General features: G+C 38.7%; 2 protein-coding genes and 1 long non-coding RNA gene across 3 annotated transcripts; 1 reads left to right on the forward strand and 2 right to left on the reverse strand.

The window, feature by feature from the left end:
- Positions 1 to 23,760: 23,760 nt before the first annotated feature.
- LOC121808948 (disease resistance RPP8-like protein 3) lies at positions 23,761 to 24,762 on the reverse strand. Its single transcript, XM_042209504.1, has one exon. The coding sequence runs from the start codon at positions 24,760 to 24,762 to the stop codon at positions 23,761 to 23,763; it is 1,002 nt and encodes a 333-aa protein (XP_042065438.1).
- A 9,090-nt stretch (positions 24,763 to 33,852) lies between these two features.
- Positions 33,853 to 34,504, forward strand: LOC121808949 (CCHC-type zinc finger protein CG3800-like). The gene is made up of 2 exons (XM_042209505.1): positions 33,853 to 34,234; positions 34,350 to 34,504. The coding sequence occupies exons 1-2, from the start codon at positions 33,853 to 33,855 to the stop codon at positions 34,502 to 34,504; spliced, it is 537 nt and encodes a 178-aa protein (XP_042065439.1).
- Positions 34,505 to 61,915: 27,411 nt separating this feature from the next.
- LOC121807030 lies at positions 61,916 to 62,916 on the reverse strand. Its single transcript, XR_006051736.1, has 2 exons — positions 62,501 to 62,916; positions 61,916 to 62,200 (listed from the first exon to the last, which is right to left on the reverse strand). It is a non-coding gene; the product is annotated as an uncharacterized LOC121807030 (long non-coding RNA).
- Between the last annotated feature and the right edge of the window lie 9,173 nt (positions 62,917 to 72,089).

A 72,089-nucleotide genomic window follows, 5' to 3' on the forward strand; every position in this document is an offset into this window, starting at 1 on the left:
TGGGAAACCCATGATGACACACCACTATGTTAATAAATAGATGCGACATTCGCAGCGCATCAAAACGTGTGGGTAATGGTGCAAAGTGTGCATACTTGGAAAGGCGGTCTACCACCACCATAATAGTCGTATAACCTCTAGAAGGAGGCAGACCAGTGATGTAATCCATTGAGACGTCCTCCCATACTTGCGACGGAATCTGCAGTGGCTGCAGTAAGCCTGCAGGTTTTTGCGTGGAGTATTTAGTTGACTGACACACGGCGCAAGACTCAACAAATTTCCTCACATCGTTGCGCATATTAAGCCAATAGAAGCCTACAGAAAGAAGTTTGAAGGTACGTTCAAAACCCGGATGGCCCGCCATGGGCGTGCAATGGTGTTCCGTCAGCAGCTGACTTTTAAACCTCGAATTCGGACTGAGAATGTCCCGACGCTGTACCAGTTCTGAACTGCTCCACCAACGCACGCAGATCCAACAACGAAGCCGTTTCAGCCTACAATAATTCACGTAGCTTTGGAATGGGCTGGGCTACAGCGGCCAGGAGAGCCCCGTCGTCATCCGCGATCTCCACTGGCTGGTCGTTCTCCTCCCGTCAAGATAACGCGTCTGCCGCCTTGTTGGTGCACCCCTTCGTGTATTCGATTGTGAACTTGAAACCAATTAACTTTTGAACATAAAAGTGTTGATCTGGCGTCTGCACGACCTGCTGGAGAAGGTCTTTCAAACTTCTCTGGTCACAACGAATAATAAACACCCTGCCCAACAGATATTGACGCCATTTTTGAACGGCCTCCACAATTGCATAATGCTCCTTGTGATATGACGACGCCACCCGCCTGCGAGGGCCATATTTTTGACTAAAATACGCAATTGTGTGCTTGTCTTGGGTCAACACTGCCCCAATGCCTACATCTAACGAGTCGGTCTGGATACAAAATTGATTCTCAAAATCCGGAATGCTTAAAATCGGTGCTGATGTCATTGCCACTTTGAGGGCAGCAAATGACGTCTCTGTTGCCGGAGACCACGCGAACGCGTCCTTTTTGAGTTGGTCGGTGAGAGGGGCAACAATTATTGCATAATTGGCCATGAATCGACGGTAGTAACCTGTTAATCCGAGAAAACCCCTCAACTGCTCCACTGTTTTCGGTTGAGGCCACGTTGTCAAAGCGTCGATCTTCCTAGGGTCCGCCTTAAGGATGCCATCAGAAACTAAATGACCCAGGTACTCTACAGTGCTACTGAAGGACGGCACACTGAAAGCCGGGCGAAACTGTTGGGGTTTGGTGCCCCATGCACAGCGGAAGACATGCATTCACAAATAAATCATACATATGGATCTATTTGACCGATTATGGGATTAATTGATTCACATGTTAATCATTGAATTGCATACAAGAACGCACAAAAATCATGCTTAAGGAATTAAAATCGAAATTCATGATATTCGACGGTTTAGGATTACCGATCTGATTCTCCAAAGAATCGACGATTGCTTGCGCCTTCTCCACGTGATGTTCTTCGTACTCGACCACGAATCTTCTAATCTGTATCCCGAACTCAGAATCTGACCTTTGGGTGGGCAAAACTTGTCAGAATCGAAAAAGGCATGACTAGAAAGAAGACAGAATATCAGTTTTCTCAAAAAACCGATTTTTCGTCAACTCCCACTTGGGAGCACGAAAATTAAGAGTAAAATCAACCTTAATCTTCTTTCTAATCTCCTTTTATATAGAGTTATTATGGGCCAGATTAGGGATCCATGGAGGTTGGACTTGGGCCAAACTTGTTGGACTTTTACTAATTAAATTGAGCCCCAATTTAATACAATTCCAATAGAATATTATTATCATCCACTATAGTATAATAATATTGACTGCCCGTCCAATCCCAAATTACGAGTAATCCGGGCATTACCTCTTTAATTAATTATTTCCTGTGTTTAAGATATAAATATTTATTAATTAGTTTAAGTCTGCTATTTGACTTTAATTAATTAATATCTTTTTTCCAAGAGTTGTCTAGTTCAAAATCTTTATTTATTATTCTGGAATAAATTCCAACCGGTCGGGTTTCTGAATAAAAAAATCTTTTTCGAACACCTCTTGAGGATATTATCAAACTGGACTCACCCAGCACACGATTCATTGCAATAACAATACTAGCACCTATAGACATAGATCACCACAACCAAGATATCAGGATTCTTGGATTGCGAAAAATCCGCACCATTTGATAAATCAAAGTAGTGCATAATCAATATCGTATGCTCAATGTTATGTCAACAATGATTAAGAAATAACAATCACCGAGACCTCGTCTTTCAGTAAATAGCAAGAAAGACTTATCTCAACTGTTAGATCCTTCAGTGCTATTCCACACCAGTGTCGTTTATTTCCTAAGGTAAGAAAACATGCGGACTGACACTGCAACCTTTCATGATAGGTAGCCAAAGCCCATCTAGGTTGTGAAATTCTATTTCTCTTCTACAAAGGACCGACTGTGTCACCTTCTGTGAACGTCGTTCACGACCAGTATACTATGCAGAAGAATTAGTCTTATTTGCTTCTTATACATTTAAATGTTTGAGAAACTTCTTATAAATGCATAAGCAAACACCAATGCGATAAAATTACTTCTTCTCGCTTTAGGTTAAAAGTGGATTGTAGAGTTTATTTGTATACAAGCAATTCTATTCGTGCAACATGCTCGAAACATGCTTTTGAGTATACCAATCCTAACAATCTCCCACTTATACTCAAAATTATGCTTTTGAGTATACTCACTGCCAAAACTCTCCCACTTATACTCTAAGCAGGTCTCGGACCATGATACATCGAACTACCATATTTTCACCTCATGTGTAAAACATGTTGCCATATAGGCATTTTGTGAACAGTTCTGCCAGGTTGATCTCTGATGATATCTTGGAAACCATAACGTGTTGCTGCGCACTTAATCCTTAATTAATTTCATACTTCATCTCTATGTGATTGCTTAGCTTTATCAGATCGTGTTTCCCTCGAGTTAGACATATGACTAGAGTAGTTATAACAAAATATAATACTCATACACATACTCGGAATCACGGTCAAAGCTATTAGGAAGTTACTGAGATTAACAACTACCTTAGTAGTTTCTGATGAAACCACACTTGTAATTTTCATGATAGAGTCTATGATATAATCACACTCCTTCATGACTCAGTTTTCAACTCCTAACGTTAACACATAGTCAAAGGATAACTCGATCATCAATCAATTATAAAATCGAGTCGATGTAACCTAAAGGACATAACATGGATGTCTGGTAAACTAGAGCATACCGTTTAGTCTTCTTCAAGTATTATAGTATATTCTTTACCCAATCCAATGTCATTGGCCATGGTTAAAAATGATATCATGCTTCTATGCCAACGGCGAAGCTAATATCTAACTTAATACACATCATAGCATATATGAGACTTCCAATTATGGAACTTGTCTCATTCTTCTTGATCTCATTCAATGTCGAAAAACACTTGACTAGAGACAAAATAATTCCGTCTAGAAAAAGAAAAACCTTTTCTTGGAATTTTTCAATGCTAAAGTGTCTAAGTATTGTGTAGATGTAGGATTCTTTATGAAAAAATACATTCTTTTTCTAGCAATCTAATGACACAGATGCTTAGAATGTAACTAGATTATCTTAAATCCATCATCCTTAAGCTGGGTAGACGACCAGTTTCCTACGCTAGATAACCCTCTTAGTTGTTTATCAACTTTTATAGATGTCATCATCGTAGAGTACCAAGAATACCAAATATAGTGCACTTTCAACTTTCTTGCCCTGTATGACATAACCATTAAGATGTTCCATGTAGATGATCTCCTCAAGACTTCTACTTAAAGAAAACTGTCTTGACAATCATAGTACATACATCCTAATTTATGTAGGCTACAATAGACAATATACAGATCGACTTAGGAAAAAATGGCAGGCGAGAATATAATTCTCTCTAGGTATAACCCTTTGCCATTATTCTAGCCTTTTGAGATCCATGCTTACACTTGCAGGTCCACTAGCTCCCACTGTCTGAAATAGTCTATGGGTAGTATCGCAAGTCTTGCAAACATTCTTGTCTATTTAAGATTGTTATTCATAATCTATCATCTTATCAAGAATGATTATCTGAATAAGTCATTGCGTCCTTGTAGTTACAGGGATTATGTTCAGGTTGATCTAAGACTGAGTCTTTAGACTCTTTTAGACCCATGAACTTGTTATGTTCGCAAAGAACGCTCCTACTACGACACGACTCTTACAATCTTAGGTACAAACGTTGATTTTCTTAGTGCATAAGTTTCTAATGGTATGACTTCTTGGTTAAGATGGAAAATATATATTCTCATTATCTTGAGAATTATCATGTTTGTTAGGCTTGTAGTTCTTCTCATAATCTTCATCAAAGAATCTAGTATTCATGTAAACAAACACATATCTTGCCGTGAAGATTATAGAACCTGTACCTTTTCTATCATTTGGGACAACCTTAATACATACCTCAGTACACAACTCCAATTACTTGGATACCTTTTCCAAAACATGTCTTGGAATAACTCCACACCTTGAGATGTGCTGGACTAAACTTACCTCTAGTCCACGACTCGTGTGTTGTAGAAGGTACTGTTAGATCCTTCAGTGCTATACCACACCAATGTCGTTTATTTCCTAAGGTAAGGAAACATGCGGACTGACACTGCAACCTTTCACGATAGGTAGCCAAAGCCTATCTAGGTTGTGAAATTCTATTTCTCTTCTACAAAGGACCGACTGAGTCACCTTCTGTGAACGTCGTTCACGACCAGTCTACTATGTAGAAAAATTAGACTTATTTGCTTCTTATACATTTAAATGTTTGAGTAAAATCTTATAAATACACAAGCAAACATCAATGCGATAAAATTAATTCTTCTCGTCTTGGGTTAAAAGTGGATTGTAGAATTTATTGTATACAAGCAATTCTATCCGTGCAACATGCTCGAAATATGCTTTTCAGTATACCAATCCTAACAATCTCCCACTTATACTCAAAATCATGCTTTCGAGTATACCCACTGCCAAAATTCTCCCACTTATACTCTAAGCAGGTCTCGGGCCATGATACATCGAACTACCGTACTTTTCACCTCATGTGTAAAACATGTTGCCATATAGGCATTTTGTGAAAAGTTCTGCTAAGTTGTTCTCTGATGATATCTTGGAAACCATAACGTCTTGCTGCGCACTTAATCCTTAATTAATTTCATACTTCATCTCTATTTGATTGCTTAGCTTTATCGGATCGTGTTTTCCTCGAGGTAGACATATGACTAGAGTAATTATAACAAAATATAATACTCATACACATACTCAGAATCACGGTCAAAGCTATTAGGAAAATACTGAGATTAACAACTACCTTAGTAGCTTCTGATGAAATCACACTTGTAATTTTCATGATAGAGTCTGTGATGTTATCACACTCCTTCATGACTCAGTTTTCAACTCCTAACGTTAACACATAGTCAAAGGATAACTCGATCATCAATCAATTATAAAATCGAGTCAATGTAACCTAAAGGACATAACATGGATGTCTGGTAAACTAGAGCATACCGTTTAGTATTCTTCAAGTACTATAGTATATTCTTTACCCAATCCAATGTCCTTGGCTATGGTTAAAATGATATCATGCTTCTATGCCAACGGCAAAGCTAATATCTAACTTAATACACATCATAGCATATATGAGACTTCCAATTATGGAACTTGTCTCATTCTTCTTGATCTCATTCAATGTCGAAAAACACTTGACTAGAGACAAAATAATTCCATCTAGAAAAAGAAAAACCTTTTCTTGGAATTTTCAATGCTAAAGTGTCTAAGTATTGTGTAGATGTAGGATTCTTTAAGAAAACATAACATTCTTTTTCTAGTAATCTAATGACACAGATGCTTAGAATGTAACTAGATTATCTTAAATCCATCATCCTTAAACTGGGTAGACGATCAGTGTCCTACGCTAGATAACCCTCTTAGTTGTTTATCAACTTTTATAGATGTCATCATCGTAGAGTACCAAGAATACCAAATATAGTGCACTTTCAACTTTCTTGCCCTGTATTACATAACCATTAAGATGTTCCATGCAGATGATCTCCTCAAGACTTCTACTTAAAGAAAACTGTCTTGACAATCATAGTACATACATCATAATTTATGTAGGCTACAATAGACAATATACAGATCGACTTAGGCAAAAATGGCAGGTGAGAATATAATTCTCTCTGGGTATAACCCTTTGCCATTATTCTAGCCTTTTGAGATCCATGCTTACACTTGCAGGTCCATTAGCTCCCACTAACGGAAATAGTCTATGGGTAGTATCGCAAGTCTTGCAAACATTCTTGTCTATTTAAGATTGTTATTCAGAATCTATCATCTTATCAAGAATGATTATCTGAATAAGTCATTGCGTCCTTGTAGTTACAGGGATTATGTTCAATTTGATCTAAGACTGAGTCTTAAGACTCTTTTAGACCCATGAACTTATTATGTTCGCAAAGAACGCTCCCACTACGACACGACTCTTACAATCTTAGGTACAAACGTTGATTTTCTTAGTGCATAAGTTTCTAATGGTATGACTTCTTGGTTAAGATGGAAAATAGATATTCTCATTATCTTAAGAATTATCATGTTTGTTAGGCTTGTAGTTCTCCTCATAATCTTCATCAAGGAATCTAGTATTCGTGTAAACAAACACATATCTTGCCGTGAAGATTATAGAACCTGTACCTTTTCTATCATTTGGGACAACCTTAAAGCATACCTCAGTACACAACTCCAATTACTTGGATACCTTTTCCAAAACATGTGTTGGAATAACGCCACACATTGAGATGTGCTGGACTAAACTTGCCTCTAGTCCACAACTCGTGTGTTGTAGAAGGTACTGGTGTTATGATAGTTTCTTTAAGGTATAACTTGTTGTTTCCAACGTATATCCCATCAATGATAAGGTGTTATTGAGTAAAACTGTTCACTTATCGAACTTGTCTTCGATAGACTTCGATATCTTCTTATATGACTATCTCATTCTTTAGAAGAATGCTTGGAGTAGTCAACTAGGATCTGACTCCCACTACTGATCTTAACTCATTTGCTCGTCTCCTATGGTGTAAACCATTGAGACTTACTAGTCTTTCTATGTTGCATAGTATTCTGAATCCTTTGAACCACCAAAGGATTCTAACTTTATAGTGCATCAACCAGACTTGACCATCAAGCTATTTAACAAATAAGTTGTTAAAATCTCGATAGTCAGTTGAGTTAGACAAAATCCGTTTGAACAATTACTAAGTACTTTCTTGGTCTTATGATTAAGTACCATAAATACTTTATCATTCATTGTTTAAGAAGTTGAACTGTGGTGTTAAACTCAATCTTTTTGCAATTATATTGTTTAGATACTATCATGTATAATTTATTTTTCTATGGTACTATGATAGATATTCGATCCACATTTCTCAATAATGCAAGCATTATCAAATGACATCGAACATCATTTAATCATTAACAAGTTTTGAAACTGAAACTGAATTCTTTCCAAACTAAACTGTACCAATAAAACAAAGTCTTATACATCAAAACAAAATAATAAAGTGAGCATAAAAAATAGCTCCCACTGCAACAACTTCCCAACTGGATCTAGATCTCTCTTTTAGAAATTGCATTGTTATCTAAGTCATTGTCCTTCTGTAGAAGAGGTCAATCCGACTCACAATGCATCTTCTCTTTTGCCTTTTCACCTAATTTTTCGTGCCTTTATAGCTTCCATTGATGACTTTTCAGCTCTTCCCTCTTTCCATTGCTAGTCTTCTGTAAGATTGAACTAAGACATAGGAAAGATGCAGCCTTGATGAATTCGTCAGCTATCATGTTATCTTTCTTCCAAAAAGTAATAAAGTGAATACAATGTTGAAGGTTTCCAACTTTTCAGTAACAACCTTCTTGTACTCACTTCCTATTACATTTGGCGATGAACTGAGTGTAGAAACCATTTGAGTAACTGAATCAGAAGATTCATCAAAACTTTCTATCTCTTTTAGATGTTCCAATAGAATCTGGACAACGTCCTCATTGGATATTCCTTTATCATCGGTATAAACCAAGACCTGTCTCACTACTTAAAAGAAAGTAGTTTGACCTTCTTCCTCAAAGAACTTATCGAGTACATGCATAAAATGCATTCTCAAACTTTCTTTGTAGAATTTTGTCGAGGAAATGGATGACATGAATTAGTGAGTACAAACGTTAAGTTTTCAGCAATGAGAATCTTATCCATTTAATATTTCCAGTCTACATAATTTTGGCCCTCGAGTTTGATTTCTTTAAGGTTCACAGACATTATTAAGAATTTGGCTGAGAAGAAATAAAACTATTTATCACATACTATGCTTAATACATAATCGCAACCGTGAAAACCAAATAAGTACGCCTCTAGGGAGGTCATACAAATTTGGATTCCAACAATTTCCTGGTCACAATACCGACGGATAGTCCAGAGACCACTAAGGTGGCATGGCCGCCAAATATTGCCTAAGCATTTACCATAAATATTTGCATCTAGGAATTTCATTTCTGTTTTGATACTCCTTCTAGGGAAGGTCGTACGCCACTAACAAAATTCCATAGCTATCTTATAAATATACTTAAACATACGAATTTGCAATTTCGTAGGATTATGGCTCCCACTAGGATGGGTCGTGATAATATTAGAAACATGCTTCCAATTTAAACAATTTACCATTAAGAAGTCTAATATTATGAACTTGCTATTTCGTAGGATTATTGCTCCCACTAAGGTGGGTCGCGATAATATTAGAAACTGCGTCATATATAGACCAATTTATGGAGACCATATACAACACACTGTTGTAATTATCGCTTAGTCATTTTAAACATGGTTTTTGCATAATTATCACATAAGTAGATGAGGCAGACAATCCACTTAAAACAGATAATCACCAAATAAACAGATAAATCCATTTAATAATATGATAATTAATCTTACTGGATAATTATTGAAATTATTTAATAAATCTAGGGAGATTTAATTAAATAATTAATTCCTTATCTTATCCAAAACATGAATTTCGGATTTGATAAATTTATCTTGGATAATAACTATCCAAATTAATTTAGGATTTATCTAGATAGAATGGAATCTATCTAAATCCTCTTAAGATTATTCTAGATTTTACAGGGATAAAATCAAATCCTAAAATTCAAGATAAAACTGACCTTGGATTATCATTATCTAAATCTTACCAGGATATTTCACGATAAAAACAAATTTCTCCAAATCCATAAGACGAAGATAAAATCCAATCATTCTAAGATTTAAACAATCTTAGATTATTTAGAATACGAAACTAGAATATATCATATCTATTAGGATTTATTCTAGATAAAATTAACTTTATCAAAATCCAATTAGATTAGGATTATCTTGTATTATCTCTATCCAAATTTATCTAGGATATTTTCTAAATAGAAATAAATCTATTTATATCCATAAAATTAGGATAAACTAGAATTAATATTAATTAATTCAACTAGTATTTAACTAGATAGAACTAAATCTATCTTAAATCCAAAAGATAATTACAATAATGGATTAACAATTATCTAAATCTTCTAAGATATATTCTAGATAGATATAAATCTATCAATATCTATAAGATAGAGATACATTTAATTATCTAAATATACTAGGATATTTTCTAAATAAAATTAATTCTATAAATATCCACAAGATAAAGATAAACATGGATTTTAATTATCCAAATCTACTAAGATATATTCTAAATAGATATAGATCTATCAATATCTACAAGATATGGATAAACATAATTAAAATTTATCTTAATCTATCTAGGATTTATCCACATAGAATTAAATCTATATAAATCCATAAGACAATAAAATTAATTATTACCAAATTTATCTAGGATTTATCTAGATATAATTAAATATATCTAAATCCATATAATAAGGATAAAATCCAAACATAATTAACTATTTATCTAGTCTATCCAGGATTTATTCACATAGAATTAAATCTATATAAATCCATAAAAAAATAAAATAAATTATTATTATCCTAATTTATCTAGGATTTATGTAGATAGAATTTAATCTATCCAAATCCATAAAATAAGGATAGAAAATTCAATTAATCCATAATTTAATTTAAAAAAATTAAATTTTAGATAATCCAATTAAATTGGTATATTCAAAACTTATTCCAAATTATATCTTGAATTATTTCCAAATTTAGTTACAAAGATTTAGGAAAACCTAACAAAATTAGGAAATTTCTCCAAAATTAGTTCCAGGGTTGAGGAAACCCTAACTAATTTGGAAATCTGAAGTCACGGGACGAAGACCCGCGTGAGTGTCACTGCTGTTACAACAGCCTGCTCTCGCCTCCGTCGTTGACCGTCTTTCGAGTCCGGGAACTGCCCCACGAAGGGCTCCCACTCGCACAGCTGCTGTCAGCCTCAGCATCGTCTCCGGCGCTGCTGCTGCGTTGTCGTTGCTGTTGCGATGTCGTCGTCTCTGCAGCTGTCGGCGCTGATATCTTGCGGTTATCCCCGCAATTCCCGAACAGACCGCCATGATTTTCGAATCGAATTGGTTGGGTATATCCCGCAATTCATGTAACAGCAAGGAAGAGGAAAACTCCAATTTCCAATTTACGTACAATTAATGTACCGATTTGATTAACATAGTTAATTGAAAACAAACATATTCACGTAATCACAATTAAAAAAAAATAATAATTACAATATGTAAATCACGTCACAAAAAAATGAACAATTCAATTAACACTATGTAATCATTAAAGATTGGGATTGGATTCCATCGACCAAATTGATATAAATTTGTTCGGCAGCCCCTCGTCGCTTCTGTTGTTCGTTGTTCTTTGTATTTGAACATATATATAACCAATAAAACACGAACCGAACAAAGAAACTCATATGTTCACGCAATACACATAACATGAAATTAATCCACATAACCAGAGCCACAAATTGGCTCTGATACCAATTGCTGGGGTTTGGAGCCCCTTGCACAACGGAAGTTATGCATTCACAAATAAATCATAATTACAGATCTATTTGACCGATTATGAGATCAATTAACTACATGTTAAACACAGAATTGTATCCAAGAACGCACATAATTCATGTAAAAGGAATTAAAACCTAAAACTTGAATTCCTACGGTTTAGAATTACCGATTTGATTCTCCAAAGAATCGTCGATTGATTGCGCCTTCTCCACGTGATGTTCTTCGTACTCAACCACGAACCTTCTAATCTGTATCCCGAACTCAAATAATGACCTTTGGGTGGCCAAAGCTTGTCAGAATCGAAAAGGGCTTGATTAGAAAGAAGACAGAACTTCAGTTCTTCGCAGAACTGAGAAAAATCGTTCACTGCCAATGAGGAGCACGAAATTTTAATGTTAATTCATCTTAAATCTCCTTTATAATCTCCTTTTATATAGAGTTGTGATGGGCCAGATTAGGGATCCATGGAGGTTGGACTTGGGCCAAACCTGTTGGACTTTTACTAATTAAATTGAGCCCCAATTTAATACAAGTCCAATAGAATATTATTATCATCCACTATAGTATAATAATATTGACTGCCCGTCCAATCCCAAATTACGAGTAATCCGGGCTTTACCTCTTTAATTTATTACCCGTGTTTAAGATATAAATATTCATTAATTAATTTAAGTTTGCTATTCGACTTTAATTAATTAATATCTTTTTCCAAGAGTTGTCTAGTTCAATATCTTTATTTATTATTCTGGAATAAATTCCAACCGGCCGGGTTTCTGAATAATAAAACATTTTTCGAACACCTCTTGAGGATATTATCAAACTCGACTCACCCAGCACACGATTCATTGCAATAACAATACTAGCACCTCTAGACATTGATCACCACTACCCAAGATACTAGGATTCTTGGATTGCGAAAAATCCGCACCATTTGATAAATCAAAGTAGTGCATAATCAATATCGTATGCTCAATGTTATGTCAACAATGATTAAGAAATAACAATCACCGAGACCTCGTCTTTCAGTAAATAACAAGAAAGACTTATCTCAACTGTTAGATCCTTCAATGCTATACCACACCAGTGTCGTTTATTTCCTAAGGTAAGGAAACATGCGGACTGACACTGCAACCTTTCACGATAGGTAGCCAAAGCCTATCTAGGTTGTGAAATTCTATTTCTCTTCTACAAAGGACCGACTGAGTCACCTTCTGTGAACGTCGTTCACGATCAGTCTACTATGTAGAAGAATTAGACTTATTTGCTTCTTATACGTTTAAAGGGTTTAGGACAATCTGGCTTCCAATGCCCATTCTCTCCGCACTTGAAACACTTCCCCGTGGGCTTCTTGTTTTCCCTCCTCTTCTTCTTCTTCTTCTTCTTCTTCTTCTTCTTCTTCTTCTTCTTCTTCTTCTTCTTCTTTCCCTTAGCTATCTTGGTCAGTCCTGAGTTCGGTGCCTGCCTTTTTCCTGTGCTAGGCTTGGAGCCAGAGGAACGAGGCGCCGAAGTCATCATGGACGCCTTAGCCTGGATCATAAGATCCTCCGCCAACTGAAGTTCAGTCAACAGTTCCGCCAAGGTGTAGTTCCTTTTGTTCATCTCGAAGTTGAGCTTGAACTGCTGGAAGCTAGGGAGAAGACTTTGAAGGAAATGGTCACTTGGGACTCGGGATCGATCGTCCCTCCCAAGACCTCAATCTAGTTGAGGTGACTCATCATCTCGAGGACATGGTCCCTCATAGACGAGCCCTCTTTCATAGTCTTCGACATGATACTCTGAAAGGCTTGAGACTTAGCCGTTCGATTCTGAGTACCAAAAAGATTCTTGAGATTCTGCATAATCTCGGCGGCAGTATCCATGTCAGAATGCTGATGCTTGAGTACTGATGACATAGATGCCAACATGTAGCACTTAGCCATCTCATTAGCCTTATGCCACCGTCTGTGTGCATCTCTGACTCCTGCCGCATCGTTAGCTGGTGGCACTGGAGGTCGCGGGGTTGTGAGTACAAAGCTGTACTCTTCAGCTGTAAGAACGATGTCCAAATTTTGTTTCCATTCTATGTAATTTTGGCCCTCGAGTTTAATTTCTTAATTGCAGATAGAGGATTGAATGACATCTTGACGATTTGATTTGCACTGCAAAACAGAGTATTTGCTATTTGTCATAATCTTATGTAAGATGTTTGATTAGATTAACCATAAAACTTTTCAAAATCTTACAATTGTAAAATAAAAATTTTGTACCCTCCAGGGGACGTTAATACGCATTAAAATCTTACATTTTTACTGGTCACAACACCGACGAATAGTCCAGAGACCACAGAGTGGCATGGCCACCTAATGTTGCCTAAGCAAGACCACCTCTTTAGCATTACAGAGTCTCATTTCTACAACACATTCCCCTAACAATGCTTATGTGCTGTTAACAAGATCAAGCTATCATCTAGGAATCAAAATAATATTATTTATTTCTATAGATATAGAAATTAATAAAAATATTCCTAAAATCTAGATTAATATTAGGAAATTATTAAATTATTCTCATCAATATCATCTAGGAATAAAATAATATTATTTATTTCCATAGATATAGATAATAATAAAATATTCCTAAAATCTAGGTAAATCTTCCCAAAAGATTTTATTTCAATTAAATAATAATATTTTAATGATATCTTTTAATAAAATAATTAAATAATCATTAAAATAATCCTTCATCGTTATTTCATCGCACGAGGTTCGCACGAACGATGAACGACGAAAATCCGACGAATTCGTCGTCGGATCACGACGCATGAAGCGTCTCGGCCGTGGCACGCAGGTGGCGCGCCATTGTCTCGGCCGCCTGGCTCGTCGGGTTTCGCATCCTCTCGGCCAGGAGCGCGCACGTCGGTGCCGCTCCTCTCGGCCAGGTGCGCCCCGCCCATCTCGGCGCGTTGATCTGTCGGGTGTCGACGCTTCTCGGCCAGGCGCGCACGCGGCGACGCGCGCCTCTCGGCCAGTGTCTCGACTCCCGTTTCGGCCATCCGAGCCGTCGGGGTGGCGCGAGCTCTTGGCCAGCGGCGCGCACGGTGGCACGCCCGCTCTCGGCCAGTTCCGACCACCCTTCCTTCCGCCTAGCGTTCCATCTTTCGGCGCCTGGTGTCTTGGTGGTTCTCGGATGAACCACCACTCCGTGCTAGCCTTCACGTCGGCCTTGGTGCGGGGGCCGCCTCAGGGTTGCGGTCTCGGTCGGCGTCGCGCTCGAGCCACGCTTGACTGCGCGTCGCCCCGTGATCGTGATCCCTCGACTCCCACTCAATCGACAACCCTATTTCACGATCGCGCATGGTGCAATCCGTCTCGGCGTGAGCGCCGACGGATCGCACGTCTCGTACGGTCGAGTAATTCAAGTTTTTTGATTCGATAGTTCTTGAGTTCATCATGCATAATAAATTAAACAAAACACCAAGAACATGCTTCGCAATCAAAAAATACATGCATACATGAATTTCGCGAAATTTAAATCCAAATAATCAGAGCCAAAAACCTGGCTCTGATACCAATTGAAGGGGTTCGCTGCGGAAGCGTGAGTAAAAACCGATCATATACTTTGATCTATTTAGCAGATTATTTAGAAAAATTCTATTCGCGTAATTATCACATGTATCATGCTCATAACTTGAATTAAAACATGCTTTAGCATATAAAATCCCTAAAACATGCTTACTACGGAATTAGCCAATTTACCTCGTTGATTCAATCAAGAATCGATGATGGCTTGCTCCGTCTCCACGTGAAGATCTTCAATACTCGACCTCTGATCTTCTGACTGGTGTCCCGGACTGTATACTGATATTTGTGTGGGCAAATCTCACCAGAATACTAGGACTCGAATAATGATGACAGAACTCGGCTCACGGAGGAGGCAAAATTTTAAACTCTCTCTTTCTCTGAGGGGGATGAAAATTCTAGCAATAATAATTATTGTTATTGTCGTTGTTGTATAGTTCTGTCTCCTTTATTCTCCTATTTATATTAAGTCATATATTGGGCTTAGTCAGGGATCTAAGGAAGAATTTGGATCAGGCCTCACCCAATTAGCTTTTTACTTATTAAATTGAACCCACAATTTAATATAAGCTTATATTGGAATATTACAAGCAGTCACTACAGAAGTAATATTGCACTGCCTCTCCAAATTCGAAATTACGAGTATTTCGAGTTTCCTTTTTAAGTAAGTAATTTATTTCCCGTGCTTAAGATGGAAACATCCATTAATTAATTAATGTCTGCTATGGACTTAATTAATTAACATACTTTAATCTCCAAGAGTGGACTCAACAAGAAACTCTTATTTATTATTCATAGAGTAATTAAACTCCAACTAGCTAGGTTCCGAATAATAAACCTTGTTTCGAGCTCCTCTCGTGGATGTTATGAAACGAGACTCTCCTCGCGCACGATTCAACGTAATAGCAATCCTAGCATCGCTAGATAACGATCACCACTACCCAATATACCTGGATCGTTGGGTGACGAAAAACCCGCACCTTTGGTAAGTCAAAGTAGTAGATACTCAATATCGTATGCTCAATGCTAACGTACATTGATTAAGAAATTAATTATCAAGACCTCGTCTTTCAATAGATAGCATAAAGACATGTCTTGCTGTTAGATCCATTAAATGCTATACCACACCAATGCCATCTTATTTCAATAAGGCTTAGAAATAATCGGACTGACATTGCAACCTTTCACGATAGGTAGTCTAGGCCTATCTGGGTTGTGAAATTCTGTTTTTTCTTTGTTCAGAACTGACCTTTATGGTCTTAGGCATGCATCTAAATCAGAGTATGTGTTTTAGCGAGATTGTCAAATGTTTGGAATTTGACATGTGCCCTTAAGCGTGTTGTAAGCACAAGGAAGTTGAAAGTGCATTGAATATGGTATTATTGGTACTCTACGATGATGAAATCTATAAAAGTTGCAAACAACTAAGATTGGCATCTAGCGTAGGAAACTGGTTATCTACCCAGTTTATGATAAAGGATTTAAGAGAAACTAATTACATTCTAAGCATCTAATTCTTTAAGATTGCTAGAAAGAATGTTGAGATTCTCTTTGGTATCCTATATCTATACATAGCTTGGAACATTTTAGCATTGGAAATTCCATAAAAAGGTTGTTACCATTCAAGATGGAATTGTCTTGTCTCTAGTCAAGTGTCGTTTGACACTTAGTGAGAACAAGAATTATGAGACTAGTTCTGCAGATAGATGTCTCGTGTATGCTATGATGTGTACTAAGTTTGATATTACTTGTGCTTTTGCATAGCAAGTATATATCATTTTAACCATGGCAAAGGACTTTGATTGAGGTAATGGATATACCATAGTACTTGAGAAAGACTAATCGTTATATTCTAGTTTACCAGTCATTCATGTAATGTCCTTGGGGTTACACTGACTAAGTCTCATGACTAATCAGTGATCGAGTAAGTCATCCTCATTATATGTGTTTACATTAGGAGTATACTCCTAGTAGCTTTGATCGTAAGTTTGAGTATGCCTATGAGTAATTTTACTCTAGTAAAGGCTAACTCAAGGGACAAACAAGATCATAAGCTAAGAATTCACATAGAGAGATGAAATTAATTAAAGATCTAGTACGCAGCAAAGACATAGTAGTGGAAAAGATATCATCAGAGAACAACCAAGCAGATTTTTCACAGAAAATGCCTTTGTGGCAACAAGTTTCAAACATGATGTGAAATGAATGGTAGTTCGATATATCAACCTCCAAGATCTACTTTGTGTATAAGTGGGAGAGTTTTTGGGCAGCGGGTATACTCGAAAGCATGTTTTGAGTATAAGTGGGAGATTGTTAGGTTTAGTATACTGCAAAGCATGTTTCGAGCGAGTTCGCACGAATAGAATCGAGTTCGCACGAATAGAATCTTCCTTGTGTACGGAAAAACTCTACAATCCACTTTTGACCCGATTCAGTATCATTCGAGCAGTTTGCACGAATAGAATCAATATATTATTACATTATGTTTGCTTGTGCGTTTATAAGATGTTTTATAAACATTTAAATGCATAAGAAGTAAACAAAGCCTAAGTCTTTGAAGTGAATCTCCAAAATTAGCCCAAGACTTGTTCTTGTAAAAAAACAACACAATTGAAATTACAACAAACTAAAAACACTACAACAAAAACATAAAAACGCATTACATTGAAACTAAATAAAATTTTACACTAAAAAGATAGGTGTTCCATCCCACAAAATGTTAGAACAAAAATAGAATGGAAGAGGGGGATCAAAATGGAAGAAGTTGAGGAGTGAACAAATGATCTATTGAAGACCGAAGGACCTCCACCAAAAAGATGATGGCAACCCTTGGCAACTTTCATCCAAGTAACCATTTATATCGACTCACTCGCTAGCTATAAGTGGGAGAGTTTTTGGGCAGCGGGTATACTCGAAAGCATGTTTTGAGTATAAGTGGGAGATTGTTAGGTTTAGTATACTGCAAAGCATGTTTCGAGCGAGTTCGCACGAATAGAATCGAGTTCGCACGAATAGAATCTTCCTTGTGTACGGAAAAACTCTACAATCCACTTTTGACCCGATTCAGTATCATTCGAGTAGTTTGCACGAATAGAATCAATATATTATTACATTATGTTTGCTTGTGCGTTTATAAGATGTTTTATAAACATTTAAATGCATAAGAAGTAAACAAAGCCTAAGTCTTTGAAGTGAATCTCCAAAATTAGCCCAAGACTTGTTCTTGTAAAAAAACAACACAATTGAAATTACAACAAACTAAAAACACTACAACAAAAACATAAAAACGCATTACATTGAAACTAAATAAAATTTTACACTAAAAAGATAGGTGTTCCATCCCACAAAAAGTTAGAACAAAAATAGAATAGACGAGGGGGATCAAAATGGAAGAAGTTGAGGAGTGAACAAATGATCTCTTGAAGACCGAAGGACCTCCACCAAAAAGATGATGGCAACCCTTGGCAACTTTCATCCAAGTAACCATTTATATCGACTCACTCGCTAGCTATACGGCACTAGGGTATACTTTCGTTCAAGCTCCGCCACTAGAGGTATACTCTTTCGAGCTCCGCCCCTAAGGTATACTCTCACTCAAGCTCCGCCACTAGCTACATGGTGCTAGTTGTGAAAATTTACCAAGTGGCTAACCCCGGGCTAACCACAAAGTGACCATAGCCCGGCCATGGATTTTTCCAAACATTCATCTCACCCAACATGGGGAGGGACTCTCACAAAGGAGACACTCTTTTTCTAAACTCAATCTATTCTTAATCTATTACAAATGATACAAAAGACCCTATTTATAGATGTGGGAGGTTAGGAGATGAAAGGTCACTCAAATTAGGGTTAGAATATGAAAAGGCACTTAAAATAATTCAAAATCCCGCCTTTTGAATTCTTCCCGGACGCACATCGCCCGGTCGGGTGTTTTCATACATGAAAACACCCACCCGGGTGAACTCTCTGGAGCCTCCTTTGCTTGACTGCGTGACTTTTGTAAAATGACCATAACGTTCTCATCCGAGCTCCGATTGAGTCGTGCAAGATACTCACGCGAAGCTCTTTCGATGATGAAGACAATGGCAGTCTTTAAAAAGAATTTGGACATCATATAGATAGGCAAATCGTCGCTCGAATCTGACCCCAATTGCGGATTGGCTCATTGTCCCCTCTTTCACATCACTTTCCATGGTTTAGCACTACCCGGTTTCGCACTACCCGGTTTCGCATCAGTCTTTTGCTTAGTAGAGTGGTCGTGGGCTGCGCTCACTTTAAGGTACTACAGTCGGTTCTAAGCAATGCTTTGCAAAAGAAAAGAAGAATTTCACAACCTAGATAGGCTTTGACTACCTATCGTGAAAGGTTGCAATGTAAGTCCGATTATTTCTAAGCCTTATTGAAATAAGATGACTTTGGTGTGGTATAGCACTGAATGGATCTAACAACAAGACGAGTGCTTATGCTATCTACTGAAAGACGAGGTCTTGATAATTAATTTATTAATCTACATACGTTAGCATTGAGCATGCGACATTGAGTATCTACTACTTTGACTTACCAAAGGTGCGGGTTTTTCGTCACCCAACGATCCAGGTATATCGGGTAGTGGTGATCATTATCTAGCGGTGCTAGGATTGCTATTATGTTGAATCGTGCGCGAGGTGAGTCTCGTTTGATAATATCCTCAAGAGGAGCTTGAACAAGGTTTTATTATTCGGAAACTGGCCAGTTGGAGTTTTATTACTCTATGAATAATAAATAAGTGTTTCTTGCTAAATCTACTCTTGGAATTAATAAGATGTTAATTAATTAAGTCCATAGCAGACTTTAATTAATTAATGGACATTTATATCTTAAGCGTGAGAAATAAATAATAAACAAAATGGAAACACAGAATACTTATAATTTCGGATTTGGATGGGGAGTTCAATATTACTTCTGTAGTGCCGCTCGTAATATTCCAATATAAGCTTGTATTAAATTGTGAGTTCAATTTAATTAGTAAAAAGCTAATTGGGGGAGCCTATATCCAAAACCTTCCATAGATCCCTGACTGGACTCAATATGAACTATTATAAATAGGAGAATAAAAGAGACAGAAAACACAATTTTTTATGAGGAAAATTTCGTCCCTCTCTATAGTGTAGGGGACGAAAATTTCTCTCAGCTCCTCCTCCGTGAGAAAGTTCTGTCTTCTTTATTCGAGTCCTAGTGTTTCGATATGATCAGCCCACCCTGATGTCGGAATACAGTTCGGGACACCAGTCAGAAGATCTGTTGTCTAGTATTGAAGATCATCGTGGAGAAGGCGCGAGCAATCGACGATTCTTTGGAGAATCAAATCGGTAACTCTAAATCGTAGAATTCATGATTTAGAATTTATATTCTTTAAGCATGAATTATTTGCGTTCTAGCATGCAATTTTGTGTTAACATGTGAATTGATTAATCTCATAATCTGTCAAATAGATCCTACGTCTGATTTATTTATTTTGTACAAGTCTTCCGCTGTGCAAGGGGCACCAAAACCCTAACAATGGGTGCTGAGGAGTGCACATTGATATCTATAATGTAATTTGTTTGAATCGTTTTTTTTAATTGTACTATGTTAATTTTTTTTATTTAATGAAATTATTATTGCACTTTCTCCGTCTGTATTCGTGTCGAATTTTTAATTCCGTATTTGTGAATTTGTGAATTTGTTTTATTGGTTAGGGCGTCGGCTAGTCCTAGTGCTACGCTATTATTGTGTTTTGGTTAGTCCTAGTGATGTGGCAGTGCTATGGTTAGTCTTAGTGACGTGCATGAGATGTTTTTGGTTAGTGCTAGTACTAGGCTATTGGTTAGTCCATGCTATTGTGGATGGTCTAAGATGATCAATTGCTTTTGTGTACAATGTTTCCGCGTATACATTTAGATAGGATTTTGGCATGATATATTACAGTATTACTTGTGAGCGTTTGGTATGATATGTTGGCATTTTGTTTACTATCTCTTGTTGGGTTCTTTTTCTAGCAAAAGGAGAGTTGTTTGAGTTTGATATATGCATATATTTTATGAGAAAGATTTACCAAAAGAGTACAATATTGAAAATTATAATTTAAATTATACTTCCTCCGCTCTATGTAGCTGAGTCGTCAAAGGCGAACCTGCATGTAACGAGTGAGGGGCTTTATCCCCTAATGAATCCAATTTTTAAATTTTTTTTATTATAAAATTATAAAATTTATTCATATTTTGAACATATTAGTATATAAAAGCCCCTAATAATAATTTAAATTACATAAATTTTTATTTTAAATAAAATTTAGAAAATTTAGCCCCTACTAATTTTCATTTCTGCGTCCGCCCATGTGAGTCGTATTCCTTTTTGGGTTATCTAACTGTTATTGAGTCATTTCCTCTTTTGGCAAAAAGTATTTTTCTCTCTCTTACTTTATTCTCTATTCATATCACTATCTTTTTTACTTTCTGTTTTATTCTCCTTTTACTTAACTAATATAAAACAATTTTTCTTAAATCTTGTGCGGAAAAGAAATGTCTCTACTATAGAGGGACGAAGAAAGTAACTTTTAATTGACTCCCAAACGGTTTTATGACCTTTTAAATGTAAAAATTTATCATGATCTTTGTATTTTTCGCAATTGTCTTATACGATTAAAATTCCTATGAAATCTAGTACTCTCTTTCCACTCAAGATATCTACTTTCTTAAGTGACACGGAGATGTTAGGAGTAGTTGTTATGTGAAATAAATAGAGAGAAAAAAGTAATTTAATATTTTTCCAAATATAAAAAAGCAAAAATCTTGAGTAAGACAAACTAAAAAGGAGATCGAAATCTTAAATGAGACGGATGGAGTATTATTTAAATTATAAATTTTGGCTGACTTACAAAATAAATTAGTACTCCATCCATCTCACTCAAGATGTGTATCTTTCATTTTAGTTTGTCTCACTCCAAATATCCACATTCTATATCTGGAAATAAATTCATCTCTAATTTCTTCTCATTAATATAGTATTCAACCACCTTTTTCTTTTTATTTAATCCACCTAAAAACTCCTCCTAAAATCTCGTGGCACTCAAGAATGTGGACATCTTGAGTAGATGGAGGGAGGATAAATTATGAGAGTTATTTCTAGATGATTATTTTGTATGTAGTGATAATGACAAAGAGTACAAAAGTTACAAATTTCTTTTGATTTTAATCATATTAGAAATTGCTAAATGTACGAGATTTTAATTTTAATTCAATATATATTTAAATCAATATATTTCTTAAAAATATTTTTAAATAACAATTTTTATTGATCTTAAAAATATGGGCAAGCCAAACTCAAATTTGGATTTTATTTCTTACTTGGGCCAAATGAGACGATTACTCTCTCAGGCTGGCCGGGACACATTAGCTAATCTTGACCGCTATTTAATCATAAAACAGTTGCCCGACCTGATCGAAAATTATAACAGTTGATCACAAACTTAAGCATTTTCATGATATTGCATTTAGACTAGGTCACTGGCGGTCAGCGGAGGTCCTTCACTAGGGCTCCCGTCATGCACATTAGTTTTATAGTCCCTTGCTTGATCATTTGGTTTCTTTGGATGGAGAGGAACGGGCGTAAGCATCGTGATCGCCCTTTTCATCACTCTCATGTTATTTGGCAGGTTACTCATCATCACACCTTTGTGCTGGCTGGGAGGCTCACCCCGATTCACTGGAGGGGATGCTCACCGTCGGTTGATTTCATGCCTTCGTCTCCCAGACAGCGTGTTCTGCATTCACTTATGGTACTTTGACATCCCCTGATGCCCTTTGGGTGAAGCTGAACACTGATGGAGCCTTCTCTACATCGACACTGGAGGCGGGAGGTGGAGGTTTGGTTCGTGGCTCTGATGGAGGACTACTGAGGGCCTTCTGTTCTCTGGTTGCTGCATCTTCAAGTTTTAAGGCGGAGCTTATGGCTCTTATTCGAGGCTTAGAGAAGGCAATGGAGTTCTCTACACACATCTGGATAGAGCTGGACTGGACTCAGCGGCTCTGGTTATTCTACTGTCATCTAGACGGCTTGGTTCTGCGGATCTTACTTCGATTCGGAGTATGACTTCTTAGCGGCAGGTTCGATTCTGACACATCTACAGAGAGGGAAACCGTGTTGCCGACTTCCTTGGAGGGAGGGGCCCAGACCCCTGCCCTGTCCTTCTACGACTCAGCCTATGCGCCTCACTACTTGAAGGTGCTTGTTAGGATGGACCATCTGGGATATCCTAACTTCCGCTTCTGACGCAGAAATGTGGATTGATTTTATGTTTATGTTAGTTTTTGGTATTTTGTATTTCTACCTTCCATTTGTCTATTTTGGTTTAGTTTAACTTTGATAGTATGGAGGTACCCGATTTGTGGGTCCTTTAGTTTGCTTTTTCATGTTCTTTTCTTGGATCCTAGTTACTTTTGAGCTTGGATCATGTTCTGGAACATTACATTTAGATTTTATTCACAGATTGCAGGTTTGCCTAAACCCTCGCCCGCACTGGGTGTTTTTGATTAAAAAAAAATTACATAACAGAGCATCACATTCATGATTCGTCAATACTGATAAATAGCTTACACCAAAAGTTTAATTTATTGGTACTAGAGGAAGCTCACAACATAACTCACATTAAGTTTCGAACTAGAGTTCCTGATCACACAAATATCAAAAGTATAGAATATTGTTCTTTATCCTCCAAGTATATGATGTATACGATTTGGTTTTGCTCTATTTCATTTATTTGTTCATTAAAAAAAGTGGAGAATACAACAAACATTTTCAAAAACAAACTTAACCTCAAATCATGTCAAATTGCATCAATGAACAAGCACGGTCTGCAACCGCCGAAAGAAATTGAGTCTCTCCGTTGAACTTTAATCTGCATAGATTAAACACTCATCATCAGTAAAACTCAATGTATATACAATACATATACTAACAAGCTCATAAACATCCTGCGACAAACAATCACACATACCAAGTAAAGAAGGATGGTAGTTCTCTTCATCAGTTAGGTCCCCTCCCACATCCAGGGCCGATTTGGAGCTTGAACTGAACCCGCTCTTTGGGTCTCCGCTCCTCCTCCTCCTCCCTTTTTACCACCTCGATCCTCTTGGCTGATTCAACTGCTGATCTGTGGATGCGCTCAATCTCCATAAACTTCAACTTCTGGCCTAACTCAACTGGAATGTGTTCCAGTTTGTCACAGTTCTTAAGCACAACGCAGCCAAGACAAGGAAAACTGTTAGTTGAAACCACCCACAAAACTATATCTGCATCTATGATGACCAAGACTTGCAGATTTTTGAAAATGCTAGCAGCGGCATTCCAGGAGGTTCCAATGAATGCATTTTCTTTCAGCTTCAAAACCTCCAAGCTTTGGATCTCAGACAATGCGGACATATGCTTCCAATCAAGGAATGTTTTGAAGAATGTGGGGACATCGGAATGGAAACAAAGACGGTGGAACTTTTGGACCTCAGAAACTGGAGGTTCAAATACTCCCTTATTTTTCCTTATCTCTTGGAATAACTTCTGCTCCACAGCTCTGTCTTTGCAAAATTCGCGAATCATATCATGAACACGACATGTTTTTATTTCACCCATTAGGTTTGTATGATCAAGCATGAGTAAGTTCCTATTGACAAGATCATTTAAATTTTGCTCTGCGGCTTCCTCCAAACTTCCTATTTTAGGCCGCACGTATCCTTCTGCAATCCACAAGCGTGTCAGCATCCAAGCTGGGATCACGTGTTCTTCAGGAAACACAGCCATATAGAGAAAGCATTCTCTTAAGTGAGCAGGCAATTTTTTGTAGCTCAACTCGACAGCTTCTGATATGCTCTTCTCCTCGTTATTCTGCGCAAACTTGCTCACATTATCAGACACATCCTTCCATAACGTTTTCAAAAGACGGGATGCACGTGTTTTGACAAATAAATCTACAAGAATGCCTCCAACCACCCCAACTGTCAAAGGCACTCCATGACACTGGGCAGCTATTTTCATTCCAATGCCTACCAACTCCCTGTACTGGTCAGTGTAGCAATCTTCTTAGTTCACAAATACCTCCAACTGGAGCAGTTCCCAACTTTCTTCTAGTTTGAAGAAACGTAGATTGTGGGGCTCCGTGAAGTGGCTAGCTCTAGCACGTTCACCAACAGTTTTAAGACTACTCGTGATCATGACCTTACTCAATTTATTGTTACTAGGCAGTACAGTTTGTATGACTTGCCAGTGATCAGGGCTCCACACATCATCCAATACCAACAAGAATTTCTCTTTGGACAGGTACTTATGAACTAACGGAGCTAACTCCTCATCACTGAGGCCAGACCTGTCATCGCTGGTGAATTTTCTTAGAATGTTGAGAAACACATCCTTAGTGTTGAACCTCCAAGAAACATAAATCCAAATGCGGATTGGGAGCTCATAGCAGATTTTGTCATTCTCAAATATCTTCCACGCAAGCGTTGTCTTCCCCTAGCCAGACATACCGATGATGGAGATGACATTAAGCTTCTCCTTCTCATCCATGAGATAACCTAATAGTGTTGCTTCCTCGTCTTTGAAACCCACCACTTTTTCTCGTCTGATGGACTGGTCCTGAGTAAAAATAAATTTTGATACATTAGAAACTAGTGTCATGCTGTATAAAAAGATTTGTGAGTGAGAAATACTTTGAAGGAACATCTATGTTCTATCTACCTTTTCTCTAATTGATAAATAGATATTGGCGTCTAATAGTATTAAACTTTTCAAAAAAAAAAATTTTCCCACAAACTTTGGATTTGGCATATAATATCACAAACTTAAATTCTTGTTGAGATTTTTTCCACCCAAGACAAATTCCAACTACATTAAAATGAGATAGATAATCATACTTGACTCTAAATACTTTGTAATCACATAACTATTATTCCCCAGTCTCCTAGTAACTGTTCACTTTGGTTCTGACACAAGTTTTAAGAAATGTAAAGGAAGGTGGGTTGTAAAAGTTAGTAAAATATGAGTCTTACTTTTGTATATTACTTTAATGATAAAATGTGAGGTAAAATGAGTTTGTGGAATGTGAGACATACTTATCATTTACGGTAAAAAGTGAAAGTGAACAATTAATAGGGGATGGACTAAAATGACAAAAGAGGAAAATTTAATAAGACCGAGGGAGTATTTTTTTAGTTGTAATCATATTTCATATGATGTAATAACAAATGAGATGTAATCGGATATTGTTGCTGATGGGAAAATTTCAACAAATGTTTTAGTAAATAATATTACTATATGCCTAGTTTAAATTCGTGAGAAAAAACAAATTTTTAAATTTTTTTATAATATTAGGTGTCACTAATATCCCATTGATAAATGAATAGACCATACCAGACAAATCCTCAATACTTATTCAAATCAATACCAGATTTTTCACTTTTTCTCAAAAAACAAAATTATGGTCAATATACTAAAATATTTGCATGGTCGTCGTTTTGTGCATCAAGCATAAAGAAAAAACGTTTAGCTGCAACATAATTATTAAAATATAATAATTTGGTAAAAAAATTTCATGCAACAATCGGATCATAGAGGATCCAATCACACAGACCAAATTTATAGTGAATTTACATTTTTAGGCCTGGATTGGTGTTGATCGGGGGCGGGGGGAGGGGCGGAGGTGAGGGCGGCGAAATTATCTCTGATGAGGTTGAGCACGGGCTGCACTCTGTCATCTCTGAGGGATTTGACCTCTTTGGCCAAGCTGAATTTCTTCGTGAGGCGGCCGACGGTGGACTTGCCCTTGGATGTAACGTCCCACTTTCTGAACCCTAATTTGTGAAGCATAAAATTTTTGCCTTAAATACTTTTAATGCCGTGAAGTGTTCGAATTAAATGATGAGTGAATTAATTGCATGGTTTCTGTGTGACCTAATTGCGTTTTGGAGTTGAGATTTAATTTGAATAGTCAAATCCGTTGAATAAATGATGTGGTCGTTGAAAGGTCAATGTGTTGAGAACACGAGGTGGAAGTGAAAAGGATTGAATTGTGGCGTGACAGTGTGAATATTGGATGCGGGTGAAATATAGTGTGGTGAATTATTTTCTAAGGGCGAGTGAGATTAAATAGGATCATCAATAATTACCTAGCCCATTTTTATTGAAATTTTCGACCACTATTATTTATTGGAGAGGAATTCTATTTTCTTGGATTTAATTATTTGCTTGGGATAATTATCCAAATTAAATCCAAAGCCGATTAGTCTTTATTTTATTCATGAGAAAATCGACCCCATGCTTGTTCCTATGGAGATTTCGAAAATCTCCTATTTATGGGGAGAAAGAATTATTTATTATATTATTTGATCCCTCATTTATTCTCACCCATGAATAAATATAAATATCCTAGCAAATCTTACCATATCTAAGGAGATCTTGCCATATCCTATTTTTATTAGGATTTGAATTAAATTCCTTGTGGGAGAAGGAATAAAAATCGCCTACTTCATATATATTTTGGGAGGAATTATTATTTTATTCTGCTCCGTATTATTTTATTCTACTCCGTGAAATACCAAATTAAATCATAGGCTAATTAAATAGCCTAGATTTCGAATCCCTCCTATTTTATCTCCTAATTCACGCCAACTTCCACTCTTCCATATCTTTTCAAATCTTTAATTTATTTAATTAAAGATTATATCTTGCACTCTATAAATTAGAGAGAAATCTTAAACCTAAATCACAAAATACACGCTCCCTCTCTCTCCCAAATTCACGCCTCCCACCCTCCCACTCTCTCCCAATTTTTCTTCTATTTATCTCCATGAATTCTTCATCTTTTGAGAAGAATTGAAGTTGAAGCCTCAAGAATTTTTGAAGAATCGAGATTATACTTTGTTTCTACCGATCGTTTCTATCAAGAAGCGGTATTTTTGATCTATCTTTCCTCATCCAACCGATTAATCGATGATCTTTGAACCCCTCATGCATAGTAAGTGAAGAATGGTAAATCTAAGAATTAAATGGTTGGGAAGGAAGTTTTGTACATGATTGTGTTTGTGTGTGCTGAGTATGAAAAATTGTTGTGAACGGGCAGTAAGTTCCGACGTATTTTTGGCTGACCAACCGATCTTATTTTGCCACGAATTTTTAACTGAGTCAAATTTAAGGTATCTTCTGTGTTGTGTGAAAATTTCAGCCGAGTTTGACGAAATATGAATTTTTAATGAATATTTGAAGTTAACTGCACAGTTATGTCAGAATGCTAGCGTAAAAGTATTGTGGAGAAACCACGGGCATGAAGAGGCCACGTGAGGAGCTTGAGGACAAGATGAAGGAATTGTACCCGGAACTCATCTCATGAAGGTACCAAATTTCAGGATGAAATTTCTTTTAAGAGTGATAGGATGTAACGTCCCACTTTCTGAACCCTAATTTGTGAAGCATAAAATTTTTGCCTTAAATACTTTTAATGCCGTGAAGTGTTCGAATTAAATGATGAGTGAATTAATTGCATGGTTTCTGTGTGACCTAATTGCGTTTTGGAGTTGAGATTTAATTTGAATAGTCAAATCCGTTGAATAAATGACGTGGCCATTGAAAGGTCAATGTGTTGAGAACACGAGGTGGAAGTGAAAAGGATTGAACTGTGGCATGACAGTGTGAATATTTGATGCGGGGTGAAATATAGTGTGGTGAATTATTTTCTAAGGGCGAGTGATATTAAATAGGATCATCAATAATTACGTTGCCCATTTTTATTGAAATTTTCGACCACTATTATTTATTGGAGAGGAATTCTATTTTCTTGGATTTAATTATTTGCTTGGGATAATCATCCAAATTAAATCCAAAGCCGATTAGTCTTTATTTTATTCATGAGAAAATCGACCCCATGCTTGTTCCTATGGGGATTTCGAAAATCTCCTATTTATGGGGAGAAAGAATTATTTATTATATTATTTGATCCCTCATTTATTCTCACCCATGAATAAATATAAATATCCTAGCAAATCTTACCATATCTAAGGAGATCTTGCCATATCCTGTTTTTATTAGGATTTGAATTAAATTCCTTGTGGGAGAAGGAATAAAAATCGCTATAAATATCCTAGCAAATCTTACCATATCTAAGGAGATCTTGCCATATCCTGTTTTTATTAGGATTTGAATTAAATTCCTTGTGGGAGAAGGAATAAAAATCGCCTACTTCATATATATTTTGGGAGGAATTATTATTTTATTCTGCTCCGTATTATTTTATTCTACTCCGTGAAATACCAAATTAAATCATAGGCTAATTAAATAGCCTAGATTTCGAATCCCTCCTATTTTCTCTCCTAATTCAAGCCAACTTCCACTCTTCCATATCTTTTCAAATCTTTAATTTATTTAATTAAAGATTATATCCTGCACTCTATAAATTAGAGAGAAATCCTAAACCTAAATCACAAAATACACGCTCCCTCTCTCTCCCAAATTCACGCCTCCCACCCTCCCACTCTCTCCCAATTTTTCTTCTGTTTCTCTCCATGAATTCTTCATCTTTTGAGAAGAATTGAAGTTGAAGCCTCAAGAATTTTTGAAGAATCAAGATTATACTTTGTTTCTACCGATCGTTTCTATCAAGAAGAGGTATTTTTGATCTATTTTTCCTCATCCAACCGATTAATCGATGATCTTTGAACCCCTCATGCATAGTGAGTGAAGAATGGTAAATCTAAGAATTAAATGGTTGGGAAGGAAGTTTTGTACATGATTGTGTTTGTGTTTGTGTGTGCTGAGTATGAAAAACTGTTGTGAATGGGCAGTAAGTTCCGACGTCTTTTTGGCTGACCAAACGATCTTATTTTGCCACGAATTTTTAACTGAGTCAAATTTAAGGTATCTTCTGTGTTGTGTGAAAATTTCAGCTTCGTTTGACGAAAGATGAATTTTTAATGAATTTTGGAAGTTATCTGCACAGTTCTGTCAAAATTTGTATTCTCGCCCAGTAAGTTTCGTTTTTTATTTGACCGACCTAAAGAGGTGATGTTGATGTGAAATTCTAACGGCATGATCTTTGGTGTGTCTACTGTATTGTGGTAACATTTCAGCCCCATCGGAGGTCGGATGGATGTTTAATGATTTTTACAAAACAACCGCGCAGTTCTGCCAGATTTCTGCCATGTTAAAATAATAGTTGTTGTCAAGTTTGAATGAATTACATGATGCTTGTGTGATTAAGGAACGTATCGTATGGCGTGATTATGTGTTATACGTTGAGGTATACTATGGTATGTTTTCCTTATGTTGGTGAACGTTGGGGTGGGAAAATTTGAGAACGATGTAAGGAACAATAGGACATGCATGATAAATTGTATTGATGGAAGATTGACTGTGTCGTGGTGTTGACAAGGGTTGTTGTGCGTACGTGAGCACAAGGAACGAGAGTTGCTTTGAGTTGTGTATTGCGTTGTCTAAGCAAGCGAGGTGGGCTTTCTTTTAAATAAGGACGATGTCCTAAATGTTTTTATCGATGAAAATGAAATCGTGTTTATCATGCCTTATTTGATTTTAACGTGCCTATCTGATATGGCTTGAAGCCATTATTATATAAATCGAATTCGGGTCCTCGTAGAGCCGCAAACCCTACTTGGATTTGCGTACACCTATGGTAGACCGCGTGCCAGCGTACGGGCTGGCCGGTCTAGTGACTTGGTTTGTGGCCACACTCCATGTCATATATTGGCAGATACGGCTAACGTCTATGGGAAAATGACTTATCAGTCGACTTTTACATTGGGAAATGATTTTAGTGCCTCGGGCCTTTCTAAAGCTAAAACCCGATGGTTACTCTTGTATGGCCTGATAAATAAAACTCTTTATTGAAAATGTTTTCGGCATGAGCCCATTGAGTATTATTTTAGTACTCAGCCCTGCATGTGTTTTCCTTATGTGCAGGTTGAGCGGCGACGAGCGGTTGGCGGTGTTGAGCAAATTAAATGAAAAATTAAACATTTATATATTTTTGACTACGAGTGTCGTTGTGTCTTCACACATGACGTCACTTTTCTCTTGGATGCTTCCGCTGAAACCCGTTTTACTTATTGTTGAATTCTCGAAACTATTTTGATTTCGTTTAGAATCTAAAGACATGATATGTTTTGGAATACGTTGAACCCTCGTTATTTCGAAATAAATGATGATAATTGCTTCCTCTATTTAGTCTATCTGTCAAAGCGTAGCTCTGCCCTTTTCTTTTGATTATTTGTCATTAAATACCTTGGTCAAACCCCTTTTATAAAACCCTAGTCCATTTTTCTTTGATTGTATTTAAGTCCGTTTAAGTCGCGATCGCCGCATTTATTATACCATAGAAGGGCGGTCGTGACAGTTTGGTATCAGAGCCTCAGTTTCTTTCCGCTCTGGACCCAAGAGTCTTTTTGAGTCAAAACCTATTCTTGTATTATATGGCTAAAGTTTTAAACATCGAATGCTCAACACCACGACTCGTCTCCGCCCAACCACGAAGAATGAGGTAACAAGCGTTTCGATAAGTTTGATCTGAACCTGTGAAATGTTGGAAAGTGTGATGGAGATATTCCTCTGGTGGAAAATGAAATTATTTCGATGGGAATCGAAGATAATATGACGTCTTTGAAAATATTGTTTGGAAGTGTGGGATGATGAAAATACATGGATATGAAATTGCTTAATACGACTATGCCAAAAATGATGAATACTGTTGCGCACACCCCGATAAGGAAAATCGGCGAATATGTGATTGGACTTATATGAGTTTGGGTAGATGAAATTCTACATGATTGAAAATTACATGAATTGTGAAATGTGAAGTATGAGTGTGATTACTTGACTATACTATGAAACAACACCTGTGGGAAATAAGTAAATACTATGGCTTTTGGAAAATGTTGTGAAGATATGAACCGGGAGACACTATGAGATTATACAACTGCTTTTGTTTAACAGTGAGGCATGATGGCGTTGAATGTGCTGGATATTGAAGTATGATTGTGAACTTGTATTGGTTGATGTTGAGATTTGCTATTACGTCCACGAAATTGCAAAATTTACTTGAAGAAAATACATGTTGCTTCCATGAACGACAAAATTTTATGCCTAGGCGGTTAATATTTTGTGACTATGAAACTGTGAAATGCAATGCATGATACGCGTGTAGTTGCGAGTTGTGATTGTGATAAGCATGAACTGCATGATTTATGAAATGCGATTCCATGGATGATTGCTTGACTGAGTGTTGCTATTCACATATATTAATGTACGATGTTTGTTATGCTATGGAACACCAAATGATTTATACGAATAAATGTGTTGATTTTGCAATATATGGATGACGTTTATGTGGTGAAAATTTATGACCGATGAAGTATGAGGTCTTGTGTAGAACCACTATTAAAGTAATATGTGGAACTTTTGAACTTCGTTGCGAACGTAGGAGTCATATGAAGCTTGAGTTAGGAAATGATCAAATATACGTTGAAGTACGAGACTTCAAGCTATACTTATAGAGTGCCTAAGAGATAGGCCAGGCTGAACGTGCTAGAACTTAGTTGTAAGTTGACAACTGCAATATCACTTTCCTGAGTGATAAAACCAACGAAAGTATATATTTCGAACTTTGGTGTATCCTCACAATGGCGAGATCATACCTAAGATCTAATAAAACTATGCAGTCTTGCATACCATGCCAAAGTGGCGATGCGACACAAGTACGACGACGTTTACGACACTTTAAGACCACGTGTGCAATGGCAATGCATTTCGAAAACTACGTGGCATGGCAAGAAGACTTTGAAGATGCGACCATCAAAAATAGTTATTAATTTCGACGATACGATAAATCTCAACTTGGAATCCACGATCTCATAGAACGATGTTACCATCTTCAGGCTCGCGAAAAGGTGCGAGGGAGGGCGACCCTCGTAGCTAGAATGAACGTTTTACTTTCAACAGTACTTACTTGAATTCTAAGTTCCTTTCGGGACATTTTGAATAAACGTGAGCCATTGTCTATTTAAACACCTTGGTTGACTCCCAATTTGCAAGTAATGTCCATTATTTTTTTCCCTATATCGAGTCATGACTCACTTGTCTCGAAAGTTTGTGTTTGCCTTTTTAACGTAGGATAGCTTGATTGAGTAGTCTCCTTTGATTCATCATTCATAAGGGCAACATTTTGACCTTATGAACTTCCGTCATTGAACTTCATTCCTAAGGTTGTTTGCAGTTATGACCTTCAGTATGATCACACCTCCAGACATGTTTTCTTCAAAGAATGGAATGTTATTCTTAGAACTACTGGTTCACCTCTTTATTTTGTAACCATATATGTGACAAGTTCTTTTTTGCAGAAGTGAAATTCTTTTTAGCTTGGTTTAACTACATATATTGTTTCATACTCAATGATTTTTCTTTCTGCAACACTAAGTTAAAGCTATCATGTTCTCTTCTTCCTTAACGGGTTGATCGTGTTAAATTTCTGAAAGGTTCCATTCACAGTGAGTTGTCTTTAACAAACCCGCGAACCCATTGATGTGATTTCATCTTTTCCAATAACATGATGTTGTTGAACTATCATTTGTACTACTTCATGACATTTGTCCATGATTCTAAATCCTGCCGCGACTGATTATTTTCGGCCTTGACATGTTTGAACGATATCCTTCATTGCTGTCCGGAATTTTACAAATTGTGATATAGCAGTCGGCTATGGAATTTGAGAATTTTTGCAGTTTCATCATGTTTCCATGACCTATCTCATGTTCTTCCGAGCTCTCATCAGAAGTAAATTCTCAAAGCTATGTGGGTTTTATTTGATACCTCTAAACCATTTAATTCTCAGAATGGACGGGTTGAGTCTAATGAAACTCAATCATTGCATTGTTGTTCTTGTTTCCTTGATTAATTTTGGAGCCTTTCCGACTAAAGACATCCTTAGCAATGTTGCAACAATTTGAAATCTTTCATATCCAAGTAAGACTGTTGGGTCAAATTTCGAATCCTTGATACTAGACGGTAGGGAAATGCATTAGTCGACTCGGGTATACACAAGGACTAAGTTCCTATAGTCAGACATGCTCAAAAATGACACACCACTCCGGGGAGAAAAGGAAGTGGGATGATTCTAGGACTCCATACGACGGAAAACAGTACCAGTCGAGTCAGCATCGATCTCAACACGGAGGAGGACAACATACTTCTAGTCAGAGAGGAGACTACCGATCCAGGGCACCACAGTGCAACGTGTGCTCTAAGTATCACTTCGGCGAATGTCGGCATCAAAACGTTACCAAATGTTACAAATGCGGAGGGAATGGTCACTTCTCTAGGGAGTGTCCGAGCAAGAAGGGAGGATCGGGATCGATGCAGAACGATCAAGGATCCCATCAGCAATCAAGGGCACCGCAGAGTGAATCGAGGGGAAATCGCGAACAACCCACTCAAGACTTCTGTCTCCAGCTAGAACGTACGTGTTGGAACAAAAAAACAACCGAAGATGGAGCAAGTCGATCGAGAAAAAGGAAACCTGACAGGTATGGGCGAAATTTTTGATACTCTTGTCGTTGTGTTGTTTGATCTAGGTGCATCGCATTCATTCATATCTGATTTGTGTGTGAATACATTGAGCCTGCCTGTTAGCAAATTTGAACATAAGATGGTAGTGTCTTCACCAGTAGGTGGGACAATAGAAATCTCGAACATGCTCGAACGTAGAAATCGTTATGGGAAGCCTTAAGTTAGTCGCTCACAATCTGCAAGTCATGGCGATGGGAGACATTAACGTAATTTTAGGAATGGATTGGTTAGCTACGAATTTTGCTACCATCCGTTGTAAGGAGAGACAAATATCTCTGCAAGCACTAGGGAAAGAACCCGCCATATACTATGGAATCTCGATGAACCGGCGAACGTCTATCATCTCCGCGCTTCAAGCTAGTACGATGGTGAGGAAAGAACGTCCTGCTTATCTGGTCTATCTACAAGGAGAGGAGAAGGAAGAAAGGAAAGTGGAAGATGTTGCCGTTGTACGAGAGTTCCCAGACATTTTTCCCGAAGCTTTGCCTGGACCACCTCCAGATCGACAATTGGAGTTCACAATCGACCTAGCGCTAGGGTCGGCGCCTGTGTCCAAGGCACCATACCGAATGGCGCCTAAGGAGTTAGAGAAACTCAAAATACAGCTTCAAGAGCTTATGGACCTAGGTTTCATTAGACCCAGTGTTTCACCGTGGGGCGCGCCTGTGCTTTTTGTGGAAAAGAAGGATGGATCGATGAGAATGTGTATCGATTATAGAGAGCTGAACAAGATGACTCTCAAGATCAAATATCCCCTGCCAAGGATCGATGACCTATTTGATCAACTTCGAGGAGCCGGTGTATTCTCAAGGATGGACTTAAGGTCTGGGTACCATCAGTTGAGAGTCCGAAGGGAAAATATACCGAAGACTGCTTTTCGTACGAGATATGGTCACTATGAGTTTGGTGTAATGCCATTTGGGTTGACTAATGCACCTCCAGTATTCATGGATTTGATGAATCGAGTGTTTCATCCATACTTGGATAAGTTCGTTCTGGTATTCATAGATGACGTACTTGTTTACTCGAAGAATGAGAAAGAGCACGAGGAACATCTGCGAATCACTTTGGAAACGTTGAGGAGTGGGAAACTGTACGCCAAATTCAGCAAGTGTGAGTTTTGGCTTAAGAAAGTAAATTTCCTTGGTCACATCATGTCGGCAGAAGGAATTCGAGTGGATCCCGCTAAAGTTGAGGCGGTACAACAGTGGAAAGCACCTTCAACACCAAACGAGATTCAGAGTTTCCTAGGATTGGCAGGATACTACCGAAGGTTTACAGAAGGATTCTCCAAGATAGCGAGACCCATGACGCATCAACTCAAGAAGAGGGTGAAAGTTAATTGGACCCCCAAGTGTGAGGCAAGTTTTCAACTCTTGAAGGAAAAGCTAACTAGTGCACCGATCTTAGCTGTACCAGAACCTGGGGTGAGCTACGTGGTGTACACGGACACTTTGAAGGTGGGACTTGGATGTGTGTTGATGCAAAACAACAAGGTGATTGCTTACGCATCTCGAAAATTGAGGCCACACGAGTTGAACTATCCAACCCACGACTTGGAGTTAGCAGCCGTGGTACACGCGTTAAAGATTTGGAGACATCATCTCTACGAAGTTCGATGTGAGATCTTTACGGACCACAAAAGCCTAAAATATTTCTTCGAGTAGAAAGATTTGAACATGCGGCAACGAAGATGGCTCGAGTTGGTGAAAGACTACGATTGTGGCATCAATTACCACCCCGGCAAAGCAAATGTAGTGGCAGATGCTTTGAGCAAGAAGGACCATTCCCAACTGGCTACTTTTCTCACCCAAGAAGAAAGTCTGGTCCGCAAGTTTGGTAAGATGCGTTTGGAAGTGGTAAGGGCACCTGAAACAGTGGAAGGCCGAATTGCCACCTTAGTGGTTGAACCTAGGGGTGGGAAATTATATGAAATACCGTAATACCGGACTTACCGTACCGAAAAAATACCGAAAATACCGATTTTTCGGTATACCGTAGTTTCCGGTACGGTATGATACCGTACCGCAGTGTTTCGGTACGGTAACGGTATCAATTTTTCTGTACCACGGTATACCGATAGATTATTATATATATATTAATATTAAATGTGTTGTAATATATATATTATATTAAAAAAATTTAATACATCAATTAATACAATAAAATTAAACATTCAAATGATAATTTATTCAAACAAATTCAAAATTAACCTGAATTATTTTTTTATCAACTCATCCTATTAAATATAATAAACACAATAGCACATAACACTAAAAGAAGATTGGAAATATGATATCGGGAATATGTTTCAACAGAGTATATTTGAAAGAATTTGTATTAACTCACACCATTTAGTATATGATTCTTTGTGTAATGTCATATTCCAAATATACAAAGTAATTAAAAATTTTGTTTTATTCTTCGTCCCACTTCATAAAATGTCAATTAAAAATATGTGCAGCTGAAAATGAATCAAATCGTTTAATTAGTGTTTAATTCATTGTATGCTATCTTATTTTATATACTACTTAAATTGAAGGATGAATAAATAGGATACTGATCAGTCATTCTTAATTCTTAAAGAGAAATAAATGTCCAATTTAAATTACTAACTAGTGTCACTTCCGTTTGATGCACGAGTCATTTTAATTTCTTCATATTTATTTCATTATGTGAAATAAAAGTTGTGAAATGATAAACAAAAGAATATTCGACATCCTCTTACTTTGGATTATACTTTTTTAATCACATTAACCCCACATAGCCACAAGAGTGCGTTTAAATGCCACCTTTTCTTAAAAATGTCAATACGATCACATTAAAATTTCAACACATATTTGTGTTGACATTTTAATAAATTGTCTTGACATTTAAATATCAGACTTAAAATTAAAAAGCATTTTAAATCTGTGAAAATATGAATTAACCGTTGAGTTATAACTGCAGGAGCAAGTTTACGTTGCAATAATTAGGTGTTTTGATATATGGATGTTACACTCCATACATTTCTTTTAGTTTGGTTGTTTGTGTATTGTGATTATGCTCGACTATTAATAAAGGTTATCAAATGCAGGGTCATCTTCAACGATTTTTTGTGGAATTTTGAGAAATGAAGACAACGTGGTTGCAAGAAATGAAGATAATGTTGTTGATCATGACTTCATAAATTGTTTTAGATTTGAATGTTGAAGTTTTATTAATTTGAATGCTATGAACAAGATTTGATTATGATGAAGTTTTATTATTTTGGGCTTTTGTAAATAGTTGAACACTTGAATTGTTATTTTAAATATTTTGGACACAATAGGTTTTTTTTCGGTATACCGTTACCATTACCATACCGTTATTACGGTGTACCGTACCGTGTTTCGGTATACCATTTTTAACGGTATACCGAAACACGGTACGGTATACCGTAATAACGGTATGGTAACGGTATCAAAAAATATCATACCGAATTTCCGGTATACCGGAATTCCAGTATACCGAAAATTCGGTACGGTATCGGTATTAAATTTTGTCATACCGTACTTTCCGGTACAGTATGCAGTATGGCACGGTCGGTACGGTATACCGTACAGACCCACCCCTGGTTGAACCTAATCTAAGAACGAGAATCGTTGCAGCACAACGGATGGATACGAAACTTGGAGAATTTCAAACTAAAGTGAGAACTGGCAAATCTGGAAGCTTTAGTGAGGAGTCCGACAACGCCCTCATTTTTGAAGGGAAACTGTGCGTACCAAACGACGTGGAGCTCAAGAACGAGATCATGAGTGAAGCTCATGAGACTCCATACACCGCTCACCCGGGAAGCACGGAGATGTATCAAGACTTGAAAAAGTCCTTTTGGTGGAATGGCATGAAGAGAGACATAGCGGCATTTGTGGACCGCTGCTTAGCCTGCCAGCAAGTGAAGGCTCTACATTAACGACCGTACGGAAAGTTGCAACCACTAGAATTTCTCGAGTGGAAATGGGAGCACATCGTCATGGATTTTGTGACGCCATTGCCAAGGACGCAAAAAGGGAATACTGCCATATGAGTAATTATAGACCAACTCACTAAGGGTGCGCATTTCATACCGATTCCTTTAACGCATGGATCAAGCAAGCTAGCTCAGATCTACATAACGGAAATAGTGTGACTGCATGGAGTCCCAGTGACATTCACGTCCGACCGTGACCCGAAATTCACTTCAAGATTTTGGATGAGTCTGTAACGCGAGCTTGGAACTCGATTGAATTAGCACGGCGTTTCACCCGCAGACCGATGGACAATCCGAGAGGGCGATCCAAACTCTCGAGGACATGTTGAGAGCCGTGGTGCTCGACCTTGGAGGAAGTTGGGAATTGGTACTACCGCTGATCGAATTCGCTTACAACAACAGTTTCCAAGCAATGATAAACATGGCGCCGTACGAAGCCTTGTATGGAAGGAAATGTAGATCGTCGCTCTATTTGGACGAAGTTGGCGAACGAAGAGTACTTGGACCTGATGCAGTTGAAGAAATGATTAAAATTGTTCAAAAAAATCGTGAAGAGATCAAAGAAGCTCAGGACAGACAAAAGTCGTACGCGGATGTCCGACGAACCGATTTGCAATTCCAAGCCGGCGACAAAGTTTTCCTCAAAGTATCCCCGTCGAGAGGGATAACGCGTTTTGGTGTTAAGGGAAAGTTGAAACCGCGATTTATCGGGCCTTATGAAATTCTAGAAGGAGTGGGACCCGTTGCATACCAACTGGCGCTACCGCCAAGTCTCGGAAGTGTTCATAACGAATTTCACGTATCACAGTTGCGGAAATACGTGTTCAATCCAAAGCATGTGGTTCATTACAAAGGAGTTGCGTTGAATTCAGACTTGAGCTACGAGGAGAGACCCCAAATGACCCTGGACCGAAAGGTTCAGAATTTGAGAAAATAAATCGAATGCTAGCGTATAAGTATTGTGGAGAAACCACGGGCATGAAGAGGCCACGTGAGGAGCTTGAGGACAAGATGATGGAATTGTACCCGGAACTCATCTCATGAAGGTACCAAATTTCGGGACGAAATTTCTTTTAAGAGTGATAGGATGTAACGTCCCACTTTCTGAACCCTAATTTGTGAAGCATAAAATTTTTGCCTTAAATACTTTTAATGCCGTGAAGTGTTCGAATTAAATGATGAGTGAATTAATTGCATGGTTTCTGTGTGACCTAATTTCGTTTTGGAGTTGAGATTTGATTTGAATAGTCAAATCCGTTGAATAAATGACGTGGCCGTTGAAAGGTCAATGTGTTGAGAACACGAGGTGGAAGTGAAAAGGATTGAATTATGGCGTGACAGTGTGAATATTTGATGCGGGGTGAAATATAGTGTGGTGAATTATTTTTTAAGGGCGAGTGAGATTAAATAGGATCATCAATAATTACCTTGCCCATTTTTATTAAAATTTTAGACCACTATTATTTATTGGAGAGGAATTCTATTTTCTTGGATTTAATTATTTGCTTGGGATAATTATCCAAATTAAATCCAAAGCCGATTATTCTTTATTTTATTCATGAGAAAATCGACCCCATGCTTGTTCCTATGGAGATTTCGAAAATCTCCTATTTATGGGGAGAAAGAATTATTTATTATATTATGTGATCCCTCATTTATTCTCACACATGAATAAATATAAATATCCTAGCAAATCTTACCATATCTAAGGAGATCTTGTCATATCCTATTTTTATTAGGATTTGAATTAAATTCCTTGTGGGAGAAGGAATAAAAATCGCCTATATATTTTGGGAGGAATTATTATTTTATTCTGCTCCGTATTATTTTATTCTACTCCGTGAAATACCAAATTAAATCATAGGCTAATTAAATAGCCTAGATTTCGAATCCCTCCTATTTTCTCTCCTAATTCACGCCAACTTCCACTCTTCCATATCTTTTCAAATCTTTAATTTATTTAATTAAAGATTATATCTTGCACTCTATAAATTAGAGAGAAATCCTAAAGCTAAATCACAAAATACACGCTCCCTCTCTCTCCCAAATTCACGCCTCCCACTCTCCCACTCTCTCCCAATTTTTCTTCTATTTCTCTCCATGAATTCTTCATCTTTTGAGAAGAATTGAAGTTGAAGCCTCAAGAATTTTTGAAGAATCAAGATTATACTTTGTTTCTACCGATCGTTTCTATCAAGAAGAGGTATTTTTTATCTATCTTTCCTCATCCAACTGATTAATCGATGATCTTTGAACCCCTCATGCATAGTGAGTGAAGAATGGTAAATCTAAGAATTAAATGGTTGGGAAGGAAGTTTTGTACATGATTGTATTTGTGTGTGCTGAGTATGAAAAACTGTTGTGAACGGGCAGTAAGTTCCGACGTCGTTTTGGCTGATCAACCGATCTTATTTTGCCACGAATTTTTAACTGAGTCAAATTTAAGGTATCTTCTGTGTTGTGTGAAAATTTCAGCCTCGTTTGACGAAAGATGAATTTTTAATGAATTTTTGAAGTTAACTGCACAGTTCTGTCAAAATTTATATTCTCGCCCAGTAAGTTTCGTTTTTGATTTGACCGACCTAAAGAGGTGATGTTGATGTGAAATTCTAACTGTATGATCTTTGGTGTGTCTACTATATTGTGGTAAAATTTCAGTCCCATCGGAGGTCGGATGGATGTTTAATGATTTTTACAAAACAACTGCGCAGTTCTGCCAGATTTCTGCCATGTTAAAATAATAGTTGTTGTCAAGTTTGAATGAATTACATGATGCTTGTGTGATTAAGGAATGTATCGTATGGCGTGATTATGTGTTATACGCTGAGGTATACTATGGTATGTTTTCCTTATGTTGGTGAACGTTGGGGTGGGAAAATTTGAGAACGATGAAAGGAACAATAAGACATGCATGATAAATTGTATTGATGGAAGATTGACTGTGTCGTGGTGTTGACAAGGGTTGTTGTGCGTACGTGAGCACAAGGAACGAGGGTTGCTTTGAGTTGTGTATTGCGTTGTCTAAGCAAGCGAGGTGGGCTTTCTTTTAAATAAGGACGATGTCCTAAATATTTTTATCGATGAAAATGAAATCGTGTTTATCATGCCTTATTTGATTTTAACGTGCCTATCTGATATGGCTTGAAGCCATTATTATATAAATCGAATTCGGGTTCTCGTAGGGCCGCAAACCCTACTTGGATTAGTGTACACCTATGGTAGACCGCGTGCCAGCGTACGGGCTGGCCGGTCTAGTGACTTGGTTTGTGGCCACACTCCATGTCATGTATTGGCAGATACGGCTAACGTCTATGGGAAAATAACTGATCAGTCGACTTTTACAATGGGAAATGATTTTAGTGCCTCGAGCCTTTCTAAAGCTAAAACCCGATGGTTACTCTCGTATGGCATGATAAATAAAACTCTTTATTGAAAATGTTTTCGGCATGAGCCCATTGAGTATTATTTTAGTACTCAGCCCTGCATGTGTTTTCCTTATGTGCAGGTTGAGCGGCGACGAGAGGTTGGCGGTGTTGAGCAAATTAAATGAAGAATTAAACATTTATATATTTTTTACTACGAGTGTCGTTGTGTCTTCACACATGACGTCACTTTTCTCTTGGATGCTTCCGCTGAAACCCGTTTTACTTATTGTTGAATTCTCGAAACTATTTTGATTTCGTTTAGAATCTAAAGACATGATATGTTTTGGAATACGTTGAACCCTTGTTATTTCCAAATAAGTGATGATAATTGCTTCCTCTATTTAGTCTATCTGTCAAAGCGTCGCTCTGCCCTTTTCTTTTGATTATTTGTCATTAAATACCTTGGTAAAACCCCTTTTATAAAACCCTGGTCCATTTTTCTTTGATTGTATTTAAGTCCGTTTAAGTCGCGATCGCCACATTTATTATACCCTAGAAGGGCGGTCATGACAAAGAGCATCCACAATAGTGGACTAGCAACCATCCTAGCCACAGGCTAGCGGCTAGAGCGTGGCGTTAATCCACTATTGTGTTAGGATAACGCGATGGACGAGTGGTCGGGTGCAGACTAACGGGCTAGTCGATCGCTGGCTGCCTATTACGTGGCGAGCGATAGGCTATTCGATTTTTTTTATTTATACTCTTTATTTATAACTAATTGCACTTCATTTTTAAAATATTTGATAAACACCAACAATTAAAATGAATTAAATTGGAGGGTAGGGTATTGGTTAGGCTATGAGAAGGAGATGATGATATGGTAGGAGGAGTTTTAAGTTGGTCTATTGCTAGGCAGTGGCTAGGGCATTCCTATTGTGGATGCTCTAAAAATGACAAATACGAAATAAAACATCCGAAAAAAACATAGTTTGTAGAGTTGAAATAATAAATAAATAAAATAAATAAAAACAAGTAAATCAGCTAGCCGGCCGCCAGCCGATTGCTCGTCCACACAGCAGTGGACGAGTGACCGGCTAGCCGATTTCGTCCATGCCCTAGCTCTAGGGCTTTTTTTCGTCCTTCCTGTTAGCCGCACGCAATGGTTGACTAGTCGGACGCCTAGCCGCTCGCCGGCAGCTAGGGCGACGGCTAGTCCACCATTGTGGATGCTCTAAGTTGAGCCTTTTTTTAGATATTTAAACTTAGTTGAGTCATTTCATTTTTTGATAAAAACAAAACATTTAATCGCTCTTATTTTTTTATTACCTTCTTTACTTTATAATTATTTTTTCTATTTTATTCCTCTTTCGTACTTTTCCATGATGGAGGCAGGATTTTCATTTTAGAAAACAAGGCTAGTTGATCGATAGTTTAATATTAAATGAAGTGATTATGAAGCGTAATTAGATTTAAATATGTACGAATTCAACAAACTGAAAGTCAATAAGTGGCTAGGGCGACGGCTAGTCCACCATTGTGGATGCTCTAAGTTGAGCCTTTTTTTAGATATTTAAACTTAGTTGAGTCATTTCATTTTTTATAAAAACAAAACATCTAATCGCTCTTATTTTTTTATTACCTTCTTTACTCTATAATTATTTTTTCTATTTTATTCCTCTTTCGTACTTTTCCAATACAATTTTTTAATTATTGTGCCCAAAAATTTTGATTCTTATGATGGAGGCATGATTTTCATTTTAGAAAACAAGGCTAGTTGATCGATAGTTTAATATTAAATAAGGTGGTCATGAAGCGTAATTAGAATTAAATATGTACGAATTCAAAAAACGGAAAGTCAATAAGCGGCTTGGGCGACTGCTAGTCCACCATTGTGGATACTCTAAGTTGAGCCTTTTTTTAGATATTTAAACTTAGTTGAGTCATTTCATTTTTTATAAAAACAAAACATATAATCGCTCTTATTTTTTTATTACCTTCTTTACTCTATAATTATTTTTTCTATTTTATTCCTCTTTCGTACTTTTTCAACACAATTTTCTAATTACTGTGCCCAAAAATTTTGATTCTTATGATGGAGGCAGGATTTTCATTTTAGAAAACAAGGCTAGTTGATCGATAGTTTAATATTAAATGAAGTGTTTATGAAGCGTAATTAGATTTAAATATGTACGAATTCAACAAACTGAAAGTCAATAACAGTTTTGGGTTGGAATAAATCGTTGATGACATATACTGATTTTGAAATAATAACTACTGCTCCCAAATTCAATCTTGGACACAAATTTCCAACAAAAATTGTTTCTCTAATGTCAACAAAATTGTATAGATCTAAACACTATGGTTGTTAAAACTTTGGACATTTCCAAATCTATTCTAATCAGGGACTCACATGAATGTCCACATGGTCGCGTGAGGATCGACGTCAACGCCTATGGCTAGAGCTGAAAATTAGGTCGGCTGCAGTGGCGGACGCAAGAATTTTTTTTGGCAGGAGCTCCATAATAAACTTCATTCATTCAGATATAAAGTCTCGCCCATGAGTAGAAAAAGTACGTGGAGTATGTGTCTTATTTTTATATATAGAGTTTATAATAAAATATGAATGTAATAATTTAGTAAATTGACGGGTTCACTTATCCAAAAATAAAGTGAATCAGGCTATAAGTTGCGGAGTATCAAAATGTGTTATTATTTCACCAATAGAGTAAGTATTTGTTTAAATAATAGCGGCACTGGACCTACAAGATAAAAATCAAATAGGCAAAAAAAATTAATAAATCACTAATCTTATACTCCTTCCGACTTTATGTGAAACACTTTTTATTTGGTATAAGATTTTATATAATTTTTCTATATGAATTGAGTAGAAAAAAATTAAAACAGAAATAATGATGTTACTAATAATGTGTTAACTGTTAACTAGAATGTGATGATGGAGCATAAATTTAAGCTACAAATTCTAATTTTTAATGTGAATTTTTTAAATAAAATAATAAAAAGAATTGTTAAAAACATTTTTTGTATAATAGAATTGAAAAGAAAAATATACAATTAAAGTGAACCGTCAAAAAATTGTTATGTTAAAATAATGAAGAAATGGTTTTTTTAAGCACATTTCCAATATATTAAACTATATAAATTAAAAGCTCATGTAATTTCTAAATAAAAATATTCACATTAACAAAAATTACTACATGGAGTATAAATTTAAAAAATATACGGTGTCTATTTAACTTAAAGTGTCACGTCACATTTTGAAATACTCAATAGAGTACTATTTTAGTTTTTAAAGAAGCTAAATAGGGAGTATTTATGTACCTGCAACTATTTTTAATAATAATAATATTATATTGTTACTCAACTTTTTGGTCGTCTTCTTCCCGAGAGATACGGCGACCATTTTTACTTCTGCAATTTCCAAATTTCCAATTTTTTCAGCCCCTTCTTGTCATGAACATTTGGCAATTTACTCTTCTGTGGTAGAATCTTAGGAAGGACTATTGATAAGTTTTGAATTTTTTTTTTAAATTTTAGAAGAAGAAAAACATAAAAAAAACTTTTTGGAAAGGGCTTAAGCCCCTCACCACTCCTTACTGTGTCCGCCACTGGTCGGCTGAACGAAAGCGATCAGTTAACCGACATCCAAGATACACTATACAAGAACCAGAACCAACACCAAATGAGGTTCGATTCGATTCTCGGTTATCTGAACAAAAATAGAAATAGTTCAAAAAATAAAAATAAGAAAACATGAAAAATGTTGTAGCAAGGACACAATCCCATGCCAATGCCAGAGGAAAAAGACCAACCAATTATTTGACAACGGTTAACTTGGCACGGGTTTTAAGAAACATAATGAAACGTAGGTGGAAAAAGTTAATGGAATTTGAGTCTTACTTTTATATATTAATTTTATAAGAGCATTCACAACAGCACACTAGCTGGCGCCTTAGCCGCCGACGCTCGGCTAGGGCGCTATTGCAAGCGGCCAGCCAGGGGAGGAGAGACAAACGCCCCGGGAGCTAGGGCATGGACGAGAGGCACTAGCCGATCGCTAGCCGCATATTGCGCGGTAAGCCTATCGATTTTTTTTAAATTTATTATTTCAACTTTGTTTTGACGGAATAGAGTAATTTAGTAATCGAAGAAACGAAGATACACAAATTTACGTGGTTCACCAACACAACGAGACCCCTGTTTGGCTAGCAGCAAACAATATAGATTCAAGACATACTAACAAACTCTATAGATACAACTTGTTGCATTTAATTTTATTCACACCACTAGTAGAAGTTTTATTTTGTTGAAGCATGTTGGAACTTTCTCCAATTTTTGTCCAATTTGAACTCATATTTGCCATTTATATTTGTTGGGCTAGGGCATTGGCTGGGCTGTTGCTGAGCTAGAACTTTGGCTAGGCTGTTGTACGGGCATGATGATGTGGTAGAAGGAGTTTTAGGTTGGGCTATTGCTAGTCCAATCCTATTGTGGATGCTCTAATAAAATGTGAGTGGAACGAATTAGTGGAATATGAGGTCTATTACCAAAGTAGTACTCCCTCCATCCATGATTAAATGTCTCATATTTGACTGGTATGAGTTTTAAGAAATTGTTTGAGTATATAAAGTAAAGTAGATAGAAAAAGTTAATGGAATACATGGCCTTCTTTTAAATATTGATTTTATAATAAAATGTGAATGAAATGAGTTAGTGGAATATATGATCCATTTATCAAATATAGTAAAAGTGATATGAGATATTTGTTGACGGACAGATGAAAAAGGAAAAATGAGACATTTAATGGCTGATGGAAGGAATAAAATGTAAGGGTATCAATTAACAAGGGATTAAGGAAGGAGTACGTGACATTTATCTCCATTAAATAGGAATACGTGGCATTTCTCTCCATTAAATTATTAGTACGTACTTATTTGCTTTTTTACTATCGTCAGTATTAGAGCATCAATAAAGCCGCGGGCCGGATCGCACCTAGGTCCCAGCCCACGGCTTGCAGCATTGGAAGGGAGGGAGTTGCGGCTCAGCCCGCGCCTAAGGACGGAGTACTGGGGCCACGCCCGGTGATGGCCCGACCAAGGGTTATAGAGTGTTCGGGCCGGACCCAAACCCCATATTCTTTTTTTTTAATTTCGAATTTTTGCCTATTTATATACCATTTGCCCTATATTTTTTTCTAGATTTGTAATTTTTATTTTCTAGGTTTGTATTTTTTTATTTTCGACTGAACACTGTATTTTCGGTGTTTTAATTGTTCAACGTTTTCTATTTTATAATTAAAATAATTTGTAGTTGTGAATAGTGCAATTTAATTGTTGGAGTCTGGATGGGCCTGCAGGGTTATAGAAGATGTGGAGGGGACTTGGGGCCTGGTTCCTGGTCGTGGTTAATGATACTCTTATATTAGAGTGTCCACAATAGGGCATTGCGGCGGTGGAGGAAGCGCCATGTACCCAGCGGTGACAAGGCGCAGGCAGCGGTCTTCGCGGCGGTGCTTTTCGGCTTTTTTTTCTTAATTTATTTCTATAGGTACAACATCTTCCTCATTTTTTACTTCACACACCCACACTCCAATTCGACAACCATATTTTCATCTTTGTAGATTTATTATTTCACAATGCAAGGCCATGGCCACGACAGTGATTCCCCGGGCACCGGAGAATCGCACTACCCGAGCAGCGGGGGCTAGTATCCCAGGAGCAGCCACTAGCGGATTCAATTAAGAATAAGGGGTACCATTGTACCCACAAATTATGGAAGTAGCCTAGTGGTAATAGCATCATCTTTTTCTGTGTATTTATACCTATAGTTTCTAATAATATTTGACTAAATACAATTATTTATTGATTGTTTGCTCATTTACTTCGTAAAGTACATAGTAAAGAATGTATGGTTGAATATAATCTTTATTATTCATAATTTCTATTATGCTCGTATTTTTAGATTATATAGAAAATATAATGCATTTTATTTTTAGTTTAAATATTTTGAACTTTCTATAAACTAAAATAAATTCTTGATTATATAAATATCTAAGACTCCCCAATTTAATGGTGAAATTTTTCAAGTAATAACACTAAAAATATTTTTTTTTATTTAATGAAATGACTTAATAGAAAATTTGATATAATAAAAGAAAAAAGATCGATTGGATTTTACATTTTTAAGTCAATATAATTATTTATCGTACCCTTAATATGAAATGTGTGGATCTGCCACTGGTAGCGGCTCTCAAGCTGCGAGTATCGGCACCGGCACAGACGTCGAGGTTGGCAGCTTCGCTGGATATGGGGGTTATGTATGGTGCCCCTCCTCCATCCCAGGGGTATGGTGCCCCTCCCCCTCCATCCAATGGCGGATCTAGGAATTAAAAATGGTGGGGTCGGACGAGAAAATTAATATAAGGAGTAATATTTAAATATATAAAATAGTAATAAAAATACATTGCAAACGAAATATCTCTATTTTATATTAAACGCGATAATTGACTTCTAAGAGTATTCATGTTTTGAAGCTAACTTAAAGTTATTTAATTGGAAATAGCTATGAATATATCTTTTAGTCGTTGTTCGTGTTCAACATTAGTACTAGAAGAACAGATGAAAGCGCCAAATCTTTATTTAAGAAATGTATCCATTAATCTAAATGAAAAGTAATTAAAATCAATGATCAAAAGTAATTATTATATTTATTAAAACTAGATAAAAATTTTATTAGTTACTACTCCTACTAGTTTAAAATAAAAGTAAAATATAATAAAACAAGATTAGAAGATAATCAATAAACTACTAAAAAATAAAACTAAAAAGTAATAAACCGTGATTAAAAGATGATCAATAAACTAGTAACCGAGAATTCTTATTTATAAATAAAGTTTAAACACTTATATAAAGATAAAATTGTTAAAAAGAAAAGTATTGATTGTATTTTTTTAATTAATAAAAAGCCCAAACCTAAGCCAAATACATAAAAAGAAGGGAAAAGCTGCGCTGCTTGAGGTCATCGGAAAAGTTGCGCTGCTTGAGGTCTGAGGATGAATCGTGGGGCGGAGTTCCGGATGCCGTGGGGTCGGGGGCTGTTGGGAGGAGTCTTCAGGCTGTTCTCCGGGGATGGCGGTGGGGTCGGCCGACCCCGCGCGACCCCACCTGCATCCGCCGCTGCCTCCATCCCAGACGTGGGGTGCCCCTCCATCACAGGGGTATGGTGCTCCTCCATCTTGGTGGCAGGGTATGGTGCCCCTCCCCCTCCACCCCAGGTGCGAGGTCAGTCCTCCAACTAGAGGACTGTGGGTCGACCTCAATCGCCATTTGTGCACTACCAGCCCAACATGGACACTGTGAACAATCCGCCAATTGATCGCACTACTACCTCTGTCCCACCCACCCAATCCCTCGCGGATTTTGATTCGTTCACCTTCGAACAGATGGGTATCAGTCCTCCGCGGTGGAAAAATCTTGCACCGCCCTCGTCATCGGCACCGGTACATGGACGCGTGGAGATGCCAGCGCCAAGCCAAAGAGGCGGGCGACGTGGTGGCCGCGACGGTGGTAGTGGAAGAGGGAGGGGCGGCCGGAACGGATCAGGGGGACGTCCTACTCGACGGAGGAGTCCATTGCTGTGGAAAAGGCGTGGTACTCAATCAAGGAGTATGCAGCTGTTGGAACGGATCTGACAGAGGGCGGTTTATGGTCCGCGTCCTCACCGCCTACGATGAGTTCAAGCCTCGAGGCGCGGCAGAGTAGAATGAGGACCAGATCCGCAAAAAATGGAGAAGGATTCAAACCGCCGTCAGCAGGTTCTCGGGCATCCACACGAACAACCTCTACCTAGCCGAGAGCCACCGCAGCGAGGCCGACATAAAAGCTCTGTCATATTGGACGCAGTAGAGAAAATATTCTCTAATCTAGGAATACCAAATTGAATACCAGAGTGGCAGGTGTTCCCAACCTATAATTATTTGACAAATAAAATTATATAAAAAAGGTCTACCAAGTGTATAATCTTGTTCTCCTATTTAAATTTTTAAATACTCTGAAAAAGGCATGATATTAAAGAATGGAAACTGCATCTGGAACTAAAAAAAGAGTAAAGTAAGAGAGATGAAAAAGTAGAGATAGAGTTATTTCTATTTTAGGAAACGCTTCATTTTTAATTGTACAGTCAAAAAAGAAAAACGTTTCATTTTCAATAGAATAGAGAATTATATATTACTCCCTCCGTCCCTCAAGAATATGCACTCTTTCCTTTTTAGTGTATCCCACGAGAATATGCATTTTCTAAGTTTGGAAAGTCTTTTCTCTCTAATGAGATGAGACTCATTCTCCGCTAACAATACTTTATTTACTTTTTCTCTCTACCTCTTTCTTACTTTTCCAATTTTACATTAAAACTCGTGCTAACCTCAAAGTGCATATTCTTTGGGGACGGAGAGAGTATATAATAATCATCGTTTAACGTTAATAATAAAAAAGTTGCAGATTTTATAACCAATTTATTTCATTGGACTTGTTTTTCTTTTTCATATTAGCATTTCACACAAAAATTAACTATACTCCATTCGCCCTAGGAAATCTGTAAAATTCGGTTTTCGGTATAGAATTTTATGTAGTGTTGTTTTGTGAGTTAACGAAGATTAAGTAAAGTAAGAGAGAGAAAAAAGTAGAGATAGTGTTACTTTTATTTTTAATGAATTAACCCAAAAAGAAAAACATTTCATTTTTTTATGAGATGGATGGAGTGTAGTAATTTATATGATGGGACTGAGTTTTATTTTTATTGATAACATTGCACATGATAAGATAATTTAATTATATGAATGAGTATATAGTGTAGTTTTTGATTTATTTTATTATTGCATAATAATTATTCCCTCTATCTCACGGCAGTTGGGCCATTTCTTTTGAACACGAGATTTAAGAAATTGATTTGTTAAAGGTGAAAGAGGAGAGATGAAAGTAACCTCAAGCGAGTTTACGAAAACAATTAATCAAACATAGGAGTATGAAATCTGAGAAATTTCAGACTATGAAATCTGAGAAATTACATACACTATGAAATCTGAGAATTTTTTATGAAAAGTTTAAGTGGAATATCGAATTCAGATTTGGGGAAGAAAATTTTCGAGGGTCACAACTTTAAGAATAAGTCTGACACTAAGCATAGGCATTCCAAGAGAGAATTGCAGAAGAAAAAGATAATTGAATTGACGAAATTGTGGTATTAAAAAACAAAAAATTAATTAAAAAACTAAAAATTAATTAGAATATTTAAAATTTTATATATAGATTATACACTTGGAAGTGAACCTCTTTATAATTCTATAGGTTATAGGTTGGACACACCAAGTCATCTTGCCAATTTGGTATTCTTAGAATAGGGAATTTTCTTATTGCGATGATCCATTTCAACACTGGACTTAAAAAGGGATGTGACCCTTTTCGTCATTTGGTCCGCTGGTTAATGCATTTCATAATTTACTACTCCCTCCGAGTCAAGAAAGTTGAGTAACTTCATTTTTGCACTCGTTCTGAAAAAATCGTAATAAATAGTTAAAGTGGATAAATAGAAAAGTGAAAGCGAGAATAATGTAAATAAGGCTTTACTACATTATTCTCACTTTTACTAGACTATTTATCCACTCTAACTATTTATTAATACGATTTTTTCAAAATAAGTATAAAGAAGAAGTGACTCAACTTTCTTGGGAGAAATGGAGTACTTCTAACAACAATAACTAACATCAATAATAATAATAATAATAATAATAATAATAATAATAATAATAATAATAATTTAACTTTTTAAACTAATAATTCTGAAAATTTTTAGGATATTTTGATTAGAATTGTAAAGGAGTGAAGTGGGTGAAGCACGATTTGGATAACTGCTTTGGTTTCTTATATTTTACCCCTCAGTCCGGATTATTCTCACTCTTATTTCATCGTTGATTTCTAACTTTCCATAAAATTTCTGAGTTCTTCAACCTTCTTTACTAATCTTCTTTGGAGAAAGATCTGTTGCAGAGATAACCATTTAGATTTTATGCTCTGTTAAGAGGAAGAAACATCTTAACAAGGAAGTTGCAGTTCATTGTCACATGCACATACCTAGGCTAGGCTAGGCTAGTAGCAGTAATTACTTCCTTCGTCCCTAAAATTTTGTCACATTTTTTCATTTTCGCACGTCCCATAAAATTTGTCACATTTCACTTTTTACCATCTTTGGTAATGGATCCAACATTCCACTAACTTATTTCCACTTACATTTAATTATAAAACTAGTACTCCATCTGTCTCATAATAGATGTCACACTTTCCTTTGTAGTTTGTCCCACAAAAGATGTCACATTTTAATTTTTAGAAAAAGTTCTCTCTAACATAAATTTAAAAATTATATTTTCTCTCTACATTTAACACACAAAATGAAACCTCCTAAAATCTCGTGCGTTCCACAAGTGTGACATCTTTTGGGGGACGGAGGGAGTAGGTTTTATCCCACATCCAGGGCCCATTTGGAGCTTGAACCGAACATGCTCACCTCTTTTTACCTCTTCTATCCTCTTGGCATATGCAATTGCTGATCTTTGATCGCACTCAATCTCTAGCAACTCCAGCTTCTTGCCCAACTCAAACGGAATGCGAATGAGTTTGTCGCAGTTCTTAAGCACGAGACAACTAAGACGACAAAAACTAGCCGTAGAAACCAACCAATGAACAATATCTGCATCTATGATGACCAAGATGTTGGTTTCTGGGATTACAAAGATAACTACCGGGCGTAATACAACCCAAAAGAAAGGAAAGGAAGAACTGAACTTAAAAATACAACGTATAATCGAAACTACTAAACCAGTGTGATTAGCCGAGTCGAGGAGGCCTCTTCCCGCAAGACGAGATACGCCCCGGTAGTGCTCTTCGGTTTGGCGTGTCGTCCCCAAAGGTAAAACGGCTACGTCTCTATTGATGCAGCACCGCAATCAACAGAGCTCCGGCGAACTGGATGGAGGAGAGGGCAGAGCTTCGACAGAAAAACTATGCAGGGAGAGGGAGAGAGCTTATGATGCAGAATGCTTTTTGAATTGTGTAGTGATGCATGGAATGGCTGGCCTATTTATAGGCTCAGTCCACTGCAGGGGGTCAACAGCCATGATGGCTGTCATCATGGCAATTCGTAACCGACGTCGGTTACAGACGTGTGGCAGGAGTGTGCCATCCGTGTGTGGAGCGTGTGGATTTCTCACGTGGCAACCGTGACTGTGCCTCGCTTGACGACGTGTCAAGCCACTTGGATTGCTGACTCGGCGGTGGTCCAAAAAGAATAGTTTGGGCCAAGCACCAAGCCCAAAGACCACCCAAAGACCAATTGCCAAGATCCAAGTCCAAGTCCAAGTCCAAGTCCAAGTCCAAGTCCAAGTCCAAGATCAAGATCGAGATCGAGATCGGGATCGGGCTCGGGATCGGGCTCGGGCCCGAGGCCCGAGGCCCGCGAGCACGAGCACGAGCACGTGCACGGGCACGGGCTCGGGCTCGGGCGGGCGGGCGGCGGCGGCGCGCGCGTGTGCGCGCGTGTGGGCTCTTTCACCCATCTTGGTCCACTATAATTATTAAGTAACATAAAGTCACTTAATTTATACACATTAAAGATGTGTTAATCCTCCAATGTGGGATAATTAACACTAGTTAATTATTCCCTAAGCTCCATCTCCAAGCTTTAATTAAAAGCTAATTATGCCCAACTTTAATCCACTATTTCTCACTCACCGGAAATCGGATTTGAGAAAGTGAATATACTACATTTACCTACGTAAAATGTAGATCGACGCTATGTCATTTAATTTCACAAAATTAAATGTCTCGTCACATTTATTATTTGGTCAAAAATCCATTGACCGGGCATATTTAATCCATGATTTTTTACAATCCCCCACATGAGTGGAAATAGCCGAATGCATATGCATGCAGACACAAGCTCAACCCTCGCGAGGTATATAAGCATAAGGATAGGTAGTTGCTGACTTTGAACCCTCCATAGTCGACACCATCGGATACACAGGCGGCTTAGTAGCGCGATGCTTTGAACTAATCCCCCACGGCGTGCACCGAGACAATGGTGTTAACACTTAAACACCTCAACCTCATCCGTTCTCACGTTTTGTGTCCATTGCGGTCTTGGACACCACTTTGGATTCATAAGTGCGTTTTTTTACGAAGCGACCACACTTCGCACTTACGTAGGTGATTCTTAGTCAAGTACCTTGCCATACTTGGTCTCTTTGAGAATTCCATCTCTTTGAGATCCTTAAGAACCATTAAAAGTCATAGACTTAGCCTTTACCACGAGGCAAGTTCTCCAACACTCTATTGCTCTCTAGGGAATAGATATAGTTTGAGTGTTTTTCCATGAACTCTCATAGCTTAGTTGTCCCTTTGAACCAAGTTCTTGGGATCTCCAGTCATCATGGTTGGGTTACCACTATGACAATTCTTTAGTTTGTGGATTTCAAACCCATTCCCTCTAGCAACTTATTCATTTGATCACGGTTTAACCCTTTGGTTAGCGGATCCGCTAGATTATCTATTGACTTCACATAGTCAATTGTAATCACCCCTGCTGTGATCAAATGTCTCACGGTGTTATGTCGTCGACGTATATGTCGAGACTTACCGTTATAGAAACCATTGTTTGCCCTTCCAATAGCCGCTTGGCTATCGCAGTGAATCAGCACTGGTGGCACTGGCTTAGACCAACATGGAATGTCTTCAAGGAAGTTCTTAAGCCACTCGGCTTCCTCACCAGCCTTATCCAAGGCAATGAACTCCGATTCCATTGTTGATCGGGCTATACAGGTCTGTTTTGTGGATTTCCACGATACAGCACCACCCCCAATAGTAAAGACATATCCACTTGTTGAAAGTGAGTCTCTATTATCGGATATCCAATTGGCATCACAGTACCCTTCAAGCACCGGGGGGGTATCTCGAGAAGTGTAGCCCAAGATTTTGAGTGTGTTTTAAATATCTCAAAACCCTCACAAGAGCTCTCCAATGCTCTTTGCTTGGATTGCTCGTGTAACGACTTAACTTGTTCACGGCACAAGCAATGTCAGGTCGAGTGCAATTAGTCAAGTACATAATGCACCCGATGACCCGTGCATACTCTTCTTGTGCAACGGGCTCGCCTTTGTTTTTGCTCAAGTGAACGTCGAGTTCAATTGGAGTCTTAACCGGCGCGCCATCATAGGCTTTGAATTTATTCAATATCTTCTCAACATAATGTGATTGTGTTAAGATGATTCCATCATTCGTTCTTAGAATCTTCATTCCAAGAATTACATCGGCTAGACCCATGTCTTTCATGTCAAAGTTTCTCTTTAACATGGCCTTTGTATCGTTAATTACTTGAGTGTTGCTACCCAAGATTAACATATCATCAACGTAGAGACACACTATAACATGACCGTTATTAGTGCTCTTGATGTAGACACATTTGTCGCACTCGTTGATTTTAAACCCATTTGATAACATCACATTATCAAACTTCAAGTGCCATTGCAATGGCGCTTGTTTCAATCCATATAGGGATTTCACGAGCTTGCATACCTTTTTCTCTTGTCCAGGTACTACAAACCCTTCGGGTTGTTCCATGTAGATTTCGTCTTCTAGTTCACCATTCAGAAACGCGGTCTTCACATCCATTTGATGAATCTCGAGATTGTGCAATGCAGCAATAGCGAGAAGCACCCGGATAGATGTAATCCTTGTTACAGGTGAATAGGTATCGAAGAAGTCATGTCCTTTTTTTTTGTTTAAAACCCTTTACTACTAATCGGGCTTTATACTTATCAACTGTTCCATCGGCCTTAAACTTTCTTTTAAGAACCCATTTGCATCCTAAAGGTTTAGCACCTTCGGGCAAATCAACCAACACCCATGTGTGGTTTAGCAAAATTGAATCAATTTCGCTTTGAACAGCTTCTCTCCAATGCAGCCCGTCTGGGCCAGCAAAGGCTACTTTTATCGATGTTGGTTCTTCATCCAACATGAAAGCAATGTAGTCAGGACCAAAAGTTTTTGGTGTTCTGACTCTATTACCACGTCTTAGTACTGTATCTTTTGGATCGGGCCTTGCACGCTTGCGCGATTCAGGTTCCGCATCTGTTGATTTAGAACTAGTGGCTTCTTCTTCCACTTGTTTAGAACTAGTGGCTTCTTCAATTCTTGTCTCAGAATTGGTTGATACTTTTTCCTTATCTTTGCAAGGAAAGGTATTTTCGAGAAATACAGCATTCCTCGACTCAATTGTTGTTCCTACTGTGATAGTCGATATTTCAGACTTGTGAACAACAAATCGATATGCACTACTGTTAAGTGCATATCCAATGAAGATGCAATCAACCGTCTTAGGTCCGATTGTAACTTCTTTGGGCGGAGGAACCATCACCTTTGCCAAACACCCCCACACTTTGAGGTATTTGTAGGATGGCTTCCTTCCCTTCCACAACTCATAAGGAGTAACATCTTTTCCTTTGAGAGGGATTTTATTCAAGATATAGTTTGCTGTCAAAACAGCTTCCCCCCACATGTTATGTGGTAATCCTGAACTGAGTAGCAGTGCATTCATCATCTCTTTTAGAGTTCGATTCTTGCGTTCTGCAACACCATTAGATTGTGGTGAATATGGAGCAGTTGTTTGATGAATTATACCACTTGCGTTGCATAACTCCTCAAACGGGGCTACATATTCGCCTCCTCTATCGCTTCGAATCATTTTGATTTTACAACCAAGTTGATTCTCAACTTCGTTCTTATAATTTTTGAACGCCTCTATTGCTTCATCTTTGCTTCTTAAAAGATAAATGTAGCAATATCTTGTGCAATCATCTATGAAAGTGATAAAGTACTTTTTACCACCTCTAGTTTGCAACATCTTTAAATCACATACATCCGTGTGAATTAATTCAAGGGGTTTTGTGCTTCGTTCAACCGAGTGAAACGGCAACTTAGTCATTTTTGCTTCAAGACAAATTTCACATTTATCTTGGATATCCAATTCATTAGCCTTTAGTAAATCTAAATTTACTAATCTTTTAATGGCTTTTGAATTTACATGTCCCAATCTACAATGCCACAAATTTGAAGACTCAATCAAATAAGAGGAAGTAGATGCTTTATTCTTATTGGCCAATGGCTTCGCAACACTTCGAGTTGCTACACTAAGCTTGAAAAGCCCATCGGTTACATAACCTTTTCCGATGGATTTTCCAAACTTATACAAGACAAACCTATCGGACTCAAATACAAGTTTAAACCCTTTATTAACTAGTATTGATCCTGACACTAGGTTCTTGCGGATGTCCGGGACATGCAGCACATCCTTCAAAGTGATAGTTAGGCCAGACGTCATCATGAGAATCACGTTGCCAACGCCGAGGACTTCTGACGATGCTTGATTCCCCATGTTGATCTTCCTCCCTTCAACAGCAGTGTAGGAGGCAAACTTGCTCCTGTCGGAGCAAACATGAGCAGTAGCGCCGGTGTCGATGTACCAGCCTCCCTTGTTATCAACAAGGTTAACCTCTTCAGTGACCACTGCAATGAGGTCGTTCTCATCCCAGTCCTTGAACTCCTTCTCAACGACGTGGGCTGCCGGCTTCTTCTTCTTGCTGCGGCAGTCTTTGGCAAAGTGGCCCGGTTTGCCACATTTGTAGCAGTCGCCTTCAAACTTCTTTGAAGGCTGCTTTCCCTTCCCTTTGTCGTTTGGACGGTTTGGGCGAGGGCGTTTGTTGGAGGGACCGCCCCGCTCCAACAGGTTGGCTTTGGCTTCATTTGGGGTGAAGCCCTTAGCCTTTTGATCACTTTTGCGCACGTCGGCCTCAATGCGCAACTTCACGATCAAGTCTTCAAGGGTCATCTGCTTTCGCTTGTGCTTGAGATAACTCTTGAAGTCCTTCCAACTTGGAGGGAGCTTGTCAATGATCGTGCACCTTAGGAACTTATCGGGCAAGGTCATCCCTTCAGCCACTAAGGAGTGGATGATCATTTGGAGCTCTTGGACTTGCTCCATGATGGGTCGAGAGTCGACCATCTTGTAGTCCATAAATTTGGATGCTACAACCTGTTCAGTCCCTGCAGCATTGTCTATGCTATATTTCTTCTCTAGGCTTTCCCACATTTGTTTAGATGTGGTTACATTGGAGTATACATTATAGAGGCTATCATCTAATGCACTTAAAATAAAGTTTTTACATAGATAATCCCCTTTTCTCCAAGCTTCATAGTCCGCCATGACTTCGAGCCTAGTCTCTTGGTCGCTTGGCGCGGGCGGCTCGTTCTCCGTGAGGAAGTTGGCGACGCCCAATGTTGTCAAGTAGAACAACATCTTCTGGTACCACCGCTTGAAGTCAGATCCTCCAAACTTTGGTGGCTTCTCGGCAGGTGGCATCATTCTTGGTGCCAAAGGTGCCGCAGTTGGTCCTTGGAAGGAACCAATTCCGTTGCCCCCGAAGGAGCCAACAACTTGGTTGGGCATAGAGCCCCCACCATTCATGTTGGGCATAGAGCCCGCCATGGTCGTACCAGCCCCGAAGGGACTAGCACCCGCATGAGACCCGAAGGCCCCAGCATTCGTGTTGATCCCGAAAGATCCAACACTAGTATTGAGCCCGAAGGCACCAACACTCGATCCATTAAAGGATCCGAAGGAACCACTAAAAGTGGAACCAACCGAACCACCAAAGGTGGAACCAGTGGACGCCCCGAAGGGGTTGTCCCAAACCCAAGGGACGGTGGATGAAGCGGCTGGGAAGCCAGGAGTTGGCATCATCGAGGGAATCGATGAAGTGTTGACCGGTCCAGTGGTCGCCATGGTGGAGGGAATGGCGGCGGTGGCGTTGGCAGCAGCAGTGTTGGATTCCGTCGACATCTCCAGCAAAAGGTGTTAATGTTTCGGAAGTTTTAGTTCAGTTTAGAAGTTCAAATTCCTTCAAAGGCAAGCTATCTCGTCTTGCGATTGTTGGTTTCTGGGATTACAAAGATAACTACCGGGCGTAATACAACCCAAAAGAAAGGAAAGGAAGAACTGAACTTAAAAATACAACGTATAATCGAAACTACTAAACCAGTGTGATTAGCCGAGTCGAGGAGGCCTCTTCCCGCAAGACGAGATACGCCCCGGTAGTGCTCTTCGGTTTGGCGTGTCGTCCCCAAAGGTAAAACGGCTACGTCTCTATTGATGCAGCACCGCAATCAACAGAGCTCCGGCGAACTGGATGGAGGAGAGGGCAGAGCTTCGACAGAAAAACTATGCAGGGAGAGGGAGAGAGCTTATGATGCAGAATGCTTTTTGAATTGTGTAGTGATGCATGGAATGGCTGGCCTATTTATAGGCTCAGTCCACTGCAGGGGGTCAACAGCCATGATGGCTGTCATCATGGCAATTCGTAACCGACGTCGGTTACAGACGTGTGGCAGGAGTGTGCCATCCGTGTGTGGAGCGTGTGGATTTCTCACGTGGCAACCGTGACTGTGCCTCGCTTGACGACGTGTCAAGCCACTTGGATTGCTGACTCGGCGGTGGTCCAAAAAGAATAGTTTGGGCCAAGCACCAAGCCCAAAGACCACCCAAAGACCAATTGCCAAGATCCAAGTCCAAGTCCAAGATCGAGATCGAGATCGAGATCGAGATCGGGCTCGGGCCCGAGGCCCGAGGCCCGCGACCACGAGCACGAGCACGAGCACGTGCACGGGCACGGGCTCGGGCTCGGGCGGGCGGGCGGCGGCGGCGCGCGCGTGTGCGCGCGTGTGGGCTCTTTCACCCATCTTGGTCCACTATAATTATTAAGTAACATAAAGTCACTTAATTTATACACATTAAAGATGTGTTAATCCTCCAATGTGGGATAATTAACACTAGTTAATTATTCCCTAAGCTCCATCTCCAAGCTTTAATTAAAAGCTAATTATGCCCAACTTTAATCCACTATTTCTCACTCACCGGAAATCGGATTTGAGAAAGTGAATATACTACATTTACCTACGTAAAATGTAGATCGACGCTATGTCATTTAATTTCACAAAATTAAATGTCTCGTCACATTTATTATTTGGTCAAAAATCCATTGACCGGGCATATTTAATCCATGATTTTTTACACAAGACTTGGAGATTGTCGAAAACACTAGCTGAAGCATTCCAAGAGCTTCCTATAAAAGCATTCTCTTTCAGCTTCAATACCTCCAAGCTTTTTATCTCAGCCAACGTCGACATATGCTTCCAATCAAGGAATGTTTTCGAGAATGTCTGCCTCTTGAGATTCGGAGGGGAAAGAATTAGGCCGAGGGAGGCGAGGGAGATGTTCAGTATCGGTAGGTACATCATTGATCAGCTTAAGCTTTTCAAGAAGAGCCATATTTTCTATGGACATGGCACTAAAAAGAGTGGCGAGTTTACCACGAATTCCCAATTCAATAAGGTTGTAGGCCTTTTCGAAAACCTTTGTTGTGTAAGATTCGGGTACCAATCTGCCGAGTGTTTGGAGGTTTTCGCCTCCTTCACCGTCCCATTTTGGGTTCAAGACTATGGCTGCATTAATGTTGAGATGCCTCAGACGATACATCTTCCATATATTTGCTTTCATGGGAATGGAACGTGACTTTGTCTCGACCACAAGAGTTTGTAGGTTCCATAGCTTGGAGAGGGGCTCCGGAATAATAGAGAATTTCTCAATATGTAGAGTGATATACCTTAAATGAATCAGTTTGGTCACTTTTGCAGGAAATTGACGGTATCTCTGATGGATATGGACTCTAAAACTCTGAGCAATTCGAAGGCATCTGGAATTGTGTTAGGTATTTGTCTTCCAAGTTGACAGGCTCCTTGTAGAAGCATAGGAACGAACGAACGTGAGACATTACTAGAAAATTGGCTTGTAATGGCACTTAAAATTGTCACTAGAAAATTACTGTGCTGACACTTCATCTATAATGGCACTTGATGAAGTGCAGCACCGGGTACCTGTAGTAAGAGGTAGTGTGTAGATAGTACATCTATGATGACACTTTTTATGTTGAAGTGCAGTAACAATATATTATAAAGTGCAGTGAAAAGCTAGTGTGTAGATAGTACATCTATGCTGGCACTTTTTATAAAGTGTGATAAAAAAAGTGTAGTGAGAAGCAATTTTTCTAGTAGTGAGGGCCTTTCGGTTTTCTAGAGAAGAATGTGGGGAGATCGGAATGGAAACAAAGACGATGGAACTTTTGGACCTCAGAAACTGGAGGTTCAAATACTCCCTTATTTTTCCTTATCTCTTGGAATAACTTCTCCTCCAAAGCCTATGTCTTTGCAAAATTCACGAATCATATCATGAACGCGACATGTTTTTATTTCACCCAATAGGTTTTTACGATCAACCATGACTAAGTTCCGACTTACAAGATCACTTAAATTAGGCAATACAAATCCTTCTGCAATCCACAAGCGCGTAAGCTTCCAAGCTGGGATCACATGTTCTTCGGGAAACACAGCTATATAGAGAAAACATTCTTTTAAGTAATTAGGCAATGTTTGATAACTCAACTCCAAAGCTTTTGATATGCGCTTCTCCCTGTCATTCTTTAAAAACTTGCACATATTTTGTGGCACGTCAACCCATAACGTTTTCAAAAGACGTGGCTCACGTGTTTTGATGAATAGATCTACGAGAATTGTAACGCCTCATTTTTTAACCCTAATTTTTGAACCCTAAAGTACTTGCATTTAATACTTTTAATGTTGCGAAGTCCGTGGATTAATTGTCGAGTGGAATTGTTGTTGGATACTTTTCGTGACCTAATTTTGAGTTGAAATTTTGACTGTGTCAACTTTGTTGAATATGTGACGTGGTTGCTTTGAATAATTGATGTGAGGTGAATTTTATTATTTTTGAATAATTGATAATTTGTTATGAGAGCTAGAAATTTGCAAAGTAAATCGCAATGCGAATCTAAATAATTCCTTTCCGTAAGGAATATTTATTGGACTCAATTTTGTGTTGGATCCGATAAATTGAATAAATAATACAAAAATCCAGTCTTGTGGAAAATAAATTGTGAGCTGCACAATTTATATAAAATACAAAGGACCGTGCATCAAACTAATTTAATTAAATCTTTTCCACCTTGACTTGGTCACCAAGACTTTCATTAGTTCAAATTTTAAATAAATATTCTGCAGAGATCCTCCTCCATGATCGGCAAATAAAATTCCAAAGAAATAAAATTAGTCAATTCTAAGTAAAAAAAATCTCACTCCTTGAATCTCTTCCAAATCTAAACCATCAATCAGCCTATAATTCCAATTATTTTTAGAATCATTTACCACAATTTCCTCTCAAGACACGGTATTTCTACCCCATTCTGCTCCTCCAGCCGCCTTCTCTAATTCTCAGCCGAAGGCAAATTGTTAAAGCAAGAGTTTTGATTCCTTATCTGCATAGGTAACCTCTAAATTAAATTCGACCATCCCTTTTCTCACAAGATAAGGTTCGCATTGACACAGAAAACTCATTTTGACAGAAACCAGTAATCCAAATACAGAGAGGAAGAAACAGAAGTCACTAAAAGCAAATCCATAGACCATGTATTGTTAAAGGTATACCTCATCCACCCAATTCCTATTCCATTCTTGTGTTATCTCATGAAACCAGTAACCGAAGCAAATCGATAATTCGAACAAATCTAAACCAAAGAATCAAACTTTAATTCATAAAATCAAATTTAGAACTTAACTTGCGGGGTTGGTCAAGGCGAATCGGGGCGGCCAAACAAAGGCCACGATGAAGTACCTTGGGACAGCGGCCTACGACGGCGGCGAACAACAGTGGTGATTGAAGGCTGCCGGCGACGGAGCTCATCGGCGGTGTCACAGCACCACCATCTGATCTGACGGATTTTTTTTTTAGAAAATTGGGTGTGTTCAATTTTGGGAATCTCGTTTTCGATGTTGTGTGAGAAAAAGGGATCGACGAGAGCTTGAAGGATGGAGCTTGAGATAGCCGACGGAAATTCTTTATGGAGAGAATGAGAGTTTTTCTTTGATACTATATATTTGATGATTTAAAACAAAAAAGGCATATGAGGGAGTATACGTGTGTTTCGGAATGGGATTGGAATGGGATGATTTTGCATCTTTGTTCGGGGTCGATCCCACAGGGAAGTTGGTGTGTCGAGTGTGTGAGTAGTGAACAGGAGGGGTTGGCTGCTGCCACGCTTTAATTTGGGAGTTTTAACTACTGTTTTAATCTAGACAGAATTTAAACTAGCTAGCTTGATCAACAGAATTCTAACTACTGGGTCAAGTGATTTGTAGGAAACAACAGAAAAGTAAATGCGCGGATTTAAAGCGAAAATAACTTGATTAAACTAAAAACTGATTACAGCGTGAAATTAAACTAAGCTAACACTTGGAGTCTAAGAAAGCGGTAAACTGAGAAGAATCTCAGCGGGAAACTTAAGTCACGCTAACAGAATTGAGTATTCTGCAGCGCTCCCTTTGGTCACCCTTCTAACTAAGCTATCTAACTAAGCTAGAGAATTAAACTAAACTAAGCTAGAGAGCTGGACTACGCTAGATAATTATGCTAAACTAAACTAGGCGGAAAGTAAAGTGTCTCTTCTTTCTTGTGGTGGCACACCCTCTATTTATAAGCTCGATTCGGCCTCCAGCTGGATAACGATCTTGTCAGGGAATATTCACTTATTCTGAGAATGAGGGACTCATTGATTGCTACGTGCTGTTCTTCTAGAATGTCGACGCTTTTTGGTAACAAATTCGTGACTCAGCTTCGTCCTTGCGTCTCATATTCCAGCACGTGTCCCCTTCTAGAACGTCGTCCTTGATAACAGAATGGTGAGCTGTATCCAGCTCATTTTCTCACGTGCTCTTCTTCCAGAAGCCCGTGGTCCCCTCCTAACTGCTTGATGGCTCCCCTTGATCAACTCCCCTGATTCTGAGCCTTTTATCGCCTTTGTATTTGCTTGATCAGGTCGGCCTTATAGCCTTGGTCAAGTGGTAATTCTGCACATTTAACACTTGTTTTGCGCGATAAACCGATAAAGTAGTATGTATTTCACCCATAAACCGATGCATGAAATAGGCCCTATAAAATTGCTCACACTTAAAACATACTTGTCCCCAAGTATAAAGAAAAAGAAAAGAAAAAGATAGGGCAAATTTCAGGCATGGTTTATTTATTTTTTTAAGTAAAAGAAAAGACGAAAAGAAAAACAAGACCTTAAGATAAAGACACGTATTCACATGTATGCATTAGACTGAATAATTTTGCAACAATCATACCCGAGGTCGAGGTCAATCCATTTGTCAGTAGCTTGTGTTCATTCTCTTTCGCCTTTGCTTGATCAAGGTGTCAGCTTGTCAAGATTGCTCAATTCAAAAACCACCGTTGGATTCACTCAGTCACTCATTCCTCACCTGAGAAGTTAGGACTGTTCACTCGATGTTGCCATAAATTTAATACTTTGAATCGGACTGCACAAGATAGTTCCTTAAGGTCTTTGTTTTAAGGTTGTAACGAGGCTCAAGGTTAGTAACGTATTAGGGTGGGGTCCTAGGGGTTCTAAGTTCAAAAATAAAAAAATAAAAATTTTAAAGAAAAATCACATGAGTCAAAAAGCCAAAGATTTGCCTAGACTCGCTGGATCAGAATTGGGATATTTTTTTCTTTGGTGCTCCTTCTTGGTCAGATTTCGACCTTCAGCCTTATATTATTTTTTGCTTTTGATTTTCTGGGTCAGGTTACAACTATTTCCTGCCATTTTCTTTTTTTTTTAAACCTTTTCATCATTTTCTTTTTATATGATCAATGATCAACCCGATTGTCTAACTTGATCAACCTGGCTGCCCCTCCTTTTTCTTGCTATCCCCTTTCGTTACCCTTGACAAACTCCATCCCTTTGACCCTCTTTCCTCATGTGATATGAAACTTTGAATTTGGTTTTAAGGCTTCAAAGAAAGGGTCGAATTGGCTAACTAGGGGGTGCCTTGACTAATGAGGCGGGTTTGTGGAACGAAGGAAGAACACGGCTCAAATGGTTAAGTCCTAATGCCTTTAGTCATTACTACTTGTGCAATTTTCATCTCAATATTAAAAATCAGCCTCTCATATTTTTTCTTTTGTAAAAATAGTATAAAGTGTTCTACTTTTGACTTATAACTCACATATAGAGAGGCTTCACAGTTGGTTTAGAAATTGAGCGTTTCTATCATACTTGCGTCATTCAAATTGATCAAGCTTTTGCAATCAAGTTTTACATGTGAGCATACTGAATCCTTTTTCTAACTCTCCCAAGAAGTAATCAAGTCTTCCATTTATCCAATTTCATGCATATTGCCTATTTTATTACTATCTGGAATTTGTTTTTGAAAATTTTTTAGCATGTATGATTCTACTGTAACTAACCCGTCCCCCCTCCCCACTTCATATGAACTCGTCCTCGAGGGGCTGGATGCAGTGGAAGGCACAGGCAACGGCATAACAACAATCAAGGGAAACTTCTCACACTTAGACCGAACACTGGGCTAAGTGTGAGATAGTGCCAGCAATCAAAACATGCTAATAACCACATAGAAATAAAACAGATATAGGCAAAACAGAAAACAACTTCCATAAATTTCTCACACTTAGTCCAGACACATGACTAAGTGTGAGATTGGAGTACACAATTTACACAAAGAAACAAGGTTAAGGGTGATAGTACTGCTTTCTAGATAGCTGAATCAGGGGAATGTTGCGCTCCTTCCTTATTGCCTCCATTACATAGGCCTTCCTTATTGCCTCTACGGCTTCGTGCTTATCGGAGCTCCTCCTCCTTGGTATTTTTATTCTTTTTCTCCTTCGGGGAGGGGAAGCATAAGACCTGCTGGCAGCTTTAGTAAGCCTCATACCTTAATTGGTATGGTGGCCAATATTAGGGGGAGGAAAGATACTTTCTTCCCCCTTCCTCTTGCTCCCTTTCTCTGCTCTCACCTGGTTGCTCTCACCTGGTTGCTCTCCACAGTCTTGCTTGCTTCAATGACTGCTCTGGTCTCTTGATTTTCTCCTCATCCACTTGCTGTCTTGAGCCCTCAGCTTCAAGAAGCAACTGATTCATTGCCCGATGGCGCATTCATCTCAGGATGGAGTCTTCTTCTGTGGTCGATGAAAGGTTAAATTCTGCCTCCTTTCGTCGTAAAGGGAGATCACTGGGACGAGGCAGCCCCTCTGTCGGTGGTGGCGGAACAGGGTCCTTAGACCGAGAAATCCTTGGGCGAGCCTTTAGGGCGGTGTGAATCTCCACGGGAAAACTTCTGAGTACGGAGTCCACACGCCTTATGTTAGCCTGGTCCACATATTGGAGTGGACCGATGAATCTAGGAGGCGATAATGGGGTTCTGCTGGTTGGCGGACTCGGTGGTGAAAAGGTTCTCTGATTATTACTGTCGAGACCGGCTCCTAAAGAAAACGAGGAAGTATTGGAGGTCTCGAGTTGATTGCCCTGCATTTCTTTCCGAATGAAGATAGCACAAAGGTTCTGAAGATATTTGATGGAAAGTGAGATCCGGAAAACCCTCTTTTATAATCAAATTTCGACTGTTGAGATCCCCGCTTATTGATATCTCTGCGACCTTTCGTATACCGGCACGCCTTTTTAGAATGCTAGATGGCAAAGCTTCCCCGATACGCTTCCTTCCTCTCTCCAGAACGTCCTTTCATTTCAATAGTCGGCGCCGCCTGACACCTCTCTACTTACTGCACATGTCTAGTCATCACCTGCTCTTATCAACTCAATCACAATTCCACTAATTAAATTCAAATTGCACTGATCACGTGAATCATTAAATCTCGATGACAGCTCGCATTATTCCACTTGATTAGTTCCTTTCCTCCACTTCCGACTTTTGATTAACGAAAATAAAACTAAACACACTTAATAAAAAACTATTTACAAGGATTTGACCGGGCTTCCTTGGAATGTTACTTGATCAGATTTAGAGATTTAGAAATTATTGCTTGATCAAGCAGACCATCCATGAATACCCGATCACTCCTTATACCTGTTTACTGGTACAAGCTAGGCATTGGTAGTGAAATGTCATCCACTACAAACGCCTTCCTTTCGTTCCTTCCGGGTAGCTCGCTTTGCTCCAAACCGTTGGTCCTTCTTGCGAACTTTGCCCTTTTAGGTTTACATTGCTCCCAGTTTCCCTGTTTACCTTGATCAATCCTCATTTCCCGATGGATCTTTATGTTTTCACATTTTTTTCTGTCAACTGCTTCCTATTCAAACTCCTGTAGAAGGAGTAACCATCTGATCAAATACGGGTTTGATCCTTCTTCGACGATAGGTATTTGATGGCCGCCTGGTTTGTATACACCGTCACCTTGGAACCGAGTAGGTGCTGCCTGAACGCCACAAATGCAAAGACTATCGATAACATTTCTTTTTCTATTACATCATAGTTCCTTTGCTCCTGACCCAATGCTTTTGATGCGTAGAGGAAAACATAACTTTTCCCTTGGATTTTCCGACTTAGTGTTGCTCCCACAGCACAGCTACTAGTCTCACACATCACCTCAAGGGAGTGATTCCAGTCAGGACCACGAATTATAGAATAACTCATCAATTGTTCCTTCAGGAATGGGAACGTGGCTTTGCAGTCATCAGAAAGTTTAAACTCCATGTCGTCTTGGGGAAGCTTTGTCAGGATCTGCGTTCCCCCGGCGAAATCCTTGATACGTCCTCCACGGCCCTTAGCGTGCCTTAACAAGATTCTGATCTTCCCCTGGTTAATAAGGTTTGGAAATTTTGCCACATGTGTGTGTCTTGCCATGACTGTCCCATGTTCCGGCCAGTTTGAATTTTGCTTCTTGGGCATCAGCTGGGGTTGATGTTGGAAGAGTAATTCTTCCTTTCTCTGCAATCGTGTTTTGACTGTCTTGTGATCTGTCTGACTGGACAGGTCCTTAAATGCCATCGGTGATGCTGGTATGGAAAATAGTTGCCTTGTAAACGAGGGATCATTCTTCAGCATTTCTTTTAATGGAGCGGCTTGGTCAGGTGGTTTCTCGACCCTTCTTGGCTAAGTAATCTCTCTTGCCTCAGCTAGTTGTGATGGCTGGCAAAACTTCATAATTGCCCTTCCAATGGCTTGGTCATCCATTGCTTCAGCCATTGTCGTATCATACCATTCTGCTGCCTCTCTCTTCAGCTGTTCACCTTCAGCGGAACCAGACGGTGGCTCTTTGAGGGATTCCCTTTTTGTATACTCCTTTTTTCGAGGGCTGATAGCGTTTACTGTTTGTATGCTCTCTCTTTCCTGTGGCTCTCTTGCAGCTTCATTAATGCCGACTGTAAGTCGCTGTCCTTTAAACTCCAGATTAATTGTCCCATGGCGGACGTCATTGACTGTGTTAGCGGTGGATAGGAAAGGTCTCCCCAAAAGGATTCCGATAGACTTCTCTGCTCCTGGTTTCGTCATTTTTATAACAAAGAAGTCAGCGGGATACATGAATCTGTTCACCTTGACGATTTCATCTTCCAGAACTCCCTCGGGGTAGATGCAGGACCCGTCTGCTAGCTGTATTTCCATATTGGTTTGGACGAGCTTAGCGTTCTCCAGCTTCTTGTATATAGAATACGGCATAATATTGATGGAAGCCCCTAGGTCGCACATTGCGTGCTTCACTTGAACGTTTCTGATAGAAATTGGGAGCGTAAATACTCCTGGGTCAGTTCTCTTTGAGGGAAGATCATCAGGTTGGATCTCACCAGTTACTTCCTCTGCTTCGACCCTCCTTCTCTTTTCAGCACCATGTTCACATATGTTAGACTCTTCTTTCGCTGTGACTTGATCAGGGGCGCTGGATTCAAGGCTTTTACTAAGACTTGCCCTGGATGCTGGAAAACTTGCAGTTGAGCTCTGATAAACTCCTTCTGATTTCAGAGAGACTATGTTAACATTCTCTCGCCCTGCTGGAGGTTGCACTGTAGCCGGAATCTTTCCATCATTACCTCTAAGCTCGCCTAGTGACATGGCGACCTGAGATAACTGATTTGTAAGCATTTCTAATGCGGCTCTCTGTTTCTTCTAGGCTTCCTATATTTCCCGCACAGCATCATGAGGCTGATGTGGAACCATCATATCCCCTGGAACTTCATTTTGCTGCCTGTTATTTCTCTGATTAAATTGGCCTCCTCCATGGCCTTGCTGGTAGAAACCGGAAGATCCATATTGCTCTGGTTGGTTCTGGGACAGATGGTTTTGTTGATTTCCTTGGTAGTACTGTAGGTTCCCCTGGGATTGCTGGGTTCCTCTGTGGTACTGCGGGACATAACTCACCATTTGATTACTTGGTTGCCTACCCTGGTTGCCCTACTGAGGAGCTTGGTGTTGGTACCCCCATTCTCCTTCTTGTTGTCGGCTTGACCAGTTAGGCTGTCCTCCACTTGACCAGTTCCCTTGAGGCCCACTTGACCATCCTGCCTGACCTCCCTGCATTCTATTTCCTCCTGTGTTTGGTCTATCCAAGATTCGGGCTGGCCAGTTGGACTGCCCGTCGAAGGGTTGTACTTGTTGAGGTGCAGTTAGTTGTGGCTGGCTTTGATTCTGATCAGTCCATCTGAAGTTGGGGTGGTCCCTCCACGGAGCATCTCTCTGCTTGCCCTGGATCCAGTTGCCATTTATGTTCCAGTGGCCTATTGCGTTCACTTGCTCTACCTCAGGGGGAAATTTATAGTAATAGTAATGATGTTCTTCTGGAGATGGCGGCTGCGGTGCGTACTGTGTCTCTTTTGGTACAAGTGGTGGCGGTGGTCTCGTTTTTTCTACTGCTTCCAGCAGTTTCTTCTCCATCTGCTCGAATCGAGCCTCCAGCTTTTCATCGTTGCGCGCCTCTGCTGCGTGCACTGCTCCTCTCCTGTACTGCCCTCGAGAGGTTTCATACGACCGCTTAGCCTCAATCAGCCTCTCCAAAATATTCTTAGCTTGGCTAAAAATGGTTTTTGAGAAATCCCCTTGTGCTGCGAGGTTGAGGTCGTTTTTGCTATCCACCGTGAGTCCGCCATAGAAAATCGAGTAGATTTCCTTCTTTCCCAATTTGTGGTTAGGGCATGCTTGAAGCAGCCCTTGGAACCTATCCCAGTACTGGACGAGGGGCTCGTCGTATTCCTACATGGCTTCTGTAATTTTCCTTTTTAGGGCACTTGTTTTTTATGTTGGAAATAAACTATCGAGGAATATCATGCGAAACTCAGCCCACGTTCTGATGGATCCTTCCGGCAGCCTTGACAGCCAGACACCCGCGTCCCCCTTCAAGACAAAAGGAATAGCTTTGTGTCTGTAATCTTCGGATGTGGACCCAGCTGGCACGAGCTGAATATCACAGTACCGGCAGAATTTGTCCAGAAAAGCATACGGACATTCCTTCGAAAGGCCATAGAAGTGAGACAAGACGGCCAGTACTCCTGATTTGATGGCAATGGTCCGCATCCCAGGAGTAGCAGTGATTGCATGCGTGGGCTCTCTCTCATCATGAGCATGTAGAGAACCGATCCCCTAGTCGTCGATGACAATGGCCATCTCTGCTTCCGTTCGTTCTGGTGGTGGTGGTTGTGTTTTCTGCTCGGTGGCTGCTGCTGCTTCTAATGCGGCTCTGTGACGAGTGATGACAACGTCGGCTTCCTGGACTCTCCACTGAGTGTTAGTTCTTCATATATCAAGGGATGATTCCAGTAATCGCCTTGGTGGTACCTTCTCATCAACAGCAAAAACAAAAAATGAGAAACAAAATTATATACACCTACGCACTACGCACAAACATAAAGTAACACCATGCTTCCCCGGCAACAGCGCCATTTTGGAGGGACTAGGAAAGAGATCGAAAACACGAATAGAATGCGGATCAAGTTATATGGAGTGATAACCGAACCGATTGGATCAATTAGCAAATGTCGTTGCCACTTAATCAATGCACTCTAGCTCTCGCCCTTTCCGCCTTGCCAAAGTAACTTATAACTCCCAATTTTGCACAACTTTAACAGTAAAGCGGCAAGTTCGGGGTCGATCCCACAGGGAAGTTGGTGTGTCGAGTGTGTGAGTAGTGAACAGGGGGGGTTGGCTGCTGCCACGCTTTAATTTGGGAGTTTTAACTACTGTTTTAATCTAGACAGAATTTAAACTAGCTAGCTTGATCAACGGAATTCTAACTACTGGATCAAGTGATTTGCAGGAAACAACAGAAAAGTAAATGCGCGGATTTAAAGTGAAAATAACTTGATTAAACTAAAAACTGATTACAGCGTGAAATTAAACTAAGCTAACACTTGGAGTCTAAGAAAGCGGTAAACTGAGAAGAATCTCAGCGGGAAACTTAAGTCACGCTAACAGAAATGAGTATTCTGCAGTGCTCCCTTTGGTCACCCCTCTAACTAAGTTATCTAACTAAGCTAGAGAATTAAACTAAACTAAGCTAGAGAGCTGGACTACGCTAGATAACTATGCTAAACTAAACTAGGCGGAAAGTAAAGTGTCTCTTCATTCTTGTGGTGGCACACCCTCTATTTATAAGCTCGATTCGGCCTCCAGCTGGATAACGATCTTGTCAGGGAATATTCACTTATTCTGAGAATGAGCGACTCATTGATTGCTACGTGCTGTTCTTCTAGAATGTCGATGCTTTTTGGTAATAAATTCGTGACTCAGCTTCGTCCTTGCGTCTCATATTCCAGCAGGTGTCCCCTTCTAGAACGTCGTCCTTGATAACAGAATGGTGCGCTGTATCCAGCTCATTTCCTCACGTGCTCTTCTTCCAGAAGCCCGTGGTCCCCTCCTAACTGCTTGATCGCTCCCCTTGACCAACTCCCCCGATTCTGAGCCTTTTATCGCCTTTGTACTTGCTTGATCAGGTCGGCCTTGAAGCCTTGGTCAAGTGGTAATTCTGCACATTTAACACTTGTTTTGCGCGATAAACCGATCAAGTAGCATGTATTTCACCCATAAACCGATGCATGAAATAGGCCATATCAGGATGCATGCATTTTATTTACTTATTTGAAAAGGGAGTTGATTTATGTATTATCTAAATGCTAAAGGTGAATCCTCGCAAGCGAAAAGGGGAAGAAAATACATGTGAATTAAGCAGTCGAGGTGGGCTTTCGAGCTAAAGTTTTACTGTGAGCTTTTCGAACTAAACTTTTACTGTGGGCTTTCTTTTAAATAAGGACGATGTCCTAAATATTTTATCGATGGGAATGAAACTATGTTTATCATGCCGTGTTTTGATTTTAACGTGTCTATCTGATGTGGCTTTTGCCATTATTA

Source organism: Salvia splendens, chromosome 6 (genome assembly GCF_004379255.2).
Source record: "Salvia splendens isolate huo1 chromosome 6, SspV2, whole genome shotgun sequence".
Taxonomy (NCBI): Eukaryota; Viridiplantae; Streptophyta; class Magnoliopsida; order Lamiales; family Lamiaceae; genus Salvia; species Salvia splendens.

Excerpts from the sequence above, each read along its gene's own strand:
- LOC121808948 (XM_042209504.1), bottom strand. The coding sequence starts at position 24,762 with ATGAAAATAGCTGCCCAGTGTCATGGAGTGCCTTTGACAGTTGGGGTG.
- LOC121808949 (XM_042209505.1), top strand. The coding sequence starts at position 33,853 with ATGACACACCACTCCGGGGAGAAAAGGAAGTGGGATGATTCTAGGACT. Across the intron at positions 34,235-34,349 it reads CTTCTGTCTCCAGCTAGAAC|GTGCATCGCATTCATTCATA; the intron begins GTACGTGTTGGA and ends TGTTTGATCTAG.